The 72089-nt window shown below is 36.5% G+C and overlaps 1 protein-coding gene across 1 annotated transcript; it reads right to left on the bottom strand.

Annotated features, from left to right (window-relative positions):
• Positions 1-40000: 40000 nt before the first annotated feature.
• Positions 40001-68460, bottom strand: LOC129248243 (phospholipid-transporting ATPase ABCA3-like). Its single transcript, XM_054887719.1, has 11 exons — positions 68020-68460; positions 67328-67916; positions 67124-67267; positions 62054-63283; positions 56621-57483; positions 53390-53742; positions 49280-49612; positions 46249-46375; positions 41292-41486; positions 40432-41148; positions 40001-40355 (listed from the first exon to the last, which is right to left on the bottom strand). Exons 1-11 carry the CDS (start codon positions 68340-68342, stop codon positions 40178-40180), a joined length of 5052 nt encoding a protein of 1683 aa, XP_054743694.1. The 5' UTR covers positions 68343-68460; the 3' UTR covers positions 40001-40177.
• Between the last annotated feature and the right edge of the window lie 3629 nt (positions 68461-72089).

Here is a 72089-nt window from a genome sequence, read left to right as displayed (position 1 = left end):
AGGTCGCAGTGCACAAACAGCCAATCAATAATAATGATAATCACAACATTTGTCTAATTTTATCAAAACTTAATAGCAAATTTTAGGAAAAAAAACGATAAGAGATTAGAATTGATTGCTTAGTTAATTTTTTTTTTTGTGATGCGAAAAATAAAAAATGTAAAATTAGATAAATAGATAAATAAAATAACTTTAAATGCAATAAGATAAACAAATAACATAATTCCATCGAAATCATCCAAAACAATAATTTTTCATTGACACTCACTTTGTAAAAATTAATTCTGGCTACAATTTGTCAAAACTATCGCATCTTTACACAAGTACTAATTCTGCTGTAAAGTCTTTGTTAAAATTTATTGCTATTCTATGCTTACATTGTATGACTTCTATGGTGATGACAGCAATGCACAACCATACATAGTACCACATAACATAGCAGTACAGATGACATCCGCATAACAAAATGAGAGTGCGCAATTAAACGCACGAGTGCACACTTAGGTGTTTGGCAGCACCTATGAAGGTATTTACAACCTGTCATAAATGTCAAAGTTTGCAATTAAAACAGTACACATTTGTATGTATTTGCCTATAAAGATGTTGGCATAGACTTGCATGAAATTAAACTCATCGCAAGTGTGTCTGTTAATGACTGATTAGAATCAAAGAGTGATGCATAAAATGTGCTAACGCTTACCAAATGTGTTCGATATTTATAGTTAGTGCTTGGTTATCAAGCGCTGTGGATATATGTACCAAAAGTGTACGTCACACCTAACACAGTAACTCATACGCAGTGTACCCTCATGTAGATACCTAGCATCGGTTTGTTGGAATGATTTAAAGTGAACTCAGTTAGAAGCAACAAAATGACTCTTTTCTGTGGTATTTTAGTATTTTTCTGATGGGTTGTGCAAATATTTTTATTACTATTTTTTTTATTTTACGCCATTTAAATATTTACGGTTCTCATTTTATATGAAATTCGTAGAGATTCTGGCAGAAAGTGTTTCTGAAATCATCGAAGACTATTATAATTAATTATAACTAAGTAATAAAATTTGAAAGACCCCTTCGCAGTTTTTTTTTTCCATAAGCAAAACTGTAAAGATGTTGCTTTTTGGTAAAAATAATACCAGAAATCCGAAATATCGGAAAAACTTAATTTAGAGTCTACGTTTTAATATTGTCTTTTAAAGTGCAGAAAAAACTTATTATCTCTTAGAAAAAAATAAAGAAGAAAAAAAGCAGGCTATAGTTCCTTCCAGCAGACGTGTGATATCAACGAGGCGGCTACCTCAGTCAAATGGGCTGGGCGCAAGACACCAAATGATAGAAAAAGATTTTTCTAACCGTCCGTGGCCACTCGGCAGGCAATGGTAAAATTCCAAAAATATTTGTATCATGAAAAACGTCCTCATAAAAAAGCTCCTCTGGCATTCGTAGTCGGCTAAAACTGTAGGTACCTCCATTTTTTAAACGCATCTAGACGCACGAAACAAATAAGAAGACTAGCTTGGCTAAACATCCAATAAAAGACGACTACTAATAGAAAAACTTGACCTAAACTTGTTTTATACTATACTGTAAACTGTTCCAATGGTTTCAATGATATGTACTCGGAAGAAATATTCCCAAAATTTGGTAGGTCATTGCCGTTGAGCTCAATTCACCTGGTTTCCACTTTCTAATTTTTTAAGGACACCAGCTACTAATACGACTTTGCAAGAGGCCTTGATGTATCGAATTGGTATATTGTATATTAGACGTGGCCAATGGCTCCGCCCGTCAGTGCTAAATTAAGACAACTTGAGTGAAAAATAGTCCAGTTTATCAAATATTTTCATTGCATCACTACCAGCATGAGTTTAACCCCTGCAGGTTAATCTCTCGTCACCTGTATGCAACTGTTTTCTTTACTAGACGCATTTATTTATTTATTTTTTTTTCTTAATAGAGCGTCGAATAATACATCGAGATTCTTTGAATATGCTAACCAAACCTCAGATGTGAACTTACAACTGTGGTATGGGAGCTGGCTTCTATCCGGAGCCACTCAAATTTTATCCAAATCAGTTCGACTTCTTGACTACACCAGCGTGTTCCGGGCAGAACAATTAGCTATCATAGAAGCATGCAAATCACTAAAACACTACAAAGAAATTAATGCAAAAGTAGCTATCTTTTCAGACAGTCAAGTAGCTATCAAGCCTTATATTCCAATTCTATTTCATCCAAACTAATACAGATTCCCGGTCATAGGAATATAGTGCGTAATGAGAGACTGAATGAGCTAGCAATATGTAAAAGGTTCATCACTAAATATAACAGAAGCGGTGGCAGTTGCTAGCACATTCAATACAATAAAAGCATTCGTTGCTTTACATTAATTCAGCCGAAAAAATTGGAAGCAATTAACTACTTCAGGTAGAGTATAACGTCGCCCTTTCGGTAAGTCTTTCTTACAGCAAGTTATTGAAATCAATCAATCAGTTTGTGCGAGCGCCCTATTGAGATCCTGCAGTTAATAGTCAGAGACCACCTTCTGTTGGTTTACGCGATTACGTTCAAGTCAACTGCAGTGTTCATTTAGAGGAATGCTTTTGTTCCCTACTACTCGCTGAAGGTCAAGCTCAGAGTCATTCCTTTCACCCTCATCCGCTCTTTCATTTCCATCCACGCCCGCATGGCCGGGGACGCAACAAAGTGTGGTGCTGTGTTGTTGGACAACCGAAAGCGATCTACTTACTGCATTTTTTAGCACATCTTGAATTGATGCGCGTTGAGGTCAATGACTTAATCGCTTCTTGACTATCAACAAAAATGGTAAGGTTTGCTGGAGGTAAATCCATTAGTCTTATCATTTTTGCTGCTTTGTCTATAGCATAGATATCACCTTGGAAGATGTTACACTGGTCCGGACGTCTAAAGGAGCAATTTGTTGGATTGGTAGCAATAATGTTTATGCTGAGATGAGTTTGCCAGCCTCATGCCCAGCTCTCATTCAAGAATTCTCCCACTAGTATCTTTTGTTCGACTTCTTTCAACTGAAGTTTCTCTTTTTTGAGCTATTCAAACTACTGGTAACACCCACCACCAGCATCAAGCTACACATATATTATACATTACGGCAGGTCGATTTAAAAATCGCTCATTGCTCTGTGAAAATCGTATTCTAGGGATCAAAATAAGAAACTTTGCCGAAGGAACCATACCTCTAAAACGAATTCTGACGTCCCCCAATTTGGGTCGAACGAAAAATCCCACTTTGACCCATTTAGAGTGCTTCAATCGAGTCCAAATGTATGACCGACCCCCACTAACTTTGGACGACCGATCCACCCATGCCAATGGCACACCCCTTGGAGCTCCCTTGGGGGGTTCCTCATACAATCATTTCAAAATATCACCATTTTTGGCCTTTACATGTGAAAAGAAACTAAAAGTTTGACCCAAATTGGGGTACATCAGAATTCGTTATAGAGGTATGGTTCCGTCGGCAAAGTTTCTTATTTTGATCCCTAGAATTTGATTTTCACAGAGCAATGGGGAATTTTTTTGCCTCCCCACAAACCGACAAGGCCTAATATACATACTAACTATTTAATTGCTAAGTACTCGAAAATTTTAAAATAATAATCAGCATTTACCAAAAATTAAAAAAGTCACATTTGAAAGCGATTATCTCCAAAATTTAAAAAAAAAAATTCCTCAAATTCACTCAATACATTCCGAGATTATTTCTTTCAATAGAATAACGATTTGTTTCATAAATTTTTCTTGCCTCAAGATTAGTACTTGCATATAAGTACCAAAAGTTTCAATTGCCAAGCGGCTATCAAATATTCACCTTTGAATAAATTCTTAACCAACATACCATTCAACTTTTAATCCTGTAAAAACCAAAACTCACACTCGCATGCACAAAGAGTAATTTTACTCACACACATATGACGAAATTTGGCACAAAGAAATTTTAGGCCGCTTAGTTGGATTTAGATTTGCTTCTGTATGCACAAGGACCACATACATTCTTATAGGTATACATATTTGATTTCATACAAAATAAGCTTTTGAAATACGAAAACATGAAACAAGTACTGCATAAGTCCCTATGAATTAAATTCGGAAGCTTAAAAGGAAAATTCTGTAATGGATAGTGCATTGTGGATAACTAAGTAACGAAATAGAAAAAAAACACGAATGTCATGATAGCAGATGGCGCAAAATAATTATTCAATTCTATTTTTGAATAATTTTATTACTAAATAAAAACAAAATATTTCAGAATGGTCTTTATTTAGACCTTTACGCACTCCATGGCTCTTCTATTTGTACTTAGTCCTGCCATAAATTCTGCATGCGAGGAGAACAAATTCACAGAACAAAGTTCCGTTATTTTTGCTATTGTTCGTACTCAGCTTCGAGGCAAATTTCGCTTGTTAGCTTGGAGAGCTAAGGAAAATCGCATTGCAGTGCTTGCGTTAAAAAAATGTGGTAAAAGTGCAAATGAGATTTACGAAGTGCTGAAAAAACTGGATATTTCGAGAATGTTTGTTTACCGCAAGATCAATCATTTTTCCCACACGTCTGAGGTGACAGACAGAAAAATAAGTTATCGACTGTGCGTGGTTCGAACCCTTGCAGCCATAACAGCCGTTCGAGAAAGAATTCGCAAAAATCCCTTTAATCCAAAAAACCGGAAAATCATGTACAGGGAAACGAATGTATCGACCAGATCCATGCCAAGACTAATTAGAAAAGAAAATTTGACTTGACAAATGTAAGCAGAAAAACTAAAATAAACCAATTATTATTTTCACAAATCAGAAAATTTTCACTGTTGAAGAAGTTTTTAATAAGCAAAACTATAAAATCTATGCTAAAACTTCTAAAGACGCAAAAAAATGTTGTTTCAGCGCTGCAGCGTGACCACCATCCAGATTCCGAAATGATTTGGTGGAGAGTGTGTTGGGAAGCCCTTACATTTCTTCATTTCTGCCAAAATGAAATTAAGACCGGGGCAAGAGTGTACCAGGAGGATGTCTTAGAAGGCGTAGTGAAGCAGTTTGGTATTACCTACTCTCTTCAACGGAGAGCATTGGATCTTCCAGCAAGATTCCGTTTCAGCCCAGAAGGCTTTAGTCCACACATGTCATATACCAAGCTTAGACATGATTTTGTTTTGGTATCATATACTTTTGGTTTCGTGAAAATGTCTGATTTTGTGCCGAATAATCGTCATTTGCGGGAAGTGTTGATTTTCCTCTTTCATTCGAAAAAACGGCGACTGAAGCGCATCACGAGCTACAAAAAGTTTATGGGGATGCTGCTTTAAGTGAAACAATGTGCCGAGATTGGATCCGACGGTGATTTTAATGTTGACGACCGTCCACGTGAAGGAAGGCCAAAATCCTTCGAAGACGCTGAATTAGAGGTATTGCTCAATGAGCATCCATGCCAAACGCAAGAAGAGCTTGCTTCAGTATTAGGAGTTACCCGCCAATCCATTTCCAAGCGATTCCATGCTTGGGGAATGATTCAGAAAGAGGGGACTTGGGTTCCTTATGAGTTAAAACCAAGGGACGTCGTTTTTTCGCCGGTAAACAACTGCCCTAGCGGCAAAAAAGGTTTCTTCATCGCATCGTGACGGATGATGAAAAATGGATTCATTACAGCAATCCAAAGAAAAGAAAGTCATGGGGACTGCCCGGTCATGCTTCTATGTCGTCGCCTGGGCCGAATATTCACGCTGCGAAGGTTATGCTACGTATTTGGTGAGACCAAGCTGGTGTTATTTATTATGAACTGTTAAAACCAAGCGAAACTATCACTGGGGATGGGTATCGACTTCAATTGATGCGATTGAGCCGAGCACTGCGCGAGAAGCGGCCACAACACGCGGAGAGGTATGAAAAAGTGATTCTACGGCATGACAATGCTCGGCCTCACGTTGCCAAACCCGTTAAAATCTACCTGAAAACACTGAAGTGAGAATTATAAATGAGACATTTATAAAACTAAACATTTTCAGGTGACTAATTTTGTATTTTTGTTTTCAGCACAGTTTTTTAACAATACTTTGAAAAGAAATCTAACAATTTTTGAAAGTTAAATTTTCGGTAGTTATAATTTTCAGATTTCTACACAATTAATTTCATTCTGCTAAACTCTTCTGTCCACTTGCCCACTTAAATTCAACATTAACCCAGATCTCATTACCTTCAAGTTACTTGTTTGAATTTCCTAGAATTATGTTTTATCTGGCTGCTTATGCGCTTGTAACGCCAAATGAATGCTAATTAAATATTATCACATAGCCAAAGTGTTACGACTACTTACATTCCTGAATTATGCCTAACTATTACGAGTACGACTTAAGTACAAATATGTATGCGCTTGCATATCCGCCGCCTTCTGGCAGGATGTGTATCTATAATTTACAATTAGTGCAACTTAAATATGCGAAGTGAAAACTGCTGGCTTAACGGCAAATCTGAGAAGTTGTGACCCATAAACTCAGCTCTAGCTACCCTGCAGGAAAATTCACGTATACCAAACAGGTACGCTTCTAGCAGGTTTATTACCATAACGAATGGGATGCCCTTAGATGCATAATTTGCTACACCGGCATAATCCTTCTTGATAATTCGAAACTAATATTGAATTCGATAACTGAGATAGCTTAGACATCCATTGTTCGATAGTTGCGAGCCAGGAAAAGAGGGAATTGAATGGGTGGAGTTTATAAGGTTATGAAGTAGAGCGTAAGATAACCACTACTGCTGAAATTGATCGGATGAGTACAGTACAGCTGGGAAGAGGCAGCTGAGATAATTCTACCTTATTCATCAAACAGCTGCTGCAAAACGAATTCGAATGCCAAGTCTCGACGCGCTTATGCCCGAGGGATAATATATGGGAAGACGACACACAAATTACAGATTTAAGTAATCCAAATATTTTGTTTCACTTGTTCAAGTTTTCCCAACAGTGCAGCTACAACTAACCGCCGCCTGTGCATGCATTTTCTATATGCGATATATTTACTTATACACTGGCAATTGCAAAGGCAACATGTGCATAGGAATAGGCGTATTAATTAGTTAATCAAGCACATATGCGGCAGCTGATTTTAATAAGGCCAGATTGCAGGTACTGCAAGCTTTAAATTTGTATGCGCGTATGCCGCAGTATGAAGCTTATGTTGTATTTGTATAGGTGAATTGGCAGCATATGTTGGAAGTACCGTTTCGCATAATATACTACGTATTTATGCTTGATACTTAACCTACTCTTGGCATAAAGAGATGATAAATAATAAAATAAAATTTGAAAGCAGCTAACGTAAGAGAAATGTGTTTACTAAATAAACTTACATACATATATACCCACACATACTAAGTCTTGAAAGATGCTAGCACACTTTGCTCATAGACCAAGATTAGTGGGGTAAAGTGGGTGAGTTATTTCATCAACCGAGCTTAGAGTTATTTATATAAAAGATGGGTTAAATGTAGAATGGTGTAACATAGGTATAAATTTTTTTGCGTCATGTGTCATAAGAATATAAAGTTTTTATATAATAGCTATAGGCCACCAAGGTGCACATTACACTATGTATTGCGCCTCAACATTTTGACAACTTATTTACTTATTTTTTTGATTTAAGATATTTTTTTATAAAATTATAGTTAATTATATAATAAAATTCAAGTTTTAAACTCAGTATCAGATGCAAAAAAATTCGACAAATTTTCATAAAAATTTTAAAGATTTTAATCAGAATTGGGTGCGCAGTTTTATATCCCATTAAAATTCACTATAATAAAATACAAGCTCCTCAGTTGCTAGAAAAATCCTTTAATTTTTGGCGGGAAAATGCGATGCTGCGCATTTTCTCCACATAACAAATCCACGAATTTTAAATCAAAAATCAACAAAAATTTTAGGCCACTTCAAACTTGATGCTTATTATATTCAATCTAAAGGGCTCCAAAATTGTATACCCATTTATTTTCTTAATCCTGATTAACGGACTATATATTAAAATATATATCGAGAAAGTTAGTAATCACATATTTATAACGCTAACCGGTGACTGTTGATTGACGTACAACGCCACTCGCAGACATTATAAATCTTCGATCGAGTTATTAATTTTGTGCCACCTTGCTTTTAGTAAAATAAAAATGAAAACTAAGAAAAGCTTGCTGCAAAAAAATGTTAAAATGCCAACGAAGGCGGTATTACTTGTGTAGTTGAAAAAGGTATTTATATATATTATTGATTGAATACTTTTAATCAGAAAGTAGCATTTTTTAATACTGCTTGAATACAATACATTTTGGTTAAGCTCAAATAAGTCGAATAAGAGGCGACTGGCCTAGTGTATTCAGTCCGAAATTCAAGCAATTTCAGTGAGGAGCAACAAGGGTGCACACATAGCCATACTCGTATACTCGGACAGCTGCATTAAAAGCACTGGTTTCACAGTCTGTGGAATCAAAACTAGTGCAGCCTTCGCAACATAAACCACCCTTTGGGTGTTTGGCCGAGCTCCTCCTCCTTTTTGTGGTGTGCGTCTTGATTTTGTTCCACAAATGGAGGGACCTACAATTTCAAGCCGACCGAACGGCAGATAGTTTTTATGAGGAGCGTTTTCATGGCAAATTCAAATTCACTCGGAGGTTTGCCATTGCCTGCCAAGGGGCGACCGCTATTAGAAAAAACTTTTTCTTCATATTTGGTATTTCACCGAGATTCGAACCTACGTTCTCTCTGAATTCCGAGTGGAAGTCACGCAGCAACCTGCGTGGCCGCTCCTAAGCCAACTTAGTGCAACAAATAAAATTCTTGCGTTCCGAATCTCTTTGGAATAAAAGGTAATGAGATTGCTGGTGAACTCGCTAGGGCCGGACTGTGAGCATATTTTTACGGTCCAGAGCCATATGGGGTGTCAACTGGGGAGAATGTGAATGCAGGGTAAGTAATTAAGAGAATACTCCAGATCAATTGGATGAATGAGATCAAGAAGGCTTCTGTTGCAGATATTCTGAAACTTCTCCGCAAGGCGGAAAATTCACTGTAAGAATTTGGCTTTCAATCGATTTCCAACCTTAAGTAAGGAACATCTAGCTTAAATAAAATCTGGTATACATTTTAGGTAGTAGAGCCAGTCAATAAGACCAGCATTAAATAGGTAGGTAGGTGAAAAGGTTGAAGTACTACTCTGATACTCCCTAAGTAGCACTAAAGCGCCGTTTGTATACCATTATGAGACCTCCAACAGGAAGATATGTACAGCCAGCCAAAGCCATTGACGTAATGGAGAAAATTGATGTGATATAGGTTGGCGCCCAGGCTTTCGAAGAAAGAAGCTCCCAGTGTCCTTAATCATCCAGCTCCCAAATCCGGGCATTTACAGAAAAAGCGTTCAGCAGTCTCCTCAGATTCTGCAATGTGTGTTAAATGGCAAACCTAGCTTTTCTACGTGTGTGCCGATCATATAAAGGACTTCCTGAGTCCTCCGTATTTGGGCCAAGGGTTTTCGAAATAGCACATGAAGAAACGGAGCTTCATTTTTCCTGCGCTTTCCTGAGAAATAATTTGTGCAGTTCCCCTCCAACAACTGCCAGGGCGATACCAATGACCGAGCAGGAGATCTCTGAAACCAATTCTTCCTGGCAAGTTCATCAGTTCTTTAATTTCCCTCTATATTACTATTTCCTGGAACCCAGATCAGGGATATGTTACCTGCACACCCAGGATAATTGATCTCCTCTTTACAGGAGTTTACTAGTTTGGTTCTGCGCTATGGCGTTGTCAGAGCCTTGATCGCGGCTTGACTATCGGAGAAAATGTTAATATCTCCCTCGTTCCCACATTCCCTAAGCATTTTGCATGGCTGCAGAATCGCAAAGACTAGTGCCTGAAAAGCAACAGGAAGATTCAATAGTTTAAAGGAGATAGATAAATTGGCTATTTTAGAGAAAACCCTGCTCAGACTCCCGATCCCGTCTTGGAAGTGCAAGCTTCGGTGAACATATTACTCGCGATCCAATCCTGCCTATTTAAAAAGATTAGAGAAGAGGCCACAATAATTAATTCAGAGTAGCACGGGGGCCAGTTTTACATGCTCCGGTGATACCAATGCAAGCAGTCCTTTGCACGCTCCCCAGTTTAGTGGAACTATAGTCCTTCCAAAGAGCTTCCCATGAAACCAGACATTCATACGCTAAAATTGGCAAAACCACTGCATGGTACATCCACAACACGGCCTCTGGCTTGAGTACCCATTTTTTACCTTTCCAAAATCTCAGCCATGACTGAGGGAAACGGTCCTGATACCATTTGGATGAAGTCATCGGGGTGTGTTACTTTATTCTATTAAAAAATACTTAAGTTTGCAACTTAGATAATGCGGCTCATACTCTCATAATAAAATAATCTATAGCGTTAAGCATTGTTGTAAAATTGCACTGGCCTTATTCTATTATAAGGAAAGAAGGATTGGAATTTTATTTTTATTGCGAGATAAGTGATTTAGTTAGTGTTTATACTCGAAACAGAAGATGTTTTCCAATTAGAGATTTGTTGAGTAATGTTGAGCCATGTACGTGTTTTAAGTTTTGCGGATGCTTAATTTGGGTACCCGAATTAATGTACTAGGGAATTTTAACTTTGCTGCATTAAAAATTAATAAAACAAAAATTTTGCTTTCGTATTTAAATTGACTCTAATTTGAGCATTTGGGAAAACAAGGGAAAACAATGCAAAGGAAATGCGAAATTAAATGAAATAAAATGTAACCCACACTCAAAAACAGAAACGCTCAACTTTTCAAACTGGGGAACTAAGTTGACGTGGAGTGGCTACCATCATTTGGGAGAAGACATTAAATGTTAATTCGCGTAATTGAGCATTAATTGGAGCTAATTGCAACAGATTGAATTCGTTCATCAATCGAGAAAGAAAATATGACCCTTTTCGCGCATCATTGCGCACATTTTTAATGTGCCTGAAAATGGTGTAAACAAAAGAAGCTACTCAGAAGCTACTCATGAATATAAACAGCATTTTCATTGTATCGCATCTTTTAGAACGAACCAGCTTGGTATAAAATGATGCTTGGCGCAAACATTTATTGATTTTCTTGGCAACCTTTGAGTAAGCTCCTTATTCAAAAATTTAGCATTTTTATTTCTTTTTTTAAGCTTTGAACTAAATCATTAAATTAAAAACAACATTAAATTAACATTAAGGCATAGCTCTTGCCTAGGCTATAATTTTACAATTATTCTACTTAGGTTTGAAAATAAAATAAATAAATAAACATTAAATATAAAATTACAAAGAATGCAACTATTTAAATGTAATTATTTACTTAATAATAACGCGCAGTTAAATGTAATGGGCAGAAAAACATGTGCAGATATAGCAAAAAAAACCTAAACACAATAGGTGTACATTACCGGTAAGCTCATGGGAAATCATAAAAGCGAGAAAAGCCAACTTTTGGTAATAAAATTAATAGTCTAAATAATAAAAATATAAATCTAAATGAATATATAAATAAATCTACATACATGCATACAGACAGACATAACTATTGTTTAAATGCATTTGCGGAAGGCAATGAATATTTTACGAATATCCGAATAGTCCTTTGACTATCGTTTAATTGTTCAATATAATAATTGTCGGCATCATATTGTGCATGTGTTGTTTAAACCGCTTACAATGTGTGATCCAAGGCTTTGGTACGAAAGATGTGGCAATTGTGTGCATAAATTTATTTTATCATCATCGCTAGCCTCAAAATTCTGGGTGAACCATTGTTTTCACTACAATTCGCCTCCATAGCACTCGACCTTTAGTGTTTCTTCTTACACCAGATGTGGCCATATCGTCCTTCTGTCCCCATCTTTTTCTCGGCTAACCTCTTCTTCTATTTTAAAGATCTTTTTCACAGTTCTATCATTACTCATTCGCAACGTAACCATGTCATCGAACTTAACGTATCTGATAACATTTGCACCTCTGATGTGTGTCTGCCTCGTCATAGCACCGAATGCAATATATTTTTCTAAGAATCTTTCTTCCGACACAAATTGATTTATCGACTTTATTTGATTTCTGCCCACAGACTTCACATCCGTATGTGAGTGTAGCTCTAATAGCGGGCTTATATAATCGAAGCTTCAGGTTTTTAGAAAGTAGTACTCAAAAATGTATGTAGGTATAAGTATATAAGCGGCCGCCGTAGCCGGATGGGTTGGTGCGTGGCTACCATTCGCAATTCACTGAGAGAACGTCGGTTCGAATCTCGGTGAAACTCCACAACTTAAAAAAACATTTTTCTAATAGCGGTCGCCCCTCGGCAGACAATGGCAAACCTCCGAGTGTATTTCTGCCATGAAAAAGGTCCTCATAAAAATATCTGCCGTTCGGAGTCGGCTTAAAACCGAAAATCTCTCCATTTGTGGAACAAAATAAAGACGCACAACACAAATGTATGACCAACCCCCACTAACTTCGGACGGCCGATCCACCCATGCCAGTGGCACACCCCCTGGAACTCCCCTGGGGAGTTCCTCATACAATCATTTCAAAATATCACCATTTTTGGCCTTTACATGAGAAAAGAAACTAAAAAGTTCGACCCAAATTGGGGGACACCAGAATTCGTTTTAGAGGTTTGGTTCCTTCGGCAAAGTTTCTTATTTTGATCCCTAGAATATGATTTTCACAGAGCAATGGGCGAGTTTTTAGCCTCCCCACAAATCGACACGGCCTAATATATATATATATATATATTTAAGTATATATGCGGAGATGGAACTTACAGCTCTATTCTGGGCTGGTATCAGATTTGAAGCTTTTCTTGTACTTGGTTTAATTTGAATTTTAGAACTTTTCTTGTACTTGACTTCTTTGTTAAAGAACTCTACGGGCTTTTGACACAACAACTTATATGATTTTAAGAGGTCTTGCTTTAAGATGAATTAATGCAGATTTTTTTATTGAGATGGCTATTCAAGCTGCGGCTACAAACAATTAATTGATGAAATGGTTCGGGAATAAGAAAGCAATTTAGTGCCTTAAAACAAAAATTTTCTAAGTCGACTTAAGTCATTTTATCAAAATGTATACATAAATACATATAATTGTTGCGTACACCCTTTATCGGGTCTTTGGATGAGCTCCTCCTCCTAGAGAAAGACCTACAGTTCTATGCCAGCTCTGAACGATAGATACTTTTTTTATAAAACGGTTTTTCATTGCAGAAATACCCGCGCAGGTTAACTTTGCAGCTACTAGAAAAAAGCCTTACGAGGAGTTTAGCAAAAAACCAGAGTCTCGCGAGGATGGCTTTCGTTTATCATCGAACGAACTTTTCATTTCTGAGGACTTGAATTCCTTCTTTTATATATCAGGCTACTTAGCACCACATGCATTACCGGTATTACCAATAAAATTCGGCAAACTACCGAGGAAAAGTTTAAATATTACAGTACTTTAAATACCTATAGCACAGGATTAGCATTGGCGATTTATTGTTTATTATTTAAACACTTTTTTTACAAAAATAGCTCATAATTCAAAAAGAGTTCAAAGTCGCACAAAAATTTTGTAAATTTAAATTTCAAATTCCAAAAATTAAAAAAACAAATTAACATATTTTCATAAAAATTTCAATCAGATTTTTTGGGAAATTGCGAATAAAAAATATTATAATTCATGGAATTACAAAGTACATGTTTGGACAATTGTCATTGTCATCATTATTTTACTGTGCTTTCCTTATTTGGCGCAAAACATAAAGGCCAACCCTCGCATTGCATTAGGCAGAAATATGTAATTTGCATTTGAGAAAGCAAATATAAGAAATTTAGATATGAAAAACATAAAAAATGTACTTTGATCTCCACGGGGTGTGCCTTGAGACCAATCTGTGTTCAGCTCTTAGAATTTTCCATTTTTCTTACTTAACTAATAATTTTTAACAATCTAATTTTTAAACTTTCTGAAATTTTCAAAGTCTGACTGATTTCTTCTTCATTTAGAGGGTCCGGCACTCGAAGTATAACCGGTTAAAAAACCACAAATTTTGTTTGGAAAATTACTCTTATTCAATTCAAAGTAAAAAATGTGTAAAAATTAAACAAAATTAAGAATCAATTTACTTCTGCGCGATATGACCACCTTTTTCCTCGACTATGGCCTTGAGGCGACCCAGAAACGAATCGCACGCTAGCCGAATGTGACTTGCAGCAATTTTGTCCCACTCGCGGACCACTTTCTTCAGCTCCTCGAGACTGATGAATCTTTTAGTTCGGAGCTTGCTCTCCAAAATTCCCCGAAGAGCATAATCCATTGGATTCGCGTCTGGTAAAATTGAGAGCCATTATGTGGACGTTATGAAGTTTGGAACGTTGTGCCGAGTGCTGTTAAAACGTCCATGGTCTACCACCAAAATGTTTGTTTGTCCACGACTTCAAAGCAACCTCCAGAATACTTTCCCGATAATATTTCGTATTTACCTTGACGCCAGGCTCGATGAAAATGATTGGAGAGACCTAACCTAAGACTATGATTCTCAAATAAGTTTGGAAGACACAAAATGTATACTAAATCGAAAACTTCGAGCAGACTTTTCAGCTTCACCCACACATACATATGTACTCGTATATTTGGTCGACGTAAATGGACGAATAAACATAATAATCTCCTACCAATAAAACCTATTTACGAATTTATGTAGTCATGTGGTTATTTCCATATATAATTTACAAATATATGTATGTGTGACTGCACATGCACATGTACATATGCATGTATATGTGAATATGGCTACGCTGCTTAATGTGCGCATTTTACCTTTATCATTTGTGATTGACTGCACTTTCAACGCAATTTCAGTAATTTTAAATCATAATTTGTTTGCCATGAACAATTAAATTAGAGTAATGTATGAATTCCAATTCCCTTTTGCTGTTTGAGAAAAAAAATCATTTCAAGTAATAAATTAAAAGCATATTATTGGTAATGGCATTTTGGGCTAATTAATGAAAATACTTTAATATAAAAAAACTACGTCTATTATTTTGTGATTTGATGCATAAATGAATATTTGAAACAATACAGGAAATAGGTAAATGCGCATACATACATACATACGTACTTAAAATTAAAGCTGGAATTAATTTTCACATTTTCAGTAATTTTGTTAGCGAATAGATTTAATTGAAAGACAAAACACAGGATGATTAAAATCCATATCAGTTATTTATTTATTATTTATTATAAAGAAGTTCTGAAATTGAAGGAAACATTTTCAGTTTTATTTTCAACTTCGAATTAAATTATGTGTGCGTGTAGTTAATAATAAACGTTTGTGCCCATTTATCACGAAGGCCTAATATACGAGCTTAAAATGAGCCTACCGCATAATTACTATATCCTGAATAGTAAACATTTTCTTGTCACAATAAACGATAAAACTACCAACCTCCACGAATTCAAAGCAGGTGTGCCACAAGGAAGTGTCCTTCCCGTTTTGTACACTTTGTTCACAGCCGGCCTACCCTTAACAAAGAGCCATGCCTCAATTCCTTGTTACTATTTATAAGAAATCCTCAACAGTTTTAGTTCTAGCTTAAAAGCCTGGCGTATAAAAGCTAACGAAACCTAATCTATGCAGATTACTTTCACGCTTCACTACGGCTCATATCCTGCTGTATCTCTAAACAACACTCTAATACCTCAGGCAGATAATGCCAAATACTTCGGTATTCTGCTAGACAGGCGACTCACGTGGCGATCGCATATATTTTTAAAGCGAAAACAACTTGGGCTGAAACTCCATTCACTTTACTGGTCACTTGACTACAAATCAGCATTGTTCCTAGACAATAAAGTCATCATATAAAAAAATTCTCAAACAAATATGGACGTACGGAGTTGAAATAAGGGGTTCGGCCTCAAAATCTAACCTGGAAATGCTACAGAGATTCCAGTCAAATATTTCTGCCATTGTTTGCACGAAACGAAACATTGCACCGAGATATAAATGTTACGGCAATTTACGAAGAATTCAGAAGCAGAATCAGTCAGTGATACAGCAATCGGCTTGCCACTCATTCAAATCCTCGAGCAGTTCGCCTTCTTATTAACAACTTCACGAAGATTAAAAGAGTATATGCCAATGAGTTAATGCAACGATTTAATATGTAAAAATGTATTTATTGTAAATTTTTGAATTCCGTTATTCTTTTAAATAAAAAATAATTGGCAACGCCATTCAAAAAACGGTTCGTAATTAAAATATTCTTAATCATAAATAAAGTGATCCCCCCATCTTAGAATTTTTTCATTCCTACTATTATTTACCATTTGTGCTTTAAGGGTTAGATGGCAACGCCATATACAACTTATTTTAATTAAAACTACTAAAACTACTACAACTTAAAAATTTCTATACCAAAGCCTGTTTAAGATCTTTCATTTTATGCCTATGTATATATAATCCAATATTCAAGTGAAATTTGTTGTAAGTAGGTTTTATTGCAATAAAATTCGGGTGGCAGCTCCATCGAAAAAACTGCTTTCAAAAAGGCTTGTCTTAAGGATGTGGGTATCATGTCATACTTATTGCAGGTAAAGTCTATTTTCAAACAAATTAATTTTTTTTATCATACAGGTGGCACTGTACCCGTCTGTTTTCTAATGGTTTAAAAACTATTAAATTAGGGGTAGTAGGTTTTCAGTAATGCTTATGCGAAGAAATTTTCTATGTTTTTATGTATAGCTGTGTATATAGAGAATTTGAGTCTATAGAAACCTGCGTATTAGGCCTAAGCAGCGTTCAATAAAATTCCGGCTTTCTTATACCTGATTAGGATAGATACCTCTGCAATGGCTAAATACGCGACATGGCTAGTTAATTCATACCTTTCAAAGAAATCCCACAACCATCCGTTTCATGCACAGTTCGCTGGTTCGCACGGCAGCACAAAAGTCTGAGTAGTCGAGCCTATGCACCAGGCAATAGACTTATATAATAGATGTTTTATGCGATAAGTACTTGGCCCAACGGATTATATAGGCCTTAAAATGATGTTTTCACTATATAGATATACATGAGAATTCGGTCATTTATCATCAAATTTGGCTACTTGAAGTTTTTTGAGCACAATTTTTTGAATTTACACAGCTTTAATAGCTTAGATTTCTGTCACTTCAGTTCCATCGAATAAGATAAGACTCATTTAACAAAACTTTACATTATTGATAATGGAATTTACATTTATTTCTTAGTATGGCTATGTTGGACCTGCATCTTTTTCTTCTTGGTTTTGCCCCGTTTTACTTTTAGTCTACTCTTCTAGTTCGTAATTACTTAATTTTTCGATCTTCGCTTGTCACGGCATTTAAATTCTCACATTTCATGTTGCTTTCGATCTGCTTCGTCCATGTATGTTGGGGCCGCTCTGACTTCATCGGTGCCATAAATGTTTCTTTGTCATATCGGATTCAGGCTTTCTCTGGGAATTACCACAGATAGCTCTATTGTATATTTTGCTCATTCGGCGCAATTTGAAGGTTTTCACGAATGTATCGATTTGTTACTTTGTGACCCATGTTAACCATCTTAGCATTTTAATTTCAGCTGTTTGAAGTTTTCTTTCGTGGGGTTTTTTTTAAGAACCAGCTTTCGGCTTCACAGGGTGGGGACACAGAGTCGTTTTATAGATTTTGCCATTTAGATGGAGCAGAACTTCTTCTGATGCATAGCACGCTGATTAGTAGTTTCCATTGTAGCTATGCTGAGTTAACCCTATCATGCTCGTCTTCATTGACTTTTTCGGCATTTGTTACAACAGAGCCCATATACTTCCACATAGAGTCATCTTTTAGAGGGTTGTCATCCAGCAGAAGCTCGCAACGCGTTGCCTCTGCCGTTTGCTTGCTTATTTTCAACCCACGCGACTCTAGTTTGTTTTTCCACTAATGCTGGAATTGCAAATCGAAAGGAAACCTTTTCCAAAACATTCTGCTATAAGTTCTTTTTATTTTCGGTTTTTTTTGGTCAGCAGTGAGTTATAATCTCGTACCAGGGAGGACTCTGTAATTCAGTCTCTGTGCTTAGTCGAAATCAGGCTCATATCTATAACTTTGAATAGATTGTATATCTTTTTATCCGCCCATCCCTAACAGATTTAGTTATGTGATCCAACATTCTAATCTTTCAATTGAATCAAAGCAATATTAGTTACTTGTAATCTCCCATAAGCCAGTATTTTACTATACTCAAAAACAAGTTTATTTGCCTCAGAAAAATATCCTTTACGTACTTAGAATATTTCATACGAGTACGAACACATACACACATATACGTAAATTAATATTTTGAAACATAAACTAAAGAACTTTGTCAGAGAGGAGAATTAAAGACAATCGTTTGTCAAACTTATAGTTGTTGCTTTTGAAATATAACTTTATGCATTATTATGATTAATATGAAAAGCTGTGTTTTTGTTTGTGTGAAAAAGCGAACCACACTGAAATGTGTACGCAACAGTTGCTTGCAACATGCAGACAAAGTTATTAATCTGCAAAGAAATAATGAAAAAGAAAGTGGCACTGCTGTAGAAACATTGGCAGCAACTAAAATATCAAAAACACCTACTTCAACGCTTGCACAAATGTGCACTAGGGTGATAGCCATTTCCCGGTATTTCAAAATGTTACTTACAGCCAAATTTTTAGAAGTACCGTTTGGATTTTATCAAATAGTAGTAGCCGAATGGGTTGGTCCGTAAATATCGTTCGGTAGTGCCCGGGTTCAAAACCTCGAACATGAAGCACCAAATGATAAAAAAATCGTTTGCTAATAACGGGCGCCTATCGGCAGCCAATGGCAAAACGTCTGAGTGTATTTCAACTATGAAAACGCTCCGCGTAAAAACCATCTGCGTTCTGAGACAGCGCAAGACTGTAGGTCCCTCTATTTATGGAATACATCAAGACACACACCATAAATAGTAACAGATGCAAGCTCCTTAGCCTGAAATCTTTACACAGTAGAAAAAAATGCACTCCCGCTTAATTTTGTTTTCGACATAATAAACGGTGCTATTGATTCGCCATTTTTACTATAACGCATTTATTTGAATATCCGGCAGAGGAGCCTAAGAAATTATTATTTTGAATGGAAGTTGCCGGAACTAATTATGCTGCTAATACGCCTCTTTAAAGAGTTTAATCTGGCGTCAAACTTTTTCTACTCTAAATTTCTCTTATACTAAATGCAACTTCAATTTTGTTTTAAATTAATTAATAAATAGTTTTTAAAATACAAGAAATTCAATACCTCCAAATAAATAAGACGTTATTTTTGATAAGCAGACAGACATATAACTAAAAAAATTAAAATAAATAATTGGCGCGTACACTTCTGTTAGGTGCCCTGCCGAGCTCCTCCTCCTATTTGTGGTGTGCGTGTTGATGTTGTTCCACAAATGGAGGGACCTACAGTTTCAAGCCGACTCCGAACGGCAGATATTTTTATGAGGAGCTTTTTCATGTCAGAAATACACTCGGAGGTTTGCCATTGCCTGCCGAGGGGCGACCGCTATTAGAAAAATGTTTTTCTTAATTTGGTGTTTCACCGAGATTCGAACCTACGTTCTCTCTGTGAATGGTAGTACCAACCCATTCGGCTACGGCGGCCGCCAACATAACATAAATAAAAAATTTAAAAAAGAATTCGACATTTGGGATTTTTAGTTTTGAGGTATTTCAGTGCCACCCTAATGTGCACATGCACGCATATTTGCGATAACATAATAATACCCAACAAACAATTAGATTGCAAGTTGACTTATGGTTGTCCTAAGAAAAGCATTTAATGAATGTCGATAGATGTACTTGGGAAAAAGAAACACTTTTTATATTGATTCCAAGTAAATATTGCTCTCCAATTAAGAAAGACAGCTTAACGCATTGGTTAACAAATAAAAAGTTTTTTTTGCCCACGAACCAGATCATGCAGTTCCTATGCAAAATCCGTGACTGAGACCGAAACTCTACACATATTCTCTTGAAGTGTTAGGTTGAGGAGCAAACAATTTTTAATTTTTGTAAAACAAATTTTTATAAAACAAAAAATTAATTTTGTAAATTAACTTAATAAATATCTTGAAAGCATCTAATTTAAAGCAAAATTAAACATTAACGGAAGAAAATAAATTTAATTCATCATCACAAATTACTAGAGTTCCAGTGTGACATATAGGGGCACAACGAGATTTCTTTCATTCGGGTCTGTCCCACGCCAATCTCTTAACTTCACTCCAACTAAGGCGCATGGCATGAGTTGTGTTTGCTTGTCTACCTCGTCAGCCTTTTTCTCTGCGCACAGCATGACCCCTCTAGCCTTATTTTCTCTTTCGGATCTCCAATAACATTGGCCAGTGCTGTTTTCTGATTCATAAGTAAGCAGTCAATATAACATTTGGCCAGAATACTTTGAGAATTTTTCCTAGGCATCTGTTTACAAAAGCTTGTTTCACATACGTAAAGCAGATATGAGTTTACCTTGAAATTAAAATATCGAAGTTTTGTGCGCCGTGATGCATATCTATGATAATTGCTTGGCGGCTTTTGATATCATCGAACCACCAGTCACCGATTTCACGCTGGCAAAGTAACAGGTATGTGAAATAGTTTTTGCCAAGTAGCACTAAAGCGCCGTTTTAATACCATTATGAGTCCACAAAAAGGAAGATATCTACAGCCAGCCAGAGCTGTTGATATAATGGAGAATATTGATTGGATTTAGGTTGGCGCACTGCACCTGCCTATCGAAAAAAGTGTCTTCCAGTGACCTTAATGGTCTAGCTGCCAAACTTGGACATTTGCATAGAAAGTTCTCAACAGTCTCCTTCTCTGAAAGGTCCCCATGTCAAGGTGATTATGGAACATTAGATAGGAAATATCTGTCTATATAAGAGGTACCACGCCCACTTTTCTAATACCTTCCAATATTCATCATACGGCAGGTACTGGAAATTTGCTTAACTGTATCAAATTTCATTATCATAGCTTTTATGGTTCCGGAAAAGAGCGATTTAGAAATTTCAGTTTATATGGGAGGTGCTACACCTCCTTTTCCAATTATAATTTATGTATTTGCGGCAAAATTCAGTTCCTCAGCTTAATTCCACACCTCCGACCCACTTGAGGTCAAAAAGATTTCGCGACCTTACAAGCTTGTGTGCTTTCCCGGCTCTCGCGAAGACCACCTCTCCAGGAGCAGACCGCAGGTAGTTAACAGAATCCCAATCCTCTCGGTTTCCCGGGTAACTACCTCGCAGGTCCCTTATCTAGCCAGACAGAAGAATTCGGATGCAATCGGAAGTCAAGTCAAGCATTCCCTAACCAAATTTCGAGTGTACCATCATAAAGCATAGGCCCGTAATTGCCGCCTGGCTGTCGGAGTAGATATTAAACTCCGTGGCAGTTATTATACAAGTGTGGCGTAATTATGATTTCTTCTTTTGACGGTTTTAGGGATACTCCAGATATAAGAAATTTTTATGATATACCGTTTTGTCCTAATCTAAAACCGTCACATGGCAATATCTCAGAGAGAAAAGAATATAGAAATTGTTTAACCTTGTGCTTAGATTTTTTTGTGTTTTTTTTTTTTAATTTTTTGTTGCTGAGTTTCTGTTTTTTTGTGGCAAAACCCTAGTTTCCTTCCTGTGGACATCAACTCGTGAACTTTAGACATTTCTCATGGTTAGAGCAAAAGAACTTTCAATTGTTAGTTGGGTGCATATGTGTGTGTGCACCAACTCAAGTGCGCTCATTTCTTTTCATGCCACTCATAACTTCCATAACTTTTATCAAAACGAAACTTAAACTTTTGCACCTGGCACTAAAGTGATGAAAAATATAACTACATAACTACACTTATATGTACATACCCCAGTATGTATATACTGTATATATATATATACCTATGTGTATGTGCCTATATACACTTAAGTATAAAAAACGGAAAAGTGAGTTATAAATGACAGAAACTACTTTCTACAATTTTCAACACGGAATATAGCGTAAAAACACTTCGCTAAGTACAAACAAGGAAACACATTCACACATACACACATCCTGCACCCACATTCTAGCTTCACATATTCCCTACTTGCAGAGCGCAAATGAAGAGCATCTCAAATGTTCTTGTAGCATTGCAGCAAATTTTCCAATGTTCTTAGTTCCTCGAGTTTTTCTTTTACCACTTTTTGTTTTTTGAAAATTCGTTGTTGTTTATCCTCTGCACTTATGGTGCTTTCTGAGGTGGATGGAAATTATGCAGCAAATGTTGACGGTAGCGTTGTTGCAAATATGCCCGTCCACTGGTGTATCTCCTCTTGTTTGTCTGTCACTTTAACTTGCAACACTTGCACTTACAATACAGGGTGTGGCTTTTATGTTTAATAACCTGGAAGATATTTGCCGTCGTTCGTTTCTGCTCTGTCTCATACTTCTCCTTGTTTTGTTATTTTTTTTGCCGCATTTCCTCTTCCTTTACTTCGTTTACTTTCTGAAACATTTTGGCTATGTTGGAAATTCACCTTCTCAAATTTTTTATGTTAAGCAACGGTGTTTTGTCATTAAACATTATATGTATGTACATTTACGTCGCATATATTTAGACTACCCTTCGCCTAAGCTGCTGTTGGTTGCATGTCGTGTTGCACAATTTTTTGTTACGGCATATTATATGCTGAGCTCTACTCTATTCTTTCGCTCGAGATGAGTTTTACTTAGTAACATTTTTCATGCATTTATTTTTTTATTTATTTATTTTTGCTTTCAACTAAAATTTTTACACATCAGCTTTTTTGCTCCACTTCCATTTTAGTTTGTTCAATTCTTATCTTCCAGTGGGCAGCAGATGCGTGCAACAGTTGCTTCTAAACAAATTCTTTTGAGCTGCTCTTAAAATGCCAGTAATTTTATGCAATAATTTGAAGTGTTTTTCTGAACGCTCGTAAAGAAAGCACTGAACTCATTTTGAGACGGAGATAAGTGTGATGGATCGTTGAGTGGTTAAGAGGCGAGAAGTAATTGCAGTAGCGAAAACTATTTTATATTGGCGTTAATAGTTAAATAAGAAATTTTCAGGAGCAATTTTAGTTTCACAAAATCTTTATATTTGATTATTTTATGCACAGAAGCAATTTTTTTATTGAATTCATTTTCAAAATAATATATATAAAAGGTGATCAATAATGTCGGATAACGGTATCGGCTTTAAATTGGAATAAAACAGCGAAAATTCAAATTGGTTGGGCAACCTTCATTATTTTTGTGTAGAACTATTCATGACATTTATTTTCAAAAGATAATCACTTTCACATGCTGGCTGCAACTACGCCGTAAATCGGCTATCCGTAAACACCAATTTTGAATGACTCGCTGGAGGACTTCGATCGGTATCTCGAAAATAACTTTAGTAATATTGGCCTCCAATGCCTCAATCGAAGCTGGTTTATCCACAAAGCTGGTTTATCCTCCTCGTATTTGTAGTGTGCGTCATAAGTTGGCCTGAGCGCGCGATGAATCCTTTTGACAGAGCGTCGATTTTCGTAACACAATTGCACGCTTTGTGAACGTTGTTGAGGGGTAAGACTTTCCGTGATAAAATCTCAATGAATTCTGAAAAAAATTATGTATCTAGTTTGACAGTAATCACCCGTGATCTGTCAAAAACCCACTATTCTAAAAAGTACCTCCAATCTGATCTCCCTTTATATTTTTTTTTCTCATCATAAGTCACATATTTTTGTCACAGCGCGTCTCTCCCAATTTTAAGTTTTTAGTGATGTGGCTCAAATCTGGCCAAGAGCTTTTAGAATTAGGGAAGATTTGTTCATTTAGAGCTACAAATTTAGTCAGCATTTACTTTTTGGAAAATAAAAGAAATTTACTGTCACCGTCAATGATCACCAGTCTTGGAGCCTTGCTGTCCCAAGAGATATATTGGAGAAATTGAAAAGATTGTAAAAATGAATACCTTTAGGTCTGCTATTTTTCGTGGGGCTATTTCAAAATGTCAAGCAAAACGCAAGCATTCATCAATAGAATATCTTGGCCAAACATAATTTCGAACCAAAATCTAGACGGCATATCAAACTGCAACCCGATAGCTGCGGAAGTTAAACAATAATTATGTTTCCAAATACCAATTGAAATTTAATAATTTCCAAGGAAATCCAACAAAAAAAAAAAGAATTTTAACCTTTAATCTAAGTAAACATCGAAAAAGTAAGCGACTATCTTTGATTTACATATCATCTCGCACTCACTTGGAGCGGATTATTTCTGACACACAGCTTCAAATATTCGAAAAGAACACAATTTTTTGGGAAAAGGTAAAAAAATAATATCAGTAATTACACATTGCAGCAAAATTAAAAGTAATTTTAATCCCTGGCATGGCTTAGTGTTTTTTGATAGATTATAAGGAGAGATGTATTTTAACAAATATTTGTATATTTATATTAAATCTACAGTAAAATAAAATATATCTTCTTCTCCTTCTTGCCATCCCAGTTCTTGATGAATCATTGCTTTATTGACAACCACGCGCCATCTCTCCCTATGCAAGACAGTTTCTTCTCACGCCCTACGGTTAACTTTTTCAGGTCTGCTTCCACATCTTCGAGTCAACTTTTTCTTGGGCGTCCTTTTCTTTGGTCTCTAAGCAGATATTTCGATACCAAGACTGATATTTCGATACCAGGATAGATAATGTACCTTACAGATTTGAAAAATATCAGATATAGAAACTAACTAATTGATTTAAAATTAAGTCAAGCAATCAGACCAAGAGTTTTAATAAAAGTCAGTTTAGGCAAAAAAAAAAAATCTTGCTAATGTCATATTGAGAATGTCTTGAACTCCCGAAGTGCTCGAGAAACCGCTGCGCTGCTGGCGAATTTAATTTTGAAGCTTTCTCCATAAGAGGGGAAACCATTTCGAAAGCTTGAACATTAAAGTTTATCCTCCCAAATTGGGTTTTTATTATATTATAAGTAAACAAAAATCAAAGAATCATTATTGTATTAGTATTAGTAATTTTGCATTTGCATTAGCATTCATTTCATATTACATTAAAGTTCACAATTCTCATTTTTTATGAACTTTTGAGTGGTCATGGTAAAAGTCATATCTAAAGTCAAGCAAAACCATATTAAATAACGGGTGATTTTTTAGCTATTATCTTTTCAAAGAGTTGGTTTAAACAGCTGACGCACGTTTTGTGTTTTGTTTCACTGTCAAGCATCTTCAGTTTGGTCTATAATTTAACCATGAATCGTCTTACAAACGAACAACGCTTGCAAATCATTGAATTTTATTATAAAAATGCGTTTTCTGTTAAAAAAGTTTATGGCGCGCTTCTTTCATTTTACGGTCAGTTTAATCGAGCCACTGAAGCGGCTATTCGAGCAATTGTGACTAAATTCAGAACCAAATTTACATTATTGGACATCAAACCACCAACACGCTTACGTAGAGTGCGAAGTGAAGAAAATATCGCAGCTGTATCGGCCAGTGTTAATGATGACCATCAATTATCGATTCGTCGCCGTTCGCAGCAATTGGGTCTCTGTTACTCAGGTGTGAAGCCTTTCAAAATACAGCTGGTGCAGGAATTGAAGCCAGACGACCTACCGCAACGCAGAATTTTTGGTGAATGGGCTCTTGGAAAGTTGACCGAAGATCCACTTTTTTATCGAAAAATTGTGTTCAGCGACGAAGCTCATTTTTGGATCAATGGGTACGTAAATAAGCAGAATTGTCGATTGAGGAGTGAAGATCAGGTCACAGTGAAGAAAAGGTCACAGTTTGGTGCGGTTTATGGGCTGAAGGTATTACTGGACCGTACTTCTTCAAACATGCTGCGAATCGTAACGTAACTGTGAATGGTGTGCGCTACCGTGAAATGATATCCAACTTTTTTTACCCAAAATGCAAGAGCTTGACTTGCATGACAAGTGGTTTCAGCAAGACGGTGCCACATGCTACACAGCACGCGTAACAATGGACTTGTTGAGAGGCGAGTTCGGTGAACATTTTATTTCACGTGCGATATAACGTTTTGAGATTATTTTTTGTGGGGCTATGTTAAAGCTCATGTCAGACAAGCCTACTTCAATTAACGCATTGGAAGACAACATTAAAACATTTATATGTGAGATACCGGCCGAAACATTGGAAAGAGTATGCCAAAATTGGACTAAGCGGATGGACCATTTGAAGCGCAGTCGCGGTCAACATTTGCATGAAATAATTTTCAAACATTAAATTATATGGACTGTACTATCGATTTAAATAAAAATTTCATGCATTTTTCTGAATTTTACGTGTGTTTTTTTGAAAAACTTTCCTATAGCTCTTAAAAAATTACCCTTTATTTATAAATGCTATTGTGAAATGTTACTTTTGTCGGAAAGGCCTAATTTCAAGTCTCCCTTAAAGTTTCGCTTATTCCTCATGCCAATTTAGGAACATGTTTTTTTGGGCGTGATAGATTTGGATGGAGGGAGCCGAAAAGGACGAGTTTCCAGTCTCTGATTATTCGGAGCCAGAAAGGTTTAGTTTCCAGTCTCCATTGAAACTTCTTTTAATTTTCATGACGAAAGTGACGTACTGAAAAGCGAAATTGCCAAAATTACGTAGCCTTGGTCGACGGACCCTTGTGCGAGAGGACATAATTAAGACAGTGAAGGCTTGAAGATGCCTTTTTTCTTAATCGAGTGTGACCTTCATTTAGAAGTAGACTCCGGGCTAGTTATTGGAATGATCTTCAAGCTTTCGTAGGTATTTTTTGCTAGACAAGATATGCAAATGTCTCTGTGAATATTAGCATTATTTATATACGATGGATTACCCGCAAGGCTTTAGCTCCCACTCCATTTTTTTACAACCATTGTTTTTTTTTTTGTTTTCACACATATAAAAAGGTCAACGCTTCCGTACTTTTCTGTAAAAATTTCAAGCAAATCAAAGGAGAACTGAGGGAGTTATAGAACTTCGACTGCAAGAATTCAGCCAGGGCAGCTTGGTACTGGGAAGCCTTAGGCTCATTTAACCGATTTTGTTTTACAACCGATTTTTATATTTTTCATATATTTAAAAAACTTAAGGCTTCCGTAATCTTTTGTCGAAATTGCAACCAAATCAGAAGAGAAGTATAAAGCTTTAATTGAAAGAATTTAGCAAGGGCAATTTGGTACTACTGAGGCTATTAGTTTTATGTGGTGTCGCAATTTCCACTTCAACCCACTCAGTGGCATACCATCACATGCTTCTTCAAATCCTTCAAATAGCACTTGAGTATCGCATTGCAAATAAATATTTCGATGACATTCTATAGTTTGCGTTTCGTTGGAAATCAACTCAATATTTAGAAGAATATCAATTTACCGCAGAGAGGGGTGCTTTAGAAGCACTTTTATAAGGAATACTTTATTCTACTTTATGTTCTATTACATTTTTTTTTTTTGCGTTTGTTGCACATGTAAGCAAATATGTGACACAGCCAAGCGTTAACAATTCAACCAAAGGAAAGAAGCTGCCACAACTTCTATCCACTGCATGTAAAAGTTGCATCAATGCCATGCAATAAAATCCACTTGTGCCGAGCTGGTGGGATGCTTGTGATTTTGGAGCTATTACTCGTTCGCTTTCATTTTTCTTTTCCTTATAAGCAACTGGAGAGTTTTACGCAATGAGGCGCTGGAGAGTGGCAACTGTCCAACGTTGCATGCCCTTTTCGATAATTCCAAAGCGATGTAAAGCATGGCAAGTTAAAAGTATATCTGCGGAAAAAACAGAGTGTAATGCTATTGGCGCAGCTTGAGTCGATGGAGTTGAGCATTCGCGTACCACACAGGAGATTTTGATTTCGATTCTTGGTTAAATTAATAATTATTTTCTTCTTCTTGATTAGCGCAGTGGCCGCTTAGTAATTCAATAATAATTCAAATTCAACAAAGCGCGCCAAGCTTTTCTTCTTCCTCTTGCGAATCGGCACAAATTGGAAACTTAAAATGAAACAAAGTTTTGCTTCACTTGCTCCTTCTAACTCAAAGGAGGCTTTCATTTTCCTCGGTCGTTACATTAATGACTGAAGCCTTTGCATTTTTCATATTATTTGACCTATTCAACGAATTGACAGGAACTTTAAACGCTTCGAGGCTCATAGAGAAAAAGTCTATTAAAGTCTAAACATCTTTCGAAGAATGTTTCTTACGAGCTTTCCAGAGGCCGTCTTGTCGATGATGAGGAACTTATAAAGTGCGTCTTTTGCTCGTTGAAAAGTAAATTTACTGATCAATTTCCTAATCAGTTTAAAGTAAAAATGTTTGCCCGGTGAGACTGTTCTTTGGGCTTTAGGGCAGAATTTACTGCTGGTATTAGTACCGTTTCTCAAGTAAGTGAAGTCCTCAAGATTTTTAAATCGAATAGTCAGGAGATGCGTTTATTGAATTGTTTGTTTAAAGGGAGGAAAATGCAATTAAAACGGTCGGTGAAGAAGTTGATTATACCAACGCCTGAGGATTTACGCTCTTATGAATGATGAATATTGTCGGAATCACCTCGGATGCAACTGAATTTCGCAGTTCAAATAACCATCATAAGATAACAAAAGTCACATGAGAATGAGTAACCCTATTTGAAACCTCATTTTTCATCAAGCTCCTCGAAGTGCGTTTTTACAATTCTTTTATAGTTGCTCGTATTGCTCAATCTCATTTCACACAGCCGTGATAAGTCTCAATCAGTAGTATTGAGCTCTAGCCTTTCACAAAAGGAGCTCAATAAAACCTTGGATAGATTAGATTTGAGGAAAGCTCACTTTGGAATAATTAGCGAAGATTGAAAGCTCCCCTTTCTTCCGGATTGGATACAATACTTTCCAATCGACGCGCATAAGTACGAGTTGGTACAGGGAACTTATGCGGTTGGCTGCGATTATGTAAAAAAACGTCTTTGAAGTTGTGAGAGTGAAATTTTGAGCTGGAATTTTCATTTTGTCCTATGTCATATTTTATTTATTTATTTATTTATTTATTCATTTTCTTCAGTCTACTTTACTTTATTTACTTCCTTTTGAAATTAAACTCTTCTTTAATGGAAAATTGTTAACTGACGAACAACTTGGTTTCAGCTGATTTCAAATTTTCGATAAAAACATATAACCAACATAATACCAACTTTTCCTAGAGTGAAATTGTGAAAGGACGGAATTTTGTAAGCACTTCGGAAATATTGCCTATTGTGGCCCAAAGAGAGAACTTAAATGATAGGGAGAGTCAGGTGGAGTGAGAATTAATTTCGGCTCTGCAAATTTCTGTATAAGAATGTAACTCGCCCATTACACTAGTATACAAATGTAAACATGGTACCTCGTTAAAAAGAAGTTTTTTTAGATTAATCTGGGGTCGTCGACTTTATTTACTTTTCCAAGGAAATGGCTTTTAGGTACAGACCTTATTTAATTATTACAAATTAAACTAACCTTGGTGGATATCATTGCAAGATAAGCTCCGTTTTTTTTGCGCTGATATGCAATTACATTGAAGTTCAATTGAAGGTAAGTGCGATTTTTTCCGACGAAAAAAATTCAACCACGATTGTTCACACGATTTAATTACTAGTGACATGATCTACATGGAGCTTTTCTACTAAGTGTGTTTTTCTAATAAGTGAAACTTTGGAGGTGATTATTCAATGGTTTTTCTGATTTCAATTATCACAACAAGACACTGATGTGCAAAATTCCCGTGCACACGAACTCAGAAGGCTATATAAATTTGTTGGACGATGTTTTGATTAACTTTACGAGAACCTGCCAGACTTTAACGCCATATTTCAGCACGATACGTGCAGTACAACTGTCATACAAGCACTACGCGCCCCTCGAAATTGGCTTCAGAAAAGAAAAGTCCAAGGACAATTAATGCCGATGGAGATCAAGTGGGGCAACCTCCATCGAGTGTAAGATTTTCAAATGGAAGGAGATTTACGTAACGCTGTTATGGAAGAATGGTCTCGAATTCCGTCCTCAGAGTTTGAAAATGTTGTTGTTTGGATGCCAAGCCGGAAATAGGAAAGACGTTTAAATTATAGTAAAACAAAAGGCATTTTCAAAAAAATCATTAAAATTGTTGAATTTGAATTTGAAAAGGTCGAGCCAAGGAGCACCAAGAGATTTGGTGGCTCCTAAAACACTCAGGCTAAAAAGCCCATTGTATTTAAAGCTCTGGAAAGGGGGTAGATAGTCAAGGAGGGAGGGAGAAAAGTATCAGAGAAAGAGATAGGGAAGAATAGAGACAGAGATAGAAATAGTTAGTCCTGTGAGAATTTTCCAGATTCTTTGGCAAATCTGTAAATATCCTCCAGTTTTAGAGAACGAATATTATTCATTCTCACGACAAAGAAACCAAAATTCGTAGTCTTGCTCTAGCAAAGGCAGGACATTCACAGAGAAAGTGAGCCTCCTCCATGCAATACAGATACAACAGGTCCTCAATGATTACAATGGTGGTAATATGCTGACCCCATGGGTTGTGTCCTGTAATGATGCCGACCATCAACCGAATGTCTTTCCTTCTAAGTTTTAGTAGAAAGTTTGACAGTTTTCTGTTCGGACTTGTCACAAAGCACTTTGCAGTTCTGCAGCGCTCTAGACCGGACCATCGGCTCTGGCCCCTGTGGGGGCACTGCTGATCCACGGTTGGCCAATTCGTCGGCAATTTCGTTTCCTTGAACACCGGAGTGTCCCGGAACCCATATAAGTACAAGCCTGTTTTGTCTTGCGACAGTATTAAGCTTCTTCTTCCATTCTTGAACAATCTTTGAGGTTTGCTTCGCATTCTCCAGGGCCTTCAATGCAGCCTGACTGTCACTGAAGATTCCAATCTGTTTCCCGCTCCATCTCCTCTCGATTATCCATTCGGCTACTTTTACGATGGCAAAAATTTCTGTTTGGAAAACAAATTGTTAATGAAGTACAATTTAGTACATAAAAAGAAAGCAACAATAAGACATATAAAAACAATAACAACAACAGCAACCAAACTGAATAGAAAATTTAAAATTTAAGATAAATTAAATAAAGGCAGCCAACTTCAATTCATCCTTTGCAACCGGAGAAACGATCAAATCTAATTAACAAATAGCAATTTTTACTCCAAACAAAATGTTTACAGAGAATCATCGATAATGCCTGTGATTGCCATATTTCGCTCCCATGGATTGTGCTCCGTAATTAGTCCTACCAGAGCTTGTAGTTCACTACTTCTCTGTCTGAAAAGATAGTTCTGCTGCCATCCTTTAGCCTTTTCAGGAAATACTTGGTGGTTTTGCAGGCCCCAGCACTCCACCAACTATACGCATGAGCTTTATTAAAGAGCCCCTTTAGTACCCAACTGCTTGCGCTTTAGCTGGCTGTGAAATTGGCTCTGGTCCATTTTGATGCTCCAGAGAACCGTAATTCGCAATTTATTAGCCAGTGTCCACATGACAGTGTCCCGGAGCACCCACAAAAGTTGAAGCTTATTCCTCCTTGCAGCAGAGTTCAGCGTTATCTTACATTCCTAAAGTATTTGTGGTTTTGTGAGGCTTGGAGTAGCCTTTTGTGGCTCCAGTTACGTTTTGTCTATTATCTAGTATTGCAAAGATTTTCGAATGAAAAGAGTTGTCGTCATACCTAAAGTAAGTAAAGTTACTTTCAATGCTCCATCTCAACTACGCAGTAAAATGTTTTAACCGGAAGTGTAATGTTGCCAATGTTGTCGAAATTTTCCCTTAGGTGCTATCATATAAAAATCAACACTGCTGCAATTGCTGAAGCTCAAAGACTCCCCGTCAGATGAAGCCAAAACCTTAGTCATGGTTTTTATTTAGTTTCCATATTTCACAATCTCAGGCCCTGGAAACAAATTTAGCTGCTGGTGACTTGGCGCAATCGGGCTAGTACTGAACCAGAAATCTCGTTCACTAGCTTACATTTTTCCTTCAAGGGTAATGACAGTAACAAGACAAGCAGCTGTCATGGCCACAACCACAGTCAAACCAGAAATATTTGGAAAAAGAAAAACAAACGACCAGCAAAAGCAAAGGGCGCAACTAAAGTTGAGTTTACTTTAGTTGACTTCTCTCCACCCGTCTCACTGTGCTGCATTCCTCTCTCAGTCTATTTACTTTGTTCAAATGAATTGCAAAATGGTGTTAGCGCACAATTGAGGTTAAACATTGTCGGAGATTGCGTTAAATGTCAAACGTGGCAGTTGACGAGACATTGTCAATGTGAAGATATTTGAAAAACAAAGCACTGAGTAAATAAAACCTGTCGGAATATACGCACACACCAGTTAGACCAGTTTTGAATATTTTTCTTGTATTTTATTTAGTTTTGATTTTTTTTTTTGTATAAAATTAAAGCTAACAAAATTTTAACAAGTCTTTATACCGATTCCAGGAATAAGAGGTGGCGGAAAATTAATCATTCTATTTTGTTTTTGAGTAACTTTTTTACTAAATAAAAGAAATGATTGTGAGTGATGAACATCTTTATTTTGACCTTTACGCCCTCCACTGCTTGTCCGTTTATATACTGCAGCTGTTTAGTGTCAAAAATGATTGGGTACGACGCCATTTAAAACAAATATTGTATATATTCATAGGATAATTAATTTTGAGCCATTTTGTATAAAGATTTTTGGTATGCAGTTTTATAGCCAATTAAATTTTAGAAAGATTTTTCGTCTGCAGTTTTAAAGCTTATTAAATTTTAGTCTCATAATGTGCACGTTTGAAGTTGCTGAAAAATCTCGTTGATTTTTTATATTTTTTTTTTCCTTCAATGTGTAGCGCATTTTCTCCATATAACAAAAATAAACTGAAACTATAAAAACTCAACGGAAATTTTTACCAACTTAAAACTTGCTATTTATAGGACTAAAATTAAATAAGTTTTATAACTGCATACCAAAAATTTTTCTATAAACTCTAATTAAATTATAAATCCTTAGAATTGCAATGAAACATTTTGTAATTTTTCTAGAAGCTTTGAAGCTTGGATTTATATGGTTTTTGTTTAACAATGAGCCATACCTTTATACAAAAACAATGAAAACAAAGAGCACAACTGCTCAAAATTGGTCAGAATATGGATATACTATCATTTGGCGCGTGCTGTTTATTCCCAATGGAAATGTTAGCTCCTTTTTTGTTACGTTATCCAAAACCATTATAAAAAAACAAAAAACAATTCTCATTATGCTACAAACCTTCGAGTAGACCACTCAACGTGCACTTGATATTTGCAACTATTTTGCATTTTTATTTATCCTGATGATAAACCCTTTACTGTTGACTATTTTGCTTTGGAGTTTACAACCTTCGCTAGCGTTGGTCGACGCGTTTATGAATCACAGATTGAAGAACACGACACTCGGACAGGTCAGTAACTAAGTCAACTTTGAATAATCGCAATGAAAACTGAACGGAATAAAAACGTCTAAGAGAATATGGGGATTCCTGGTACATAGTATTATGTATGTAGCTTGATAACTTCCAGGAGAATCCGAAGCTTAGACAATTTTAAAATTGCACGACGTACTATGTGGAACACTTAAAAATTTAGTATACACAGTTTCTTAATATTTTATTTGGTGAAAAAAGTATGAACTTTGGCGAAGTAAGCATATTTTGCACATACGAAAAAATGTTGGAAATAGTGGCTGAAAATGGAAAATACCGATGAATAATATTTATTTATTTGAGTATCTCGGCAGTATCTTCACGCCGACAGGGCGTCTGAAAATTTAGCAAAGAATATCCAAAGTGTCAGTACGTTCACCCGACTGTCGCGAGTGTAGTCTAACAAAGTGATTAAACGAGTAAACAAAATAATGATTTCTGATGCTTGCCAGGAAAGGGTCGACGGAACCGGGTTCAGTTGTCTCCATCTCACACATCGGTGTCCCCAGGGCCGTTGTTAAATGGAAACTGCAGAATTTCTTTTTTAAAAAAACGTAAGGCAGATGGAGTTCTATCTTAGTGTGTGCTATTTTAAAAACACTTTGGTCTCAGCACGACTGAAAAACGTACCGCGGATCCCCTGCCATTCAATTTCCAAACTCAATCCTGTAGTCACCGGTCACTGGGCGATCGGAACTCATGCAGATAATATTGGACAGAAGTTGTGAAGGTCCTGCAGAGAACTGTTGAAAATTTTCATTGCAAATGTCTGGGTCTGTCGTCTAGCCGCTTGAAGTTCTTTAATGTGCCTTTAGAGGATATCCTCAGGCTGTTCTCTAGCCTAGATCTCGTTTCTCTCCTCCACTACATAAACAGCACTGAATGTCTGTAGATGGTTTATCTCTCTTTATGTTTTGAAATTTTTGGCAGGTAGTGGTCTACATTATGGTATTGAAACAGCACTCTAGTGCTACATGTAATGTACCCGTGGCACTCTTGCCATCTAACCTATCTAACAACCTACCTATTTCAAATGGTTCGGACACACGCTTCGAAAAAATCCAGACGAAATAGCTCATTCAACTTTGCAGTGGAAACCACAAGCCCCTAGAAATAGGGGCCGGCCTAAATTTACTTGGAGAAGATTTATGAATAAGGAGGCAGGCAAATCATTCAACGAACTAAAATACCTTCTACTCAAATATGAACGAGACGGTATCAATAAAACGGTCCGCGGATGACATATGGCAAAAATAAATTTTTTGTTTTTTGGCAGGACTATTATAAGCTTACATGGCAAATTTCAGCGTGATATGTCACATACTTTGTTTTCTGTGCTACTGTAAACAAGTCAAGCTCGAGTGTGTTCTTCGAATTCTCTTTTATGATTTCAATTGTCTCAAAATATTTTCCACGGAGCGGCAACTTGAGCTTGGGAAACAGGAAAAAGTCACATGGAGCCATATCAAATAATCGCGAACAAGACGTGATGTGTGAGCTGGTGCATTATCGTGATGCAAGAACCATGACTTGTTGTCCCACAATTCCTTCCATTTAAGACGAATGTTCTCGCGCAAACGCTTTAGAACGTCTAAATAATATTTAGCGTTAACCGATTTTGCGATTTGTGCGATTTTCAAGCACAATTTCCTTTACTTTTCCGAGGTTTTCGTCGTTTACTGATGTTGCTGGACGACGTTCATGAGGCAAGTTTTCAACCGATGTACGGCCTTCTTTGAACGATTTGTACCACTGGAAAACACGTGCATGCGATAGAGAGAGTCCCCATAGGTTGTCTGCAACATTTTTAAGGCGTCTGAAGCCGAAATTTTGTTGGAATAACAAAATTTCAAACAAATTCTTTGAATTTCCATCGTTAAATTCGAAGAACACACTCGAGCTTGTTTACAGTAGCACAGAAAACAAACTATGTGACATATCACGCTGAAATTTGCCATGTAAGCTTATAACAGTCCTACCAAAAACAAAAAATTTATTTTTGCCATATGTCATCCGCGGACCATTTTATTGGTACGGTCTCGTCCATATTTGAGTAGAAGGTATGGTACAAGAAACCGTGATTTGCGAAAATCTTTTGTAGGTAGACAAAGTTCTTAATTACTAAATGGATTGTAAAATTGGAATTTGTAAATAATAATAATAATAATAAATATTTACTTACGGCTTTGTTATTTTACCAATAGAAAACGAATAAATTAGAATAGAAATGATTAGGCCTCACTTTAAAGCAAGGCGAATTTATTCAAGGTGATATCAGTAGACCAGCTGATTGTTTTTTTTTCGTTTTATTAGTATAAAATTTGTTGGATCGGCTTCATAGCTCTGTGTACTTGTGTCTCACATATTTCTCATGAGCCCTCGAAGGTCGTAGGTGTGGTCATCATGGATGTGGTAGGGTGTCCATGATTGATAAAGGGCGATTTTCATATATAAATTCCACATTAATAAAACGCATATCTTAATTTTTTGCTCCCATTTAGTTGAATTCCGCTTGTAGTAAAATATTAAGACGAACACGACAAATGGATATAGAAGATTGGCGAATTACCCAATAAAAGGTGTAAGCACCAAACAAGTTTAGCTTCTCACATACTTTGCTAGAAGGTATGATCATCAACTTCTGCAGCCTCAATTTCCCTTGAAGCGTTAGTTTTCGCCTCGACAATAAGAAGAGTTCAGATGGGATCATATCAAGTAGTTCGGTATGGTGTTTAATGGATCGCAGAGCTTTTTTTGTCAAGAAACCTCACTCAAGTTTTCCGCAACTGTGCTTCAACGGATCTGATCGTTTTTTGGCGTGCCTTTTAGGACAATTTTCATTATTTATGTTGCATGAATCTCTAAATTCTCTGTAAATTCTTCGCATTTAGTCTGTCTCTTCTTTTGCCTGTCACCAGTTAAGAAAGTGAAAACAAATCTCTGCATAGATATTTCAGCGGTCTACTACGCACATTTTTGAACTCATGTGTTCCGGAAACTATTTTGTATATTTGCAAATAAAATGTGCGAAAAGACGACACATTTCTATTCTCCTTCTACACTGCTACCCAAACGCTACATAAAACACTTTTTACTTATTTGGACATTCGCTTTTGGGTCTAAACTTGTACGAGCAAATTTTATTACATTTTGCAACTTACTCAGCTTATATGCTCCACTTACGCAACCATTACCACACCCCACCAGCATGCAGAAATATGGCCAACTCACTTATTTAACACTCCTACTGAAGTGAAGTATGTATGTATATACAATTTTCTTTTGTGCGTCAGCAGAGCTAAGTGCAACTGTGTCGGTGCAATAACAGAAGGCAAAATGTAGCTTTCAACAACTATTTTCCTATTCTGCTGCAAACTGCGTCGGTGGCGATGGCAGTGTTGTGAAGTAATCCACATTAATGTGTCTTGCATAATTTAAGTGTTTTTCACACTTTCCTTGGTCGCGGCGAAACAACGGTAATGGCAGCGCAGCTATTGAGCGGAAAAGCTTAATTTACGTGTCCGCTAAGAGTTGTATGCCCTCATTCTGTCTGCATATAGGAGGTTACGTTAACTGCTAATGAATAGAAATCGTGCACTGCTTAATGGACGTCAGTATGTGCCACTTGCTCTCTCTCTTACACACACAACCAAGCGTGCACTCATACTAAATTAGGGCTCTCAAAATTACAATAACAAAGTCTGTTGGTAAGTTTTACTTTAATTTATTTGGTATGTCAGCGACAAATTTTCTTAATATTTATTCTGCAAACAGGTACAAAAAAATGATATCTCTGGCCAACGAAATACCATCTGATGAACTGATAAAAGTTCATATAAGGGCCGATTTCTCAGCTGAGTGCTAATGCAGGAAACGTGAAACAAGTAGCAAAATTTGTTGATATAACAAATGCAATGGGTTGCGCGCCTATACTCAATCCCGACTGTTGCACCCACATCCGTCCGCCCTGCGCAACATGAGTCACCTATAGATTAAGGCAGAAAGAAAGGTAGCTTCGATGGGGTCACTCTGACACATTCCGCTTAAGCGGTCACGCAAGTTTGTCCACCAGAAGGTACGGCTGCAAGCAAGTGTTTGTGTGAAACAAGCGTCTCGCCATATGAATGTGCATATTAAATTTATCCCATGTCATTGCGAGCTGAACTTGGAACGCGCAACGGAAAACAACTTAATAATTAACCGACATAATCTCGGATGAGACCTTCCTCCCTTTGATGGGGAACGCAAGGAACGAGAACAAGATTTAGACCATTGATGACTTGGCAAAGGACTATCTGCAATGAAACTGGAAAATCGTTTAAGGAGCTAAGATTTTTGACTAAAAAAAAATTGTATTGAATACTTAAGCTCTTAAAGGAGTATGTGATAATAATAATTACATCTCGAATCTCCGATAATTTAATAAGGGAAGAAGAAGGTGCATCTGCATGTAGGATCATAACCTCGTAAGAGCTAAGGCCCATTACCGTCATGACCATTCAAAATAAGCGAAAGAAGGGACAAAGCAAGAAAATCATTAGGTCTTGCGGAGTCTACCATAGGTGCCATATAAAAAAGCACACTATTGGTGTCGAATTTGTGATGGTAGAGAAACTTCGCTGCCAAATACTTTCGTTCAATCCAGTAGGTGAGGTTCTCGCCATAATCCTCACCAAAGCGGCGTTTTTTAACCACTCACTCATTTGCACGCCGGAAGGCAATTATGATGCGACCAAAAACCCCTTCTATGAGCGCCTAGAATGTCACTATGAGTGCCGCCTCTGCAATGACATAAAAGTCGTGCTTGAAGTCTTCAATGCCAAGGTGGGTAAGGAAAGGATTTTTGGTACCTACTACAGTCGGAAAATGCAACCTACAGTCGCTAATGAACAGGGGCGGATCAGCTAATTTGTTTTTTTTTCACCGCGTACATGTGGCTATCAGCCCAGAACGAAGCAAAGCGAATTCATTATTTGTTTTTTTACTTTGGTAATAGTTTGCTTTGACAATCAAACGTACTGAATATATCCGATGTTTTTTTAGCTGCAACAGTTGAGAATGGCAAACTGTTTTGACATTTCTATTCAGTAAGGTTTGGTAAGTCATCATGAATCCTTTAACGCCATAACCACGCTTCCAAATTCTGAAAATTTACTTTGAGAAAAAATAAATCTGTTCGCGATGTTCATTGAACATTGGGGGCATAATCAGTCCTTATTTTCGAAATGAGAAAGAAGCTGTCGTTATGATGACTAGCGAGCGCTATCGAGCCATGTTGATTGAATTTTTGTTTCTAAAAATTAATCAGAAAAACATCGATGACATTTGGTTCCAAGAAGACAGCGCAACTTACCATACAACGCGCTTAACAATCGATTCGTTGCAATATTCAAGCCACCATTGGCGCCAACGGCCAGATTTATTGGAAAAGTAGTCAAAAATTGGATTGATCGAGATTATCTACCAGATTATAATAAAAAAAATGTCAACAATATTTCTGTTTTGTATTGTCATTTTAAGTTCTCAAGCTCTTAAAAAGCACCCGATACAAGTGCACATATATTACCTAAGCAATTTCTTCGCGCATTTGTAAAATCTTAAAACTTGGATGTTTTAGAAGACCCATCTCTGACGCTCTGAAGAGAAGAAATTTTCTTTTGGAATTATTTTTCTAAGTGCAGCTTAAATGTTCAAAGAGCTAAGTTATAACCCACAGTTTGGAGATTTTTTTATCAAATTTTATTAATAATAAACTAATATTGTTGTTTTCATGACAAATGTAAAATTTATTGAATATTAAAAAGTAATGCAAAAATATTAATGTAACGTAAATTGATGAAATATCAAGTGTTGATACAAATATCCACACGGGGCGGTCCATATAGTGCTTTTTTATTCTTTTTAAATAATCTGTTATTTTAATAGTGACAGAAGCTTCATGACAAATACATGACAAATGATGAAATTAAGGCCGAAAATTGAGGAGGCGGACTCGGCCGATCTTTGATTTCAGTAGCATGGCGCGTCATGCCACACAGCCTACGTTGTTGATGTTGTTGTTGCAGCATCAACATTCCTCGAAAATATAAGCAGAATGCTACTGGAGTGGCCGTATATAATTCCGGGACGTTCCGGTTACGTAGAACTGACTGTCGATGGGAACGCAGTCTATATCACAATCGAACTTTTGCGCTCCAAGTTATCATGTTAATCATGTTATCAGTCGTCTCGGGTGATGTCAATCAGCCAACTTGGAGCTGCGATTTGATGCCATGAGTCTTTTTTTGTGGGGCTGATATTAAGCGAACAATCCATACACGATTCTGGCTCTTAAGACGAATATCGAGAGAGCCATTCGTCAGATAGTACCCGAAATCATCACCAAAGTCCTGGAAAACTGGCTTAACAGTATGCGTTATGAGACTTTTTGTTAGTGAGCTTCTCCTCCTACTTGTGGTACGCGTCTTCGTGATGTTATTCCACAAACGATCTTTCGGATAGTATACCGAAAAACATTTGATTTAAACAATTTTTTTTTTTTTTTAATTTTTAAAAGAAACTGCTATATGAACCACCCTTCACAAGCTATAAGCAAATATTAATTAGCTCTCATCGCTTCCTCTATTATCAGCCCGACTATGTAATTCATATTTATAGTTGTTATCAAAAGGCTCTCAATGTTCAACTGGAAAGAATTCAAGTGCAAAGTTTTGAAAAGAGCTGGCAATGTGGTGCTCTTTTGTGGTATAAAGAATTGCATTATCGTGCTCTCTTGACTAAAGCAAAATTGAAAAAAATGCATGAATAGTTGTCTTAATTTATAACTAGAAGCATGTGTCTGCTAAAACTTACACCAATTTCGAACTGGGAAAATTTTTCTCCATAAAAGTAGTTAATCGGAAAAATGCTTTAGATGTCACGCCAAGCCGTGTTTGTACGTGCTTTCGCATGCGCATCGAAACGAAATAACCAGCGGCTAATTTAGACGCTATATCGCTCGGTGGACCGATAAATAAAAATCGGCCATCATGCATGACCGCTATTTTTGTGCACAGACTTTCGGTATAGCAATTTGTAACAGACGTAATCGCAACAGCTGTGCCCTGTTTGGAAAGCGCATGCAATAATCGATAAAGTTGTCGTCTAGCGTGTGGATCCAGACTCCAGCTATAATTTCCGACACACAGTAGCGTCGGTTTTTTCAAAATCGCTATTGAATAGGATATTTTTTCCTTTATACCCGCACTACAATGTTCTATACGAATATTGTACTGTGAATGGAATCCGAACTGCTTTGCCAAGTCCTCACAGATATCATTGATTTCACTATATGGATATCCATACAATATGCAAAACATTCTCAAAATTTGATGGCAAGTCATCTCTGGCCTAACGCAGTTAACGGTTGGCACATATCCAATGTGTTCAAGTGCCTTAGAGCGTTCGTCAGTCATTGATACGGTATTGACGTGAATGCGCCCAAAGGTCGGACCTTCCTGACCAGCAATGAGATTTAAAAGTGCATTCGTACATTTGCAGTTTGTGCCTATAATGCCAAATATTTCCCCGCTAAAAAGAGAGCACAATTTAAAATTAATAAAAATATGAAATGAGGGTACATAAAACATCAACTCAAGCCGAGTATCCCTTTTGGAACTCATGACTTTCTGTGCTGATCCCCTTCTCTCTTTCGTTACTCGTTAGATACTCACGGTTTTAAGGCAAATGTTAGTCTATCGACTAAAATATTTCCTTTTCGAATTAACCCCAATTTCTCGCAAATAACTGTATAGTAATGGCGCATTCGTGGCCTCAACGACTGTACGTACATGGCTTCCCCAGTGACACTATCCACTTCATAAGAATCACTAGCATGTCGGCGTTTATGCTCGTCCAAAGCTCGGTTGCTTCATAAATAAATTGAAGAAAAATTGCATTAGCTAAAGTTTCTTTTTTAACAAAGTGATCGGTACGTCTTATAAAATAAAGTTCTGCAAAATGCGCATATGTAAGCTAATAACTGTGCATGGAATGCTCCGATTTACACAGGTTTGTTTGTAAAGTTGGGGAATAAGTTCGTAGCATTTTTACCGAAGACTTTTATTTGAACAAAAAACAATATTTTATCAATAAGTTAATCTGTTAGATATTCGTCGTTGCTGTTTACAACCTCTTCCCATCTCTCGATCAATTTGTTGATACCGTTTGACCAAAAATTCCCTGGTCTGGTGTCAAAGAAGTTGTTGAAAAATTTTTAAGGATCTCTTTGTTATCGAAGGTTCTCATGGTTTGACAGGGAACGGAAAAGATGGTAATCGGTCGGTGCAAGGACCGGAGAATACGGCGAGCTCTTGCAGTGCGGCTTTGACGACTTGTGCAACAAGGGGCCTGGCGCTGTCGTGAAGGAGTATGGCTTGACCATACCAATCAGACATTTTCAGTCGAATAGCCTCATGCACGCGGTGTAGCTGGGCAGTGTAGAGCTCCTTGTCGACAGTGGCATTCTTTTCGAGCATTTCCCAGTGCGCCATGCCCTCCCAGTCCCACCATATAAAGACATCCTTGATTCTGGGATTTGGCGTACCTCTTGGAGCCACCCACTTCTTTCATTGCTTCATATTAATGTATGATATAAGAATTGGTGCACTCTCATCCCCCGTGACGATTTGGTACAAAAAGCTCTGTTTATGACCGCGTGTTGTTTGATGAGAAGATCCTGAGAGCAATTTGAAAACGGCTTTCTTTGTTTTTTCCGTTAAGTACATGAGGCACCCAGACTCCCAATTTTTGAGTAAATCTCATTAAATAAAAGTGACTGAGAATCGTTTTACTATCGCAGTTAATTTTTCCGCCAATTCACGACTGTTTTGGCGACCGTTCTCCTTCAAAAGTGATTGGAGACGCTCTTCAACGTATTCAGAAGGCCTTCCGCTGCATGTCGTGTCATTGACATCAAAGTCGCCATTTTTGAACTTTGCAAACCATTTCCATGCTGTAGACTCGCCCATAACACTCTCTCCACCGCCGCAAGTGTCCCGAGCTGCTTAACCTCAATGAAAAGCACAGAATACCAGGTGTCGGAAATGTTGATTATTGCCTCCTGGCTATTTCATTTCTAAACCACAAAACTATTGTAATAAAAAATTAAATAACTAGAAAATATAATCAACATAATTTTGTGGAGCAGAAAAAGTTCTATCAAATGAATAATTACTTTTTTTCAACTGCAAACAAATTGTTGTAAAATAAAAGAAAATATGGCAACGCTATGAACTTATTCCCCAAGCGAATATTTTGAAGCTAATCATTTCTGGAAGATTCTTATTTGACATAAACTGCATAAACTTGCAAAAGAGTTGTGTCTAAAAAGCAAAATGTGATAAAAATTCATAAACTTAATTTTCAAACTGCAGCAAATCAAAACTACTCCACCAATTCGAGTACTGTTTTTTTTTTTTGTATAAAGCTTTGAATTAAAACAATTCATTATTTATTTCCTCTTATTATTATAGTTTTGAATACAAGCAGGGTATTGAAAAAATCCTGTAGACATTAAAGCAAAATAGTTGGCACATACACTTCTGATGTTATTCCACAAATGGAGGGGCCTACAATTTAAAGTCGACTCCGAATAACAGAAGATTCGAAGTTCAAAAATTAATCTCGCCCATAAGATGGAAGTAACTCATAAAAATTTTCATCTAATGATTTATTACGATTTTTGGCGTGGATAAACGAGACAAGAGTGCAGTGATAAACATAGTTCGAATTTTGGCGTTGAAAGGCCACACTTACCCACTGCGGAACGCCGGTACAATAAGTTCGAATGTGGCCATCGATCCTTGCAGGATGAATTTCGCAAAAGCTATACAAAAACGGTTGTTGCACGAGAAACAATTGATGCTGTGCTCCAACTGAGAATGCAAGATCGCCATGTAACACATCGCGAGGCATCCTTCGCCAGTAGTGGGCAAAAAAGATGATACATTCAATATTGGATGAATAATTGATTGCCGAGAAGATTTTTTATAGTTAGATCGGCATTATTTGACCACGAACCACAAAAGAGCTTGTGTCGATTGGTGTCAAGAAATGTTGAAGAAATTAAGGCAGAATGGTTAACATCGCAACAGGTACCGAATCTTGGGACCATGCATATGGGCCGCAAACAAACCAGTAAATTATAATATGGGTGTTCCAAGACAAGTTGGACGGTTAAGAACACATCCACAAACTAAAGTTGTTTGCGGAAGAACCACCTCACTGCAAATGGGCGACTGGTTTTTCGGAAAACCTGGTCACGAGGCAACTGTACCACCAAAGAAACTTGAATCGTTAATTATGGGTGACACACAACCAGACCATTTGTTTGCCAGAAGTTTTCGAAGAATTGAGGATATCAACCGCATCGGCTCAAGCAAGATAGTTTTTCAGGACTCAAAATATCGAATTAATGGGGTATCGGTTTTACTGCCCTGTTTTGGCACCTCATAATTAATGTTTGTTCTTAAACATCAGCTCATATTGGAGGCATCAATTTCTGGGCTTCAAAACTACTTTGAAAATTGGTTGAAGCCAATGCAGAGGGGTATTGGATTCCTAGGAGAATATATTGAAAAATAATAAAGACATTTTCATCATTATTTTACTGTGTTTTCATTATCGGGCGCAAAATAAAGGGTTTTTTTAAAGGGCGGGTAGATGTTGAAATGGAATAAAATTGCGTTTGCTGTGTGGCACGTAGCGCCGTCCTGCTGGAACCACATGTCGTCTAGGTCCATATGGTTCAATATGGGCCATAATAAATTGGAAGGGCCACCACGTCTACCGAAAAATGGGCGCATTAATGAACACTCATTTTGATAATAAAGTTTTATCATTTGAACGTGCTGTTCCATCGTGTAACTTGCCATGATGATTTGGCATAAACAACTGAATAATAAACAAAAGATTTGGCAGATGTCACCAAAACAAAATGGCTGCCACAGGGCACCAATTGAAAAACCCTATATAATATAAAAGGCAGTCCTAGTAATAACTATGAGCTGATAAACAGCAATAATAAAAAACTGGTAATTATTTCCACATTTTTAAACAAAGTAATAATTTTTTTGTGTATTTAGGCACTCCTGCAGCGAATCCGCGATATTTACACATTTAACACATTTAATTAAAATATTTCAGTGGTAGTATGAACCTAAAAATAACATACCTACATACGTATTAAAAATTTATATCACTTTTGTTTTTATTTTTGAATTTGCAGTAAGAAAAGTTGAACCTTGAAGGCATTGTTTTTGCCTTCGCGCCTCATGTGCTATTTTTGGCTTTAGCTGGTAGATCAACTCAGCTTCAGCGTAGTCAGCTTATTTGCTAGTCACCAATCGCAACAAGTAACTTATTTCAACAGTAAACAATGAGCTGCGTAAACGTCAATGCGTGTGTTTGATAGTATTGAGTAAGGGAATTTTTGTAAAGTAGTCGAAGTTTGCCCAAAAGTAGGCTTATGGTCGGGCATAGCACTGCCTGACCTACCTCACCTTTCGCTACTTGATTGACCACTTCATTAGAGAGTGACGATGTCAATTAACATACATTGTCAGCACTGGAAAAGAGTTGCTAAAACTGATATTTGTTTGGAAGCACTTAATACGCATTGGTAAGATTGCCTTCAGTCACGGTTAATCGTGTTCGGGTATTTGCTTTTGTTTTTCGTCTACAATCGAGATAGATTGATAGTCTGACATGAACTGCTACAAAAAGAATTTGGTCAGAATGGGACGTAAGGCGATCAACGGTGATCAAAGGCAAAAAACGTCCCTGTGGTCATTGATTTGATCATAGGCCATTCTCCTAGGTCGACATGCTCAAACGTACCTAATTTCGACCAATGCAGAAGCTGCAAGAATGCGGAGGCGGAAGAGTCTGTTAGACACCTACTTTGTCACTGCCCTGCATGGAATGCCAGTACCTTGAGATGCTTTGGCTCATCGTTTTTGAATGGTACCGATGACTTTAGACATATAGTATAAGGGTCCGCCAAATCAATGGATTTTCACTTAAAACAAAATTGTTTAACGAGGACGAGGAATAGCACGTCAACTAATACGGTGGTATCACAATGGATCGGCAACGGTCTAAGTGAGTTAGTTTGAGAACCGACTGCCACTTCCACCTAACTACCTACCTACTTATCTAGTCTACAGCCACCACAAAGCTGCAGAAATTCGGTTCTCCGCTCCCTTCCCCATCAAGCTCTTTACCAAAAGTTACGAACTGTCGCAACAAAAATTGCCGTGTCTGAACATTGTCTAATGAGGCGTACCTACTATAGGAAAAGAGAGTTGGCAGCGTTGAATACAATGAGTTACATCAGTTTTATGAGGTATAACTCGCTAGTGGCGATTCTTGCTCGATAACTTTTTGCTGCTGTCACATCCGAATTTTTCGTCAAGCGAGCAGAGCCGAAGCATAATGGACAGAGAATTGATGAATCGAAGACGCGCTATGATACACCTAAAAATAAAGTCGACTCTAATTTTTTGGCATTACTCTAACTAAAGTGCGCTCTAACTCAAGACTCTTTGTGTTGAAATGTTATTGTGTTACTCAATACTCGTTCATACATTCTTTGCTTGAATGGGTAGGTATAAAGTCAGAAATACTCACTAATTGTCCAATGGTATTGTCTTCATGAAAAAGTGCCTACATTCATAAACCAATATTCCAAACCAACTAAGGCCGATATTTATCCAAAGGTATTTGGCATCTCCTTCTACTTCAAGATAATGATGTTCTAGAGAAAAAAAATCATTTGAATAAATACAAAAAATTAATTGAAATATGCTATTAAATGCATGACGAAGATAATAATGAGATTGCGCCTATCGTGGTCCCGTTACTTTGCTCTCAGCAAGTTTAACCATATCAACTGATTTTTCTGAAGTCATACTAGCCCAATTGGTGATCAGTAAGAGCAGATTAACATTTTCGTACAATAACTTGATTTAGTATTTTTTTTGTTCCCAAGCCTCGGGGATTTAGTTCTTTCTTTCTGACATTTTTTTGGCCTCTTCTAAATAAAACGTGACTTTATAATTATGAAATATATTATTATTTTTTAAATTAGTTCAATAACGCACTAATTTCTATTTAGCTCAGCTTTTTATTATCATTTTTTCACACTACCGGCGAGTGAGGTTATTGTTGGTGTTGGTAAATACTCGTGTGTTATTTGAAAACTACGTGAAACTAAAATCGTCAACAAATCCTCACGTGCGTGGCGAAGTGAGTTTAAACCGGTTGTTTCGATTTGTATCCCACTTGTGGCTTGCTTTATTAGTGTGTGACATTTGTCCCCTTTATTTACATTTTTTTTTAAGTGTGTTCCTCTTCTTCTTCTTTGAGCAGTCAATTTTCTCTCTCTCAACTGCAGTGTTGCCTAGTTTTAGATATAAAAAAGCACTAAAATGCCTATTTAAAGAAAAGCTAATACCAAATATTTCATGAGTTACTAAAGAACTTTGAATGCGTAACAAATATACAGTCATATAATACAGGGTGAACGATACGAAGTGTTACCTATTCAAAACACCATAACTTTTTTGCGTGAAATTAGTTTTTATTGATTTCAAACACAAAATTGTCCAAAAATGATTACAATTTGAACATATATTCACTTTAGCTCGATATGACCACCTTTTGCCTTGACTATAGCCTTCAAACGGTCAAAAAATGAGTTGCATGCTGCACGAATGTGATCTTGAGGTATTTTGGCCCATTCTCGTATAATCGCTTTCTTCAGCGCATCCATACTGGCTTATTTTTTAGTCCTCACTTTGACACCAGGCTCGATAAAAATGATTGGAGAGCGTCTATCAGGGGTTACTGCGGCCCAAACCATTACTTGCGATGTGAAATTGCTTCGAGTGGCCATACGTAGGCTCAAATTCTCGTATGAGCGTTCGGTCAAGTAAACACGATCGTTTTGAGTGTTTATGAACTGCTCAATTGGGAAATTTTTTTCATCAGAAAACACAATGTTAGGAAGTTCGCCACGTTCGTGCACGCGCAACAACTCCTTTGCTCTTTCGCACCGAACTTTCTTTTGCTCTGGTGAAAGATCGTGTGATTTTTGGAACTCCTAAGCCTTGACCTTGAGCTCATTTTTCAATATGCGTCGAATGCTGTCTTGCGATATTTTCAGTCCTTTGGCCATTTTTCTTCCACTTCGACGGTGATTTCGTTCAAGTCGAGCCTTCACTTTCCGAACCATTTCTGGCGTTGTTGCGGTTTTTTTGGTCCTCCTCCATAGCGTTTTGCAATGCTACTGGTATCATTGTAACGTTTTATAGTGCGATACACAAACATTTTATTCGCTTTGAGGTGACTAAGCTCACGAACAATGGCTGTTGTGATTTTCCAGCCAAATACAACGCCATCACACTATTACGTTTGAATTCCATCACAGAAAAAAAAATTCAACAAAACTGGGACGCAAATGCTTTTGATGGCTTATAAACAATATATTGAACTGTGATTAGAACAATTTTGACGTTGATGTCATGAGCTGTTTTACAGATACAATCAGTGTGAAGTTGGTAACACTTCATATCGTTCACCCTGTAGACTGTATGGAAAAAACAGAATTTTAAAAATCGAACTTTTGTATTTAAGCCTATGTATGTTAAGAGAATCTCTTTAAAAAGGTGCCGAAAAACACTTGTTTGGTATATTTGAGGTTATGTAACAAGATAAGTTCGTTATGGTATCTTTAGCATTATCTGTTTTTTTTTGTGTTTCTTACTATAATAAAAGCTCTATTTCATTAATTCGTATTCAATATATTCAAATTTATAAAAAGATTTAAATGTCAAAAAAGTTGAGAGAAGTAGATCCAATTTGCTTGCATAAACTCAGAAAGATCAAAAAATGAGATTTGCACCTTCAGAACATCAACTTCTATAAGAGCAAACTTTTCAATAGCACTAAAATCTTCTCGATTGGCCTTTACAATTTTTTTATTTATACAATTTTTTTAACTTACATTTTTGGTAGCTTCAAATAAAAAATTTGCACATTTTGGGTATAAAACAAACTAAATTTATTGTGAAGAATAAAGAGTTGGCAACACTATACAACTTGGCTAGTGTGACGGCATGTACTCGCTGATGGGCGCAATCTTGTTTCTATCATTCTTCTATTAAATGTATGTACGAGTGTCATTTGAAAAGGCCATGCAAAATCAAAAACTACTTAATTGTTTGGGGTAAACTTTTTTATCTTTCGAAATCACCTTTCATCCAACGCTGTTGTGGCTTGTTGATTTCTATTAATAGGATTTTTCCAAGTATGAAAAATAAGTCTGCAATCGCATCCTCCTTTGAATAAAATCTTTTTCTCGACAGCCATTTCTGCAGATTGCGGAACAAATAGCAGCCCGAGAGATACGAGGGTACCAAGTCTGAATGATAAGGAGGTTTAAGCGTGAGCTGGTGCGTTGTCGTGATAGAAAAGGGAAATCACTCGATTCAAACGAATGACAAACACAAAGAAATGGACCAATTTGGCTAAAACTTATTGTATGTGCTCCAAGAGATGCTACTAACTCAACATAACCTCTATACGCGCTATCTCTCTGGCTTTGCACGGATTTTTCAAACGACCCTCGTATGCACGTATGTCAAGTTGTATGTCTTACCACAACAATTCGGGGCCATTTTGCAGCTTTCAATGGCGATAGATACTGCTCTGATGACTTCATTTTTGCATATTTGTGTTCTTACGTTATTTTCATATACATTATGAAATCCATTGCAAAATGAGTACAATGGAAATATTCGGAGTAGCAATACCCAATTTGAGGAGGAACTTTTCAGTCCTCTAGAAACCATGATATAGAAGGCTACACCGAGGGCATGTATTGTGGTAATTGTTAAATAGGCTTGGTGACTGCTCTTAAAAAATAGGCAGAGAAAATAGTTGGTCGACGTTATGGCAGCGCTTACCAGTAGGAGCAGCGCAAAGCCCCAGCCTGTAAAATATTTGTAGTTGTTGTTGTAGCATTAGTTATTTAAATTTCACATATATTTCCATGACCACAAAGGTTTATAGAATATAAAGGGTATTTCAAAAGTGACGCCTAGATGTCAGCAGTTAATAATTCCTAGACGATATCTTTTTCATACCATTTTTGGCATTTATCAAGTCGACAGAGGTAAAATTTTACACGAAAGAACAAACCGTACAATTATTGAAACTTAAAAATATGGTCGATTTTTAAGAACAACATGTCGCGAAATTCGCGATATTTTTTGTGCAAATAATTGTTCGAACGAGTCGACAATTCAAACGGTGGGGAAAAAATTTCAAGAAACTGGTTCTGTCGAAGATAGAAAAAGGACAGGCAGCTCTAATACTGGGCGTGCTTTTGAGAATATTGCTGCTTTAGCGATGTTCTAAGCAATTAGACATCCGCCAAACGCCGAAATTGTGGGATACGCAGATGATATTGCCCTGGTGGTAGTTCATAGGAAACTTGACCACTTAAAGGAAAAGTGCAACGATGCTGCAGCGAGAGTGCAACGATGGCTTAAGGAGGCTAAGTTAGATTTAGCCGGTCACAAAACCAAAGCAGTTCTAATAAGTGCTGGAGGGCGAAAGTCCTTTGAGCTGAACATAAGTACACACCGTAAAATCTCGAAAAAGGCGATCAAATATTTTGGGGTCTGGGTGCGACACAAAACTTTGTTTCAGGCAGCATTTAATAAATGTAAGTTCCAAGGCGGCTCCTGTCAATGGTGCCCTGACGCGACTTCTCCATAATATAGGAGGGCCCCAGGGAAATCGCAGACGGCTACTGTCATTGGTTGCTGACTCTATCATTCTTTATGCAGCACCAATCTGGGCGAGGACCAAAAAGTCTAATCTACGGGAAGTCACCCAGATATACAGGCAAGGCGCGCTGCGGGTAGGTTGCGCGTATAGAACGGTGGCTGATGCAATCTGCGTAATAGCTAGAAGGATATGTACCTCTGAACCTCTTGGTAGGTGAACTGTTTCGGCTCTATAACGGACAAGGAGCCAGGAGAAAAAGCAGCGGAGTGACTGCTGACAATAGGCCGGTGGCAGCAGCGGTGGGATGAGTCACAAAGCGGACGTTGGACCTACAAACTCATACCACGTGTTGATGAGTGGTTAATGAGAAAGCATGGAGACACCGACTATCACCTTTCGCAGTTGCTCAGAGGACATGGCTGTTTTCAGGAATACCTGCACCGTTTTCAGCTGGCAGACAGCCCTTTCTGTCCATCAACCGTCCTCCAGCACCCTCTTACGAGATATACGCGCAACCAGAGGTAAGTGGGAGGCAGCGCAAACGTTAGTAGGTATGATTACGACGCGAGTGCGTCATATTGATTGGGTTGGTGTTTCAGCAACAGAGAAGGCGGACAGTTTCTGACGAACCGACAACAGGCACAGACGTTTAAGTGAAACACTCAATAGAATATCGTACAGAAGACAAGACGGTAGTGAGATAACGCGACTGCAAGTTTTCCGATGTCTTCTTTACTTTGGAATCGCCTATAAACACAGTGCGAGTAATTGGGGCTATCGACGGTGTATAGCTTTCATATGCCTACAGGAGAGGAACCTGGACGCAGGTACCTGTTGTGTCTTCGGACATAAACGCGGCTCTACCCAGACTTTTGTAGTCCCAGGGTAGAATTAGCCGAGGTGGAGGATTGTTATAGTATTAGTGGGAGCGTGCCTCACCTACCATTGGTGTGACGGCACCTTTGAGATGTTTCTGACATTTTTATTTCATTAAAAAAAAAAAAAAAAAAGCAATTAGACATTCAAGAATTGACTGTTTGGCAGATTTTAGATACGAATTTGCATTTGTATCTTCACAAAATTCAATTAACACAGGAATTGGAGCCAATCTTTAGCGATTAAGCTCCTTCCACACTGGATGGATTTGTCAACAAAACTGCCACATCTGTGGAGAAGAAAACCTTCTAGTAAAAACATTAAAAAAAAGAAATAGGCTGAGCTCCTCCTCCTATTTTGTGGTATCCGTCTTAATGTTGGTGCACAATTAAAGGAACCTACAGTTTTAAACCGACTCTGAATGGCAGATATTTTTTCTAAAGATCTTTTTCATGGCAGAAATACATAAGAAAAACATGTTTCTATTATTTGATATTCATGTGCGAAAACTCGAGCCTACGCACTCCTGAATGGTTGTCACGCAACAACTCATTCGACTACAGCGTCTGAGAAATCATTACATCCACTAAAATGTACTGCTTGATGTGGATTTTGGGCTGGTGGAATAATTGGCCTGTTTTTCTTCAAAGATGAAAATGAAAGAGCTATTAGTGGCAAAGGGCATCGCTATAGATAAATGATTGAAGATTTTTTGTGGCCTGAGCTTGAATGAATAGACATAGAGGATCTTTATTTTGAACAGTATAGAGCCACAAGTCGCACAACATGGGGAAATATTATTGCGACAGCATTATTTCGATGTAAGTTTCCCGGTCGATTAACTTCACGTAATGATGACATAAACTGGCCACCTATAACACGCGATCTAACTCCACTAGACTACTTTTTGTGGGATTTTTTTTTTAATAAAGTCCATATCAATAAAAACCACAAGATTCGGATCGAGACTGCTGAACTCAATTCGATAATGTGTGAGCGAATCTTTAAACATTTTAATTCTCACATGACAGCCTGTAAATGTGCCCATGGTAAATATTTGAATGATGTAATTTTTTCACACAATTATTAATGGCCGTATTTTGGCAGTTCAGACCAGTTCTTTGCTACGGATCGGAGTTTTGGACAAAAACAAACTCCAAATATTCGAGAGAAAAATTTCGAGGCTAATCATCGATGCAGTCAAAGACAACGGTGAGTGGCGTATAAGATGGAACCATTAACCTGGGAACTTATAAGAGGAGCTCAATGAAAAATAATTGAATTTAAAACAGTGACAACGAAAGCAAGAGGCCGACCAAGATCAAGATAGATTGACGAACTAGAAGACGATACGAGGATACTGAAGGTCAGGAAGGACTGGCAGGAATCACCCAAGGATATGGGCAAATGCAGACATTTTTTGATCTGTAGCGCCAAATGACGATGATTTTGAATTGAATTAATGAAACCTGAGAGAATCTAAATTTTTACACGTTTTACTTTAAAACAACATCTAAGCGCGTCTTTTGAAATACCCTTTACAAAGTTATTTCATCAACAATGTCTTGCTTTCAGTTTGATAAACTTTATGGGGTAATTAAAAGAACAGCAAAGTAAAAATTCTACTAACATAAAACGGTTCCACTACCGAAACTGGTAATGGCAACAAACAAACAATAATAATTTGGGTGAAACGGTTGTTTAAGGGTTAATTTCGTTAGAGATTTTTGGAAAAAATAAATTTTTTTTGTAAAGTTTCAATATATGTATGTGTCTGTTTTGACGTATTTTCTGGCGTTCCAGCTGAATGTTTGGCTTTAATGTACATATTAAGAAATTGGTAGTAGAATTTTAACCCGTTATTTCGCTCTGTCATGAGTCTATTTTGCACAATACCACAAAAGAGACTAAAAATTAAAATAGATTTCAAACGTAAATTCTCAAATCGTGGATACACGTGAATGTGTTTTTTGTCATCTCTACCAGAGCACATCATCGGAACCTTAATATTGTTTTTTTTGTTTTCTTTTTTGCTGTTTTTTGTATAACTCTTTTTGAAAAAAGTTCAAAAAAACTATTTCTTAAACTGAAAACATACGCAAAACAGTCGGCGCTGCATAGTTTTCCGGAAAAAGCGCCCAGGCGGCTACGATAAAAGTTGATATTACCAAGAAATCTTTCATCATATCAAATAGAAATATAGATATCCAATAATTGAAGCCACCCAAACCAGCTAGACGCTGTAGACTCTCAAATCCCGTTGAACGCTCGGAGACTAAAACAAGAACACTTCTGGATATTGAATAGCATATGACAACCGACAAAAAAATAACCAATTTGCTGCCCATATTGAGTTCTGCATTATATAGTTCACTGGTAGCAATGTCACTTTGTTTAGGTAGCAGCTCAATAGTCACATCTATTCTAGGTTCAGTTGTTCCAGTAGCGAATCTGTAAAAAAATATGCGAGTACGCACTTAAATACATAAACAGTCACAAAGAAAACTATACGTAAATAAAAGAGTTACAATATTTAAGAAATCTTTATTGGAACCCTATGGCCGAAATTAGTGTTAACAACGAAAAATCGCAAGAAATCCAGAAAACTAGAAATCTATGTACTTTCTGTAAGTTTAGAAAGATCTTAAGCTGCCATGACTTCCATTAGACTTTTAAAGTTGTTTTGTGAAATTTTGTGATCAGCGCACTTATATGGCATGGAATGTTGGACACTCAAAGTCGCTGACATGAACAGACTTGAGGCTTTCGAAATATGGATTTTTAGGCGAATTTTGAAACTTCTGAGGACCCATCTGGTTTCTAACATTGACGTTCTACGACGAATTAATCGAAAGCGCGAACTTCTACAAATAATATTGGGTACAACTTATTAAAGTTTCCGCCCCCTTATAAGAGGAATCCGTATGTTGCCTGGTAGATGGAGTAAAGTTTTAGCTTCGAATGGCACAAACTTCACACAATATCATATATTATTTAATTGTTCAAATAATTCAGCACTTTTGCTAAGAAAGGACGGAAATTTATTCCTATACGCAATACGACACATATCAGCTGCACTTTTCTTTAAAAGGTAGTAAGGAAGCATAATTTTCGCAAATGCTGTTTTTTGGGAGGAACGTCGACAGTTTGGACGTCAGATAAAAAGGATCTTTAGGCTTCGAGGGCACAAAAATAGTATCAACAGCGACACTTCTTTTATAAGCACGGAAAATTATTCCATACCCAATAATTTAAATTTATTTCCATTTTTTGACGCCTATTACCCTTAAAATATGTCTACTCGACCTATAAGAATATTATAAATTCATTGGCTTAATAAATAAATAAATAAATTTGTAACACATTTCGTTTTATTATAAAGGGTGATTTTTTAAGAGTTATAGGAAATTTTTATTTAAATCGAAAGTACAGTCCATATAATTTAATGTTTGAAGATTATTTCATGCAAATTTTGACCGCGACCGCGCTTCAAATGGTCCATCCGCTTAGTCCAATTTTGGCATACTCTTTCCAATGTTTCGGCCGGTATCTCACATATAAATGTTTTAATGTTGTCTTCCAATGCTTTAATTGAAGCAGACTTCTCTGAATAGACATGAGCTTTAACATAGCCCCACAAAAAATAATCTAAAGGCGTTATTCGCACGATCTGGGTGGCCAATTGACAGGTCCCGAACGTGGAATAAAATGCTAACCGAACTTGCCTCTCAACAATTCCACTGTTACGTGTGCTGTGTGGCATGTGGCACCGTCTTGCTGAAACCACATGTCATGCAAGTCAAGCTCTTGCATTTTGGGCAAAAAAAAGTTGGATATAATTTCACGGTAGCGCTCACCATTCACAGTTACGTTACGATACGCAGCATCTTTGAAGAAGTACGGTCCAATGATACCTCCAGCCCATAAACCGCACCAAACTGCGACCTTTTCTGGATACATTGGTAGCTCTTGCAATTCTTCTGGCTGATCTTCACTCCAAAATCGACAATTCTGCTTATTTACGTACCCATTGATCCAAAAATGAGCTTCGTCGCTGAACACAATTTTTCGATAAAAAAGTGGATCTTCGGCCAACTTTCCAAGAGCCCATTCATCAAAAATTCTGCATTGCGGTAGGTCGTCCGGCTTCAATTCCTGCACCAGCTGTATTTTGAAAGGCTTCACACCTAAATCCTTTCGCAAAATTTTCCACGTTGTTGAGTAACAGAGACCCAATTGCAGCGAACGGCGACGAATCGATAATTGATGGTCATCATTCATACTGGCCGATACAGCTGCGATATTTTCTTCAGTTCGCACTCTACGTAAGCATGTTGGTGGTTTGATGTCCAATAATGCAAATTTGGTTCTAAATTTAGTCACAATAGCTCGAATAGCCACTTCAGTTGGTCGATTAAACTGACCATAAAATGAAAGAAGCGCGCGATTAACTTTTTTAACAGAACACGCATTTTTCTAATAAAATCTAATGATTTGTAAGCGTTGTTCGTTTTAAGACGATTCATGGTTAAATTATAGACCAAGCCGAAGATGTTTGACAGTGAAACAAAACAGAAAACGTGCGTCAGCTGTTTAAACCAACTGTTTGAAAAGATAATAGATAAAAAATCACCCTTTATAAGGACTTCGTTGTAAATTTTATTATCGGAATAAATATTTATGTTCTTTAGTATTTTGGTGTACTCAGATTTTTTCTTTTTTAAGTAAAACAAATTATCTTCTGAACACATTATTTGTGAGTGGTACGTCAAGTTTTCTGTATGGCTGTACATTAGGGTGGTCCAAGATCCTATGGTAAAAACTCAAGTTGGATGTAAAAGCCAAGGGACCCCCCAATTCTTTTCTATTTGATATAAGAAGTAAAGAGCTAAATTTTCAAGGTCATAAGTCACTTGGAAGGCAGTGCTCAACGCTGTTTGTTGTAGGAAGTTGGTTCTTCTTTGTTAAAGGTTCTAAGTCCTTAACACCAATTAAGTAAACACTGTCCGCCTGACGCGTCTTAAGAGCAGTCATTTTGATTGAAATATAGTTCAAACCTGAAACAAAAAAAGGCGTTAATTACCCGAAAGTATGAGTTTTTTATAGAAATTTATGAAAACTAAACGTTGTTGAGCACTGCCTTCTATATGTTCTAGGGTGCTAAGATTTTGCATAGATTATTATTTTATTAGATGTAACAAAATGAGAGGGTCCCTAGGTCTCTAAAAAAAACTTGAGTTTTTTGGACCACCCTACTGTACATTCATATAAAAGCACGCACATTAAAATTGTATTAGCATTTAATTTGGAAAAAAGCAATTGCACTTACCTTAGAAGTGAATTGTGCAGAATATTTAAAGTGAGCGGGGCCATGTGTGGCAGATATCCATTATACCATGCCGTAAAATGATTTTTATATGATAGTCCAAGTATTATTTTCATGTTCAAGTTATTAAATTGGTATTGTCGTTGTTGATCCAAAATGTAATCACCTATTGCTTGGCCATGGATGTTTATCGTTTTTATATAACTATTCTTCCCATATATGAACTGATAATATATTTCTAACAATGTTCTTAAATGTTCATGTTCGTGCTCCTTCGGTGAGCGAATACTAAGCACAGTTTCTGAATTTTTGTAATCTTGGATTTTCAACTTCAGCTTTGGCAACGGCCTCGTATTTGGCGACATTGCCGCCGCACAAAACAATATACAAAGTAATGGTGTAAATATAAGTATTGGGATGTATCTTTTGTGAGCCCAATAAAAAACGATAAACTTGTAGAACATTGCATACCATTGATTGCACAATCTTTGAAAACTGTTCATTTTATGTTGTAATGGAGTGCTCAAAAACAATAAATCATCATTCATTTCAGCAGCAAAGGCAATACTTCGACCATTTAAAATTCTCAAATAGCGTCTGCGATCATCGTAGGCAGGTCGTTCGGCGCCCAATTTACAAAAAAGTTCTTCCACTGGCATCTCAATTAGTGATATATTTATGATGCCCAACACTTCCTTAGCTGTTTCCAATTCTTGAAAAATCGACTCGCACAACTCAATGTTAGTGGTTTCGATGTGGTATGTTAACTCTCGTACCAGATCGCATGCGGGTGCAATGTCCGGTATAAATTTGCTCAGCAGTGTGGTTACTTCATCCGATTTACAGTCATCAGCTTTGGAAATAAGCTATTAACAAAATAACAAAAGTAGAAATAAAGGCAGTCAGTTCTTCGTAGAAATCAATTTGGATACCTAAATACAGGAGGCTCAAAGCAGTTGAGGATATACCTATAGTATATGTGGCTATAATTTCCTTTTCGCTATTTTTCAAATAGGACATGGAGGTCTACAAGAAGGTTCAAGAAATGAAGAGACATAGACATTTAGAAATCTGTAATCTTCTTAAGTGCACCCGTTCAATCGTTCATAAGGTTCACCGTGAATTAGAAGATTCAGGCGGCGATACAGAATCTGTTGCAAGACGCAAAAAGCACGAGGAACGTTCGACACTGTCCGATCTATACAATTTATTCAATAAATACAAGCGATCATTAACGAGGACTCTTCAAAATCAATGCGTGACCTTGCGAGGAATGTTTCTGAGGGTCTTATTTGACGAGTTGTCCAAGAAGATCTTGGATATAAATCCTATGTTATGCGCAGACCTTAAGTCGGAGTAAACATGAAAACAGTTATCCGATTATAACGCTTTCTAATCAAAATTAACAAAATCTGATAAAAAACTGGTGACCAAGGACAAAACACCAACCGCAGAAATGACAGATGGCTATATGCCTATCCTACAGAGGCTCCTGTTATCATGCACATGAAGTTTCCAGCCATTGTTGCAGTTTTAGGTTTTGTGAGTAAAAAAGGGTTTCGAGCGAATTCTGATGCATATATCGTGGTTGTTGAGACAGTAGTGAGGCCCTGGATTATACATATACATAAATACATACATATTTCAGCAAGACTCTGATTCTCTACACAAGATTAGATGGATTGGAAATGTCCTTAGCCACATTACACCGAACATTTGGTCGCCAAACTCCCAGACCTTAATCCCCTGGATTACTACGTATGCGTGATAGTTGAGCGTGAAACCAATGGTACATCCTCATAATACTATTTATTCTCGTAAGGCCGTAATACCGTTGTGATCAATATGAATAAGGAGCATTTGACTCGGGCTTGCATTGTTTCCAGGCCCGGATCGAGGAGGTTATTGCAACTAATGCAAATTATATTGGATGATTTTGTAGATATATAATAAGTTAATGTTATGTAGAAAAATGTCAATGAATACTAAACAAAAGTATGTATTTAGTTTGATAGTACTCACGCTTGATTTGTCGACAACCCCTTTTGGAAAAAGTACCTCCAGTCTTATCACGCTTTATAAGGTTTCAGTAACTCTTAGGGACCTATTTGATTTCTGCCTCCTTCAAACTTCCCAAAAGTGAAGTTCTCACAGAATCCTATTCTAAAATCCCGGGATCACGGTCTAGAGCACATCCTCTCCGAATGTATAGCTCTCGCAAGGCGAAGACTCACTCCTGTGACAATGCTCAAATTCGGTAGAAGCCTCCAATTTAGGCTCATGATCAAGCACAAAAGACTATCTTAGAGGTCCCATTGTACTATGGCGTAATAAAAACAAAATAAATCATGCAGTGTGGTCCTCGTGGAAGATTATTTCTCCAAATCCATAATGCACTTTTAAAAGCCATAGATGGCTGCAGGAAATATGAGGGTTCAGAATCAAAAAATTATTACTTTTGGCTCTAAAAACTGTAAATATTAGCATTTAAGAATAAAGTGGACTATTATATTTGATTCCCCACCTACAAATATAGCTGCACACCACCAACTTCGATCAATAACCCTAGAAGGCAGTGCTGAGTACTTTCGGCAAAAATTCCAACACATTTACCAATATTTTATTAGTCTCTAATACATGCGCATTGACAAATTGAAAAATATTGACGAATCAGCAGCAGAGATAACTAAATGCGAAACCTTTTTTCTCGTGAGAGCGCTGTTGAAATGCGCATTTTTTATAACATTCGTCAGTAATGCCACAATGGATGAAACATTGTTTGGGTATTTTTTTAACAAAATTGGGAATTTTCAGTTTCCACTTCTTCATTGATGTGGATACATATTATTATAATAAAAATAAGCAAACTCAGCATAAAATACAATGATAAGCATTCTAAAATTGAGTCTTAAATAAATTATTTAAAATTGGAACACAAAAGCTATGAACACGAAAAACCTTATTATAAGAAAATACATAAAATATTTCAATTTTTATTTATAACATAAAATGTGAATAACAAAACACAAAATATAATATGTTAAAGCAGTATAAAAATAAAAAGAACGATTAAAGAAGATAACCTTTAATTATTTATAATCTATAAACTAACGAATGCTTCCACATTAGCTCTAACTGTAATTTAATTCCTTTACCTACGTTTTTAGATTATAAAATATATACACATATACATATTTGCATACAAAACCCAGTTTTCAGTTAGAATAACATGTTTACAGAATTCATTCAGAAAAATGTGATTGAATTTGGCAGTGCTCTCATAAAAAGTATATTATAACTCATAAAACATATTATATATATTAATATAATATAATATTTTAAAACAATTAATTTTATGCATTATATAATATTTAAATCGCGACATTTTTCCTTTAAGGTAAAAACGAACTGTTCTCGTCAGTTATTTTTGGTGCTCTATTTCTGGCAGCACGCCATTTCGATTATCAGGTGTTCCCAAGAATTGGCAATACTGACAAGTATTGAAACAAATGAAATTAAGAAAAAGCCTTTTCTAATAGCGGTCGCCCCCTCGACAGGCAATTGCAAATCTCCGAGTGTATTTCTGCCATGAAAAAGCTCTTCATACAAAAATATCTGCCGTTCGAAGTCGGCTTGAAACAGTAGGTCCCTCCATTTGTGGAACAACATCAAGACGCACGCCACAAATAGGAGGAGGAGCTCTGCCAAACACCAAAAAAGGTGTACATGCCAATTATATATATATATATATACATATATATTATATCCAAGACTTCCATGACATGAATTTTCCTCTTTAAAGCCCGTGTGTTTTTCTATGTTGTTAAAAGCAAAATTATTATTTAAAATATTGCCGCAAATAAGTGAACTGATAATAAAAGTCATGGAATGTGAGTTTGAATTGTGAGAATTTTACCCTCAGCCGCGTGAGCCCTCTATTTGGAGTTTAAATTATTAAAAAATACTAAAAGTACAACTTAACGAGATTCAAAGCGAAGGTGAGTATTATAGCAAACTTAAATGAGAGTTTCACATCTAATTATCCATGACTTGAAAAACATCGAAACATCCACTTGTAACATCGATGCCCATTTTAGATGCCTGAACGTGATGAAGTGCAACCGCAAAGCAGGCTGTTGGGGTTATGCGTTGCCTATTCAAAGATGACGTCATGTACAGCTTTAATCTAGAAGGAAGAGCAAGCCAGATTCAACTTTTTCGACTTAAGGCGGGTGAACTCACTTTTGGTAAATATTATGTGCATAGCAAAAAGAAGAGTACCTACGAGTTGTTAACAATTATTTCAAATTCAAATTTCTTTTCAGAAAAATCAAAAGAGGATGCTCAAAATGCAATAAGAAAATATATGTGTTAAAGTCAAATGTTCTCAAAAAAGGTATATTATTAGAAAAAATTTAAATCTGTGATAAGAAAATGTAAATATATATTATAAAATTTGAAAATACTTATTTTATAGAAAATAAATGTAAATATATTTTAGCTTAAAAAATTAATCTAAATAATAATAACTTTCAAATAAAACGATAAAACTGTAAGCCATAAAAAATAATTTGAAAATTAAAATAAATAATAAAAGTAAATGGTAGCTCTATGATTGTAAATATTTATAATATGTAAATATATAAATGATAAATTGTAAATTACGAATAAAAAAAGTTTAACAATAGGTTAACTATAAATGTAAATATAATTGTTTATTAGACTAAGAATTTTTACAAACAAATATTATTTTTATAATATGAAAAAATAAAAAAAGAACTTTTCGTTTGCAAAAATAAAGTGTTAATTTTCTATTAATTTTCTTTATCAGTCTGTGTTGATGAGTTTATAATAAGAGAAATTAGTAGTTTTTTCCATCTGTACTGATGAGTTTATGATACGAGAAATGAGTAGTTGTGGCCGTTTGGGCTGATGAGATTATGATAAGAGAAATGAGAAGTTTGATTATTAGTGCTAAGAAGTTTGTGATGACAACAATGAGGAGTTTAGTTGTCAGCAGTTATTACATGGTAAGAATAAAAATCCTTAGTTGCCTTGCTTTTAGAGCATAGTAAATATATTTCCCAGTTATAAGAAATTGCTATTGATAAAAGATATATAGAATATCACACCGTCCAGGGGAAACTATTAGAACTTTCCTATAATGAAAATGTGTAGTTTATTGAGGATAGTGACGATGATAATATGAGTGCTTATATGATAGTCAGCTGCCTTGGAGGGAATTTGAGTAATTTTATATAACTGATTAGGGGTACCTAAGTAGTAACGTAGTAACGTTAAATACAATGGGCTTTTTAGCCTGAGTCCTTTAGAAGCCACCAAATCTGCTGGTGCTCCCTGGCTCAACCTTTTCAACGTAGTAACGTAGTAGCACTTTTTTAATGTTTTTGTTCCTAAATTTGGTGTCAAACTTACCAAGTAAAATCCAGAACAGTACATAGACTTTAGGAACTGAGCAGTTCCGCTGCATTTCAATCGTCCCTGTGCCAGCATAACTATATTGTCTGCGTGTAATTCTGGTTCAATACTTAGGTTTGTCGATGCCAATATGCAACGCCCGAACTTCTCCCTTTGCAATAATCTCCAAATTAGCTGATAGTCGCGCACATCTAATTTCAAGACAATATCGTCCAGTAACACAACTTTACTACCACCAATAAGCGCACAACTAACTGCCAATTTAGTCCTTTGACCACATGTTAGTTTATCTGTGCGTGTATACTGTTCACCGTCCAGTTCGAGTGCATCTAAATATTTTTTAACTTCTCTTTTAACTTCAGTAGAATTTACTCCCTTTAACCTGCCGAAGAACATTAATTGATTCTCAACGTTCAGATCATCAAAAAGCAGCGAATCAGTTAAACTGACACCCACAAAATCGCGTGGGCTCCCGTAATCTTTTATTTCATTGTTTTCCTTGAAAACAACTTTACCCGATGTGGGCCGTCTCAGGCCAGCAATGACACGTAATAGCGTCGTTTTGCCACTACCATTATGGCCCATCAGCATAGTTATTTCATCACCATACAAACTGAATGACACATCATTCAGAATAATTGTATTACCACGCTCCACGGTGAGCGAAATTACTTCTACTTCTGGCGATTTGTAAGATGCCCTGACCTCATATATAATGGTTTTCGAATAGCGCGTATTTTCCGGATTAGCGCGAGTCGTAAGTTCTTCTCGCCTTAATAATTTCATGACTTCGAGAAAAAAAGTTGTAAACCTTTGTACACATATGCCGATTATTGCTTGAACGACGCTTACACCACACATTAACAATGTGTGCACTCCAACGCTGAAGTAGTTGTTGGGCAAGTCATGACTTTTGAAGAAACTTGACCAATTCAGACCGTTGTAGTATTCAAGATTAAAGGTATTTTCCAACGCGAATCCAAATGCGGAATTTCCCAATAATGAAATAAATGTATGAGCAAGTTCGTCTTCAACTCCAGCAGCAAAAGGTAAATAGAAAAGGATCCAGAAAATGGGCGCTGCCCTAACAGCCATTTTAGAACTACGAAAGAATTTTGACATCATGTAACAGAAACTGAGTGCATTTATGTTGAAGGCGGTAAATACAACGAACAAGCAGGTAAATGAAGATCTATTGAAGACACCAAAGCCACTATTCCAAGGAATCTGTAAGGTAGATAAATAAATATTATAGTAGGTAAATAATTATATAAAGAACATTCACAAATATGCATAACACATGGGCTGAAAAGTCCCCGGGCTAACAAAGAAGCCCCTATTTATTTGTTCAAAATTAGCTTTATTCTAGCGTTGCGCTAACATTTCACTACCACTTTTGTAGAACGATTTTGCTTTTGCCTCAAAATAAGCATCAGTTGCAGCGAGAACCTCTTCGTTCGAGCGAAATCTCTTACCGAGCGACGAGTCAGTCGGCGATGAAAGCCAAATCTGGTGAATACAGTGGATGTGGAAACAATTCGAAGTTCAGTTCATGAAGTTTTGCCATTGATTTGATTGACTTATGACACGATGCGTTTTCTTGATGAAACAAAATGATGAGTAAACGCGGCGCCCACTTTACGATGTCAGCTAACTCACGCAACTTCACTTTTCGATCATTCAAAACGAAAAAATATGGAATGTCTCATATATTGCTTAATTCTATTTTCGAAGATAAAACATACTTTAAAAAAGTTGTTTTTGGAAAAAATATATATTTTTGTTAGACATTTTTGAACAATTTTCCCTTTTTTTTGTAAAAATAGGTACATATACCCAGTTTTTTTCTTATTTTTTCCTTAATGGCTCAGACTATGGTTAATTAGCCTTGAAAGTTTCACAGCGGGACTCGATAGAGCAGCATTTTTATAAGTACTGATTTTTCACTGGTTCGTTGTACATATTTGAATATAAATCGAAAAGTAAATGGAATCCCACTATTGTTTGCAACTCCGCTATTAACGAAAAAAAGGAAAAATTTCAAAGGGAAAGCAAGTCTTAAAAAAAAATATTCTAAAAATTTTTAATAAGCAAATTAAGTTTGTTCGCCAAAACACACATAAAAAAATTGTAACAAATTAAATTATATTAGTTTCAAAAGTATCGACCGTTCCACAGACGTAGACATTGCATAATTAGGCGGCCAAAAGTTAAAAAAAATAAATCGACTTAAGAACAAACTATTGATGCACATTGTTACCTGACACTTCTTAGAAACCCACCCCATTAATTTCAGCTCTCAGAATAGCGCACGCGCCGAATTACAGGTAGTCGGATTTCAATTGTCATTCACAGTGTGCATATAATTATAATTCTCGGCCTTTTCCGTGATACATTTTTACAAAGTCAATATTTATTTTTGCAAATTTATTTTCACAGTGATTCTGATGGATATCAATAATCCAGGTATGTATCTTCATTTGTTATGTAGTAGTCACCAATTTTAAGATTGTTTTGTATATATTAGAATCTTTATAAAAGATCACGTTTTTTGAGTTAGATTTTTGTAAATTAAATATTTTAAAGGGGTTTATCACTATTTTCCCTGTTCGTCCCTGTAATATTCTTTAATTTCATAATTTGTGCATAGTTTAAACAATTATATAAAGTTATAATTAGCCGCCAACTCCCGCCTATTAACAAAAACTAGTTAATCAAAGACTTAAAGAAAATACCTTAAAAAAATTATGTTATTAGCACATTATTTTTAAAGTAAGTTTTTCTTTGTCGTAGGTTCATCAAGCGCCTCTAGTGTGAAAGTAGTGACGCGAAGATATTTATTTGACCTGATGCAAGGTCAAAACTTACCTACCTTGGATAAAAAATTAGATTTTTTGGAAAATTACCTTCTCGAGTGTTGTAAAGTTTCCGAAAATTGTAAAAAAGCTTTAAAGCATAAATATTCCTATTTTAAATCACAAATGAAACAAAGATGGTCAGGAGCAGGAAAAACTAAATAAGTATTAATTAAAAATAATCATTCATGGTTAGAAGGGACTTTTGAAATACCAATGGATTCATCTTATCGCCAAGGTCGTCCATGTAAATCGTTTTCTGAATCGAGTGATCGAAGCAAGAGAAGGAAAACTAAGGAAATACGTAGTTTGGTAAATCCTGAGGTGATTGTTCATGCTGCGCAAGTGATTTTACAAACTGAGGGAAAAAGAAATGCCTCTAAAGTCCTTAAGGACATAACTTATTCACCTACACGGGCTAGCAAATACACAAAGTCATACTCTAAGAGTAATGAGACAATTCCTCCACTCACCCCCTTTCAAGCTCTCAAAATGTTTGTTGAGGCTGATCTCACAAGGCGACAATACGAAATAGTAAGGGCAACAAACAAAGGTCATTATCCCTGTTATGATCTTTTATTAAGAGCTAAAAAAGAATGCTATCCACCTGAAACGGCTATGAAAAAATCAGAGAAATCATTTTTAAAAGAAACTATAAATATGCTTATTCCAGCTAAGCCAAATAATAGTGGTGAACAGAACGACTCGGACTCGGAAGCAAAGAAACATCTTTCATTTAAAATAAGTTTTCGTGTTAATTATTTATGTAACTTTGAATTTGATAATAAGCGATGTAATATAATATGTTAAGTGTTTTTATTCTTTATTTTATAAGCCCTATAAATCTAGAAGATTAAGTCAGCTCTTGCAATATTATATTTAAAGTAAACCTATTGTAAATAAATGACCTATTTGATAGTAGCCAAAACTTTAATTTTGTACCATTTTAGTAAAGTACATTAAAAAAAATTTTTTGTACCTACCAATAAAAGTAAATGTCGTAAATTAATGTATTTTAATAGAAAATACTTATATTTAATTATTCTTTTCATTTAAAATGTATTCTATTGAAAAAATCTTTTTGGCCGCCTAATTATGCAAAATCTACCTACGTGCGTTCTTAAAGAATGACTTATTCCAGAACATGAATAAAAATAAATTTATCAAAACGTAAAAAGAACGAAAACAGTGGACTTTAGAAACCCTATACCATAATTTTGAACGGTATACAAATCTCAAAAAAAATTGTTTTCAACTTTTTTTGGGTTTACTTCTTAATATATTCTACAAATAAACCAATTTTAAGAAAAATTGAAAAGCATATCCGCCGTCCCGAATGAGTTGGTTCTTGATTACCATTCGAGTTCGAAGCCCCGGACATGAAACCCCAAAAAATAGGAAAATTTATTTCACGGATCAAAAGAATTTCGTGTTTTAATTTTGCACTGCTTCTTGATGGGATTGGAAAGTGTTATGGATACTCCGCTTCTTCACAGACAACAATAAAACGATGGTTTGCTGACTTCAAACGTGGTCGTAGAGACACCAAATGAGGCGATGACATCAGAAAACTTCAAAAAAAATCCACGAAATCGTTCTGAATAATCGAAAAGTGAAGTTGCTCGAGTTAGCTGACATTAAAAGAACGAATTGACTTTATATTGCATGAGCGTTCCACTATGACAAAGCTCTGTTCACAGTGGGTGCCGCGTTCGCTCATTGTTGACCAAACACAAGAACGTGTTGATGATTCCGAACAATGGCAAAACTATAAGTACATAAATTAAACTTCGAATTGCAGCGAGTTCTGGTTGTACACAGACCTAAAAAAATGTTCATGGGTAATCGAGTGAATAGGTTATAGCTGCAACTGACGCCTATTTTGTAGCAAAAGAAAAATCGTTCTGCAAAAGTGGTATTGAAATTTTAGAGCGGAATGAAATGCTAGAGAGGAATGATTGCGTTGTTCTTGATGGAAATTACTTTGATGAATAAAGCTAATTTTAAGTAAAAAAAAATATGTTTTCTTTGTTAAGTCCGGAACTTTTCAGCCCATGTGTTAGTGAAGTGAAAAATCTAGAAAAATAATAATTTTTCAAATTTCGGCAGGAAACAAGTACCACTAGAATACATGTCAAAGGAAGTCCTATACAAACATAAGGAACTAAAAAATAAAAATATTATATTATATATTATTCAATTGCCAAAGTACCTTTAAAATAAATAACAAAATTATAGAACCGATAGACATTGAGGCCAGTGTAAAAATGAACCAGCTGTAAAACTGTATAAAGGGTGTCACATCTAAAATTGACAACATACCATCCAATTCACTCTGTCTTTCAAGCACCAAAACCTGTACGTATAAAAAATGCTTGCCTCACATAAGATCCAGTAAGTCATTTTATGTACCTACCCTTAATAAATACAATATTGACGGTATATACGCTCCTATCAATACCAATGATAAGCGTTTTTCCAACAATTGCGAAAGTGGATCATAATAGTGTTCTGCCAAGGGAAATCTTCGTATATAAATAACCCTATCAAGTCGCTGCGTGACATTAGAGAGTAACATTATATATTTTTCTGAGATCATTTTCTGAATTATAACGAATCCTTCTTTTATATAAGCGTCAAATCCTTTACTGCGTTCATGCGGTCCTAATTTTCCGTATAGTTTTGTTGTATCCCAAGTGTCACCTATGCCTTTTCTGTATCTGCGCAACTCGCTTGGCAATATAATATTATACTCCAATCTATTTGGATATGCGCCGGTTTTGGGTATGGATTCCGGGTCAGTTGTAAAACCCACATAGTTGAAGCAAATTCCGAATAAGTAGTATTCGGTTGACATCTTTTCGCGTAGCTCATCGCATGTTGAAAAACTGACGGTGGGTAGCGAAAATAAATTTTCAGACACATGGTCCATTATAGTATTGGCAGCTTCGAAGTCTGGCGCATACGCCAGAAAAAGCCGTGGTGCATATGAACTATATGTTGGCCTTGAGATAAATAAAAAATAGCAATTACAAACTCCAAATAGGTAAATTTCTTATGTACGCGTCTCTAAATCATCAAATTTATGCTGTTATTTTGATTACTTACGTGCCAAAATATTCTTCGAGTATACTTTGCCTCTCTAGTACAATGCTTAGTAGCCCATTCCATGATTTTTTAATATCCGTCAATGGAAACGTTGTCGCTGTAATGTGTTCAACTGCAGTCTGATAGCGTAGTATGACGACGACGAGGCAGCAGATGCTGGGCATAAGCATGACAAAGAGAAACTCACGTAGATTATTCCAATGCTTGCAACAATTCCGGAATAACATCCATTTGAAGCGTAACCAATGATAATTCGTATTGACTAATTCGTCGTTTGAATGGTCACTAGCCGCTGAAATATCGGATACCGCATCTGTGCGCATGATTCTTTTCTTGTTCCTTTCGTTGTAAGCTGACTTCTAATTCAGGAAAAATTTCGAAAATTATGAAAATTTGTAACACAAAACTAAAAACAAAAAAGTTATAATTTTTACAAGTGACTGAAGAGTGATGAATGTTGGAAAATTATTTGTCAATACAGTTGGATTTGATTTACACAAGCACTTGCGCAAGGGACGTTCCATCCGTCCGTGATTTTAAATTTCAAATTTTGCTGTCACTTGGCAACTTTATTGTATTTGTGTCGTATTTGAAGTTTGTTAACGAAACGATTTTGCAAAGTATACACTTTTTGCAAGTTATCAAACTATTGAATCATCATTTTTAGTTATTTGTATCTCAAAATCTATTGGTACTAGAAAAAAATTATGTTGATAAGAATTAAACGGAATGAACTAAGGTTTGATAATGTAATTCTTAAAAGTGGCTAAAACTAATTATTAATTTATTATTAATAAATAAAAATAAAAATCGCCGTGCCTGTGCTGGACTTGCCTGAACAGCTCAATTTAAGTTTAAGGCTGATATGACATTTTTTTGCGGCTGAAGAGGGTTAAAATATGTAATGCCATGGAACAAAAACTCCACGTCGTAGAACCGTCATCCACTCTGTAACCGCTTTCGCATTACTTCAGATTGGCATTCCATCTTGCTCATTACAAGATCTTTGCTTTGCAAGATCTAACCGTCCATCTGACGCGTGTTTCGTTTCTGCAGTGGTCCTACCCATAGCCCTAGCGCTTCGTCCTTTACTTCGTGCTCTGCAGGTTAGCTATCCCTTTCTTGCATCTCCTCAGTTTGCCCACAACTTTTTCCTCTCACAGAGTAGTAAATTTATCGATATCACTTTAACAGCTGGTAGGCTGACACAACTCTCAGCGCTGTCGTTCGTTGTACCGATGCTAGAAGCTTACATGGGTAATTTGCCTTTAGTGCATTTGCCCACAACTCAGTTCCGTAAACGAGAACGGAGAGCGTGGTAGCCATCATTATTTCCCGGCATTATCAAATGCTATGGCCAATCGACAAATATGTCATTGATGTGTGTAAATAGATCTTGGTGAGAATAATTAGAAACTGGAAGGGAAATTTAAACTTTCATTTAAAATAGTTCCCTCCCAACTTAAACCAGACATTTTTAAAGCTTATTGGAATCGCAAATAAGGGTTTTAAATTGTCGATCAAGACACCGAACATCTTTCACGATGGTGGTACTAGTGATTTGGGAGCCTTCTACGCGCGCAAATCGCTTTGTTCTTTTCCCGCTCATCGAGAAATACATTTTTAAAGAATATGTAGGTGGCGCAGCTCAGCCAATATGTAATAAAGCAACTTTCAATTCCGAAATCTCTGAGAGTTCTATGAAAATATGTTTTCTGAGTTCAAGCAAATTTTAATCCACACTGTGCGCACAGATTTCAGGTTGGGCACAATAGTGATTATCTATTACTAGGTTGTTCAATAAGATTTGCAGTTCGGTAAGAAATATAAAATTTTATTGTTTGAAATACACTTTTTTATTCATGATAGTCTACCTGAACATCAATACACTAGTTCCAACGACATTCCAATTTTTGAATTCTATCCCTGAAGGGAGAATCTGGAAGGGCTACAAAATTCGCTTCCACAGCTGGTCTAAAAGGTTACAATAATATTCAAAATTTATTGTTTTACCAGTTTGGAGCTGCAAAAAAAATTCCTTTCGCATCACAAAAAACAAAAAACTAATACCCTCTTGTCCGATTTCTGGACACGAACTCGTTTCGGAGCTGAAGAGGCTGGTTCACACCACTTTTTAGCCTCCTGTTTTTATTTAGGATCATGGATCCATAGATGCACACAATCCACTTAATCCTTTCGAAAACGCTGAAAATGTTGCTGAAAAAGTCGCATTCGAATGTGTTTTTGTTCTATTTTTAGCGAATAAGGCACCCACCCATTGTGCTCACAGCTTTCTGAAACCCAACACTTCCGCCAAAATATTGCTCACACTGCCCAACGAGATGCTTAGGATGCTAAATCTCATTCAGCCTGTTTGATATGAAGAATCTAACAAACATAACAAACAATTTAGGCTAGTCGCAATGCCCTCTCTTAGCAAACCGCAAAACTTATTGAACAACCTGGAATGTGCTCACGCTCTATTGAGGTGCAGGAATAAAACCCATAATTTTTTTTTCGGAACTGTATGCAGCTGTATTTGATTTGTAGACATGCTTGATGTGATTTAGTTCAATAATTGACATTTCACTAACTGAACATTTAATTTAAAAAACTAGGCGCCTTTTCAAAATATTAAAATGAAACGATTCACACACATTTCCATTCCTTTCCATTAGTTCTTCTAATAGCCGAAAGTAACGAAAAGTGAGAAATAGCACACACATTTTCGCAAAAAGTTTTTACAATCACTAGACAAATAATTTTGTCAAATAATAAAACAAAAAACACTACATTTATTGTAATAAAATAAATCTATAAAGTTTAGCCAAAAAATTTTGCAGTCTTGGATCTTCGTACACGCCGCGCATACCAAGGCATTACTTTGACTTCCCGCCCACAGATTGTATTCAAAAATTTCACTGAAAGCTATTACGTTAGTTAGAGCTTATTGTTGTTTGGGATGTAATTTATGTTCTTGTGGCGCAGCTTTATGACAGCATTGTGTCAACTTTGTTCACTTCATCAAAGTTAGACCAGGAGAACAAATTGTGCAAGTTATTGACATTGACTCTAACGCTGTTGTTAAGGCAATATAAATAAGTAAACACATATGTAGATGCACACACACATACTTATACAGGAATCTCATACAGCTGCTGGCATAAAAATCAGGATAGGTAGGGTTATAGGGTCCAGCAGGGAAGGTGAAGTACATAGGAATGTCGAGTTTTAAGAAGATCGCGATAAGTGCGGGAAGCAAAATCTACGAAAAGAGGACTACACAATCAGCGAAATAATTGAAGAAGTACAACATTTGTAAATCCATAGTCGGATATTTCTTAGCCCATTAAAGACTAGTAACAGTCCCAGAAATTTTATACAAAATTACTAGAAACAACTTCCTAACTCTTCAAATTACGCAAGTATTTTATGGATAATTTTCCACCCATAGTCTGTTGCCACGGTGAAAAGAATTCAGAGGTGTGGTCCAAGGATAATAGATTTACCAGGTTTGCTATTTAACTATGGTGAAAAAGAAAATTGTGAGGGGAACTTCGGGTGCCACGTAACTTGTGGATTCGGCAGCCGAATTCTACATGATCATTTCACACATATTCACACACTCGTCCAATCAGTCTTAGTTCAGACGACAACGAAGTTTCATTGGTTGGTTTGTTTAGTATATCACCAACACAATCTCAGTTTGCTTGTAAACACACACCAAGTGACGTCAGCGCATCATCTGAGTCTGTCGAATTCGCCGAGAGCTGGATAACGGTCTACTGAATAGCACACCTCTAAAAATCTTTTCACCATGGGTGTGGCCAGCATCAGACTATTAACCGGCTCTCAGTGAATTTAAAGGAATCAGCTGATAGGTTGACATCACTCGAGGTGTGTTCACAAAAAACTCAGATTGTGTTGGTGATATACGAAAAGAATTAACCAATGACACTTCATTGCCGCCTGAACAACGACTGATTGGACGAGTGTGTGAATACATGCGAAATGATCGAAATTTTCGGCTGGCGATAAAATTGTCTTAGTGATATACGAAAAAAAAGTGA

This window comes from Anastrepha obliqua, chromosome 5 (genome assembly GCF_027943255.1).
Source record: "Anastrepha obliqua isolate idAnaObli1 chromosome 5, idAnaObli1_1.0, whole genome shotgun sequence".
NCBI lineage: Eukaryota > Metazoa > Arthropoda > Insecta > Diptera > Tephritidae > Anastrepha > Anastrepha obliqua.
The sequence above is the reverse complement of the archived record's forward strand: the minus strand, read 5'-3'. Positions and strand labels throughout refer to the sequence as shown.

Excerpts from the sequence above, each read along its gene's own strand:
- LOC129248243 (XM_054887719.1), bottom strand. The coding sequence starts at position 68,342 with ATGCGCACAGATGCGGTATCCGATATTTCAGCGGCTAGTGACCATTCA. Across the intron at positions 67,268-67,327 it reads CAATATTGTATTTATTAAGG|GTTTTGGTGCTTGAAAGACA; the intron begins GTAGGTACATAA and ends TTATACGTACAG. Across the intron at positions 40,356-40,431 it reads TTTCCCAGTTCGAAATTGGT|TCAAGAGAGCACGATAATGC; the intron begins GTAAGTTTTAGC and ends ATTTTGCTTTAG.